General features: G+C 48.5%; 1 protein-coding gene across 1 annotated transcript; it reads right to left on the reverse strand.

Moving 5' to 3' along the window:
• Nucleotides 1-15,549: 15,549 nt before the first annotated feature.
• Nucleotides 15,550-47,871, reverse strand: ANKRD10 (ankyrin repeat domain 10). The gene is made up of 6 exons (XM_028087309.2): nt 47,545-47,871; nt 43,936-44,088; nt 39,726-39,817; nt 28,325-28,560; nt 20,429-20,524; nt 15,550-17,157 (listed from the first exon to the last, which is right to left on the reverse strand). The coding sequence occupies exons 1-6, from the start codon at nt 47,752-47,754 to the stop codon at nt 16,682-16,684; spliced, it is 1,263 nt and encodes a 420-aa protein (XP_027943110.1). The 5' UTR covers nt 47,755-47,871; the 3' UTR covers nt 15,550-16,681.
• Between the last annotated feature and the right edge of the window lie 23,958 nt (nt 47,872-71,829).

Here is a 71,829-nt window from a genome sequence, read left to right on the forward strand (position 1 = left end):
GATATGATCTTACGTGATCAAACACTGAAGACATCGAGGGCAGAAACAACTTAGAAATGCCCGTTCTGGAATATTGCCTCAGACATTTCAATCAAAGCAAGAAAGCCAGAAAACAGAGTATATAAGCATCGCCAAAGAAAAGCCAAACTAGCATTAGTTTTAATTTTTTAAGTGGCTAAAATTTAACTTGATTTTTTCCAGCTTTACTGAGGTATAACTGATATATAAAAATGCACATAATTAAGGTATACGATTTGGCGACTTGGACATAGGCATACACCTGTGTTACCATCACCACAATCAAGGTAACAAACATATCCACCTTCTTAAAAAGTTTCCTTGTGTATCTTTTTTTGTTTTGGTAATAATAAGAAACACGAAAGCTAGTTTTGTAACAAATTTTTCAGCGCACAGTCCCTTATTGTTAGCTGCCGGGACGTTAAACCATAGGTCTCTGGGACTTGCTTGTCTTGAGTAACTAACTCTGTTCCCCTGAAACCACTACTGCCCGCCTCGCCCCTCCCCTGCCCCCTGAGGACCAGCTTCTGGTGTCTATTTCTGTGTCTGGCTTATTTTACTCAGTTTAACATCCTCCAGGTCCATTCATATGGTTGCCAATGGGAGGAGATCCTTCTTTTGCCAGGCTGAATAATGTTCCATCGTATGTGTATACCACATTTTCTTTTTTTTTCTTTTTTTCTTTTTAACATTCTTAGTTTATTGATCCTCTCATGAAAAATCTGCACAACCACCACAGATAAAGCCACTGCAGCATCTTTACTCCTTCTGTTGTCCAATCTCCAGCTCACTTTTTGCCAGCACCAACGTTGGCTTTTGCAGTCCCCCTGACTTTCTTCATTCTGTTCTTACGTTCCTTTCGCTGTTTTCTTGATGTCTTTTTCTTCTCATACAGGCCATGTCTTGCAAGTCTGTGTCTGGGTTCATTTTTCTTTGCATAATCCAAAGAATCATAAATCATGCCAAAGCCGGTTGCCTTGCCACCACCAAAATGGGTTCTGAATCCAAACACAAATATGACATCTGGTGTGGTCTTGTACATTTTGGCTAGTTTTCCCCGAATTTCTGTCTTAGGTACCGTTGCCTTTCCAGGGTGAAGAACATCAATGACCATCTGTTTCCGCTGAAGTAGTCGGTTCGTCATGAACTTCCTGGTCCGGATAGTTACTGTGTCGTTCATGATGGCGGCGAGGCTTCAAGCAGCCGGGGAGAAAAAGAGCCATACCACATTTTCTTGATCCATTCATTTGTCGATGGACATTTGGGCTCTTTCCATATCCTGGCTATTGTGAATAACACCGAAATGAACATGGGAGTGCAGACACCACTTTGAGATCCCGATCTCATTTCCTTTGGATACGTGCACAGAAGCAGGATTGCTGGATAAGGTAGCTCTACTTAAAAGTTTTTGAGGAATCTTTCCACAGCTTTCCACAGCGCCTATACCATTTCTATCCCTGTCAACAGTGTACAAAGTGTTCCAATTTCTCCACACCCGGCCAACACTCTTTTTTTTAAATTATTTTTTTATTTTTTTTTAGAGATAGTGTGCCTGCAAGCAGGGGGAGGTGCAGAGGAAGAGGGAGAGAGAGAATCTCAAGCAGACTCCCCACCGACCACAGATCCTGACGCAGGACTCCATCTCACAACCCTAAGTTCACAACCTGAGCTGAAACCAAGAGTTGGACGCTTAACTGCACCACCCAGGTGCCGTCCCCCCTTTCTTTTTAAATAATAGTCATCCTAAAGGTGTGAGGTAGTATCTCACTGGGGTTTTGATTTGCATTTCCTGATGATTAGTGACAAATGTGGAGCATCTTTTCATATACCTATTGGCCATCTGTATGTCTTCTTTGGAGAAAGGTCCATTCAGGTCTTTTGCCCATTTTTAAATGGGGTTATTTGTTTTTTTGTTATTGAGTTGTAGGAGTTCCTTACATATTGTGGCAACTATCCTCTCCTCAGATACATGGTTTGCAAGCATTTCTCTCCCAATCTGGATGTTGCCTTTGCACTTGGTGTTTGCTCTGCTGTGAGCTTTTTGGTTAGATGCTCTTCCACTTGTCCATTCTTGTTTTTGGCATCAGATCTAAGAAATCATTGCTGAGATGCATGTTGAGGAGATCTTCCTCTTTGTTTTCTTCTAGGAGTTTTATAGTTTTGAATCCTACATTTAAGTCTAATCCATTCTGAGTGTAAATACTGTGCCTGCTGTAAGATACGGTATGAGTACAAAATTTAAAAGCCTAACCAAAAAAGTGTTGCGAGACTTCAGCAAGATGACAGGAGATGAGACAAATTTACACAATAAAAAATGCTTTTATATTGACATTGTTGGAAAATGAAATGGAGGGAAAAATCACATTCATAATGGTAGCAAAGACTGAGAAATATCCAAGAATAAGTATAGCACACATCTATGTGATGTGCGTATATAAAACACAGCATTACCAAAGACCCAAACAAAAGGGAAGACAATAACATGAAAATGCCAGTTCTTTTTTAAATTAATACAGAGATGCATTAATTCTATGACAGATGAGCCTATCATGTTTGGAAGGAATGAGAAACTCTCAGCCTCTTTCTAAACCTTAAACATCTGTGATATGCCCATTACCCATGTCACCTAATTTCAACGACGGACACCACGCAGGTGTGTAGTGGGATGCTCTGTATGCTACTGGTATCTGAGAAAGGAAGAATCAGTTACCACTCTCGCAGGGAATCTGCAAGCAAAAAACTGCCTTTGCTTAAAACCATCTTCTGCAGTTTCCACTAAAGTTACCTCCCGACCCCTCTTCCCCCAGTCCCTTCCTCACACAAACCCGTAAGCTAATGAGCATGCCAGAACGTACATGCTGTCTCTGTTCCAGAGATGAAGCTGGTTGTGTGCATCAGGAGCCCTGCAGATATTCATAAACTACGATCCAATTACTTTACTTCCGGGATTCTATCTTAAGGAGGTGATACTAAATCTGGAAGAAGCCACACAGTCTAAGATGCAACTGCTTCATTATTCATGCAGCAAGATGGGGTCATCCACCCTCCTTCTCTGTCTGACGCAGCGCACGCGCCCGCCCTTCTAGGGATCCGGGTCACACAGCAGGAGAGTCAGACGGTCCCCAACTCGTGACAGTTCTGCTGCGCAATGGTGCGAGAGCGATCCATGTCCACGAGAGGCCGTCCGAGTCTGAATGCGGCTCTTGTCCTGGGCTGGAGGGTTGTGGTTCGATCCTCTCTGGGGATGCTGGGCAGCGGCCGTGCTCCCAGGCAGCCACGCGGTCACAAGGACCAACAGCTCTTCTCTCCCCATACGACAATTTCCAGCACAGAATTTGGGGTGCCGCACGAGATGTCCCACACTTGTCAAATAGGGCTTGTGCGGGATGCTGTGCCCGACTGCCGGCTGATGTCGGCGTTCTGAGCGCACATGGTGTGGGGCCGGTTACATGTGTGAAATGCATTTGTGACTTTCCCATTTTCCCCATCGGGTTGTGATGTCCACAAACCGTTAAATTACCTCCCCTGTATTGCTGTGCTCGGGAGCTTGTTGCTTTTCTCTCTTATTTGAAAGATCCCGTTTTACCCCACAGATCTTCCTTGGCTTACGATGGAGTTATGTCCAATGTTTTGTAACAACAAAAAATACTGCCACGACCAGTGTCGTTTGTGTATCTTGTACGCACTAGTGAATATTTCCACAGAAACTGCCTCCTGGACAGGGATTGTGGTTCAAGGTTCCGAACGTTTTAGTTGGTAACAGACGACACTCTGTTGTCAAAGCAGTAAAGTTGGCAGCCCCTCCCCCGCCGGAGCATCCGTTTCCCACACCTGTGAATGCCGCGCTGCCTGATGTCTAAACACCGATCCGACAATTAATATTTAACAAAGTCACACGTGCAACTGGTGACCAGGTGAAGGGCACAGAACCCTCCACCTTACTCCTACTTTCGACATCTTATCATCATTCCTGCTTCTTACTGTGATTAAAAAAATAGCTTTTTTTGGTCCTTCATGGTCTTTATCTCTATTTCTTTTTTTTTTAAAGATTTTATTTATTTATTTGACAGAGATAGAGAGAGAGCGAGCACAAGGAGGCAGAGAGGCAGGCAGAGGCAGCGGGAGAAGCAGGCTCTCCACCGAGCAGGGAGCCCGATGCGGGATTCGATCCCAGGACCCTGGGTTCGTGGCCTGAGCTGAAGGCAGTCGCTTAACCGACTGAGCCCCCCAGCCGCCCTTTATCTCTATTTCCTGATTTGTCAACGTCAGACGTCATCTCTTGACGCTCAGCGATGAAGATGGGGATTTCCCCCATTCCGACCACTCTGTGGGTCCTCCTCTTCTGGAAGTCACTGTGGCGGAGCCGGCTAGTGCTTTCTCAACACCCTCCCACCTCCTGCCCCACTCAGCGGAGGGACTTCGGACACCACCCGCCGGGAGGATGGCAGGCACGTGCGCAGGACGTGAGGCACCTGGACCCCATGACACCAAGGAGCAACCGTGCCCCCTCGGGCCACCTTCTCCTAGACTTGTTTTACAGGAGAGAGAAACAAACATCTATGTTAAGATTTATTTATTTATTTAGGGGGGAGGGACAGAGGGAGAGAATCTCAAGCAGACTCCCCGCTGAGCGCTGAGTGCAGAGCCCGACATGGGGCTCAACCTCATGACCTTGAGATCACGGCCTGAGCTGAAACCAAGAGTCGGACACTCAACCGACTGCGCCACCCACGTGCTCCCAGACATGTATTTTTAAATCACTCTGATTTGATGGGTTTTATTATATACACCAAATCGAGTCCTACCTGACATACTGCCATTGTCACTTCAAGCAGGAGACTTAGGTTTCTACTGTTCTCCGCTCCATCCCTCCTTCCCAAGAGGACACGGTCCCTCTGCTTCCCGTCAAGCACCTACAGCCTCTCCGCATCTTGCCAACGGGCCATTCTCTGTACAACCACAGCTCAGTCGTCTATGCTGAGTCCAAAAACATAGGAACACCACACACAGCACTACGAACTTCCTTTTTTAGCAACGTCTGGAGAGCTAGCATCCAGCGCCCCCGCCCCCACCAGGTAAGAAAGTGTATAACACCCAACACTTGTTACAACCAGAGATTTTTGGACACACAGCCACAGACCAAAATACCATACTTATGACAAACAACAATTATATGGACCACATTAAATGTTCCTTGTTTCTTCATTCATACCGTGGCTGTCATGGATTTTTTTTGGGGGGGTAAGGTGTCTGGCTGAAATGAGAGTGACCAATTCACCCCAATTTGACTGGGATTCTCTTGTTTCAGCATTAAAAGTCTTGTTAGCTTGGTCAGTAACAGGATTCTAGGTGAAACATGACTTCCCTTTCAAACCTTTGGAATAATTCATTAGTGGAAGTGCCCACTACCCTCCTGGTAGGTGTTCCTGGCTGCCCTCCACGTAACAAGGTCCATAGGGTGGATTCCTACACCTCACTCTCCTTAACCTGAGGGTCAGTTCCATGCCCACCTGGGCCACATCCTGCAAATGCGGGCAATTTTTACAGAACCCACTTACTTTTTTAGAGCAGTTTTGCTTTTACAGGAAACTTACAACAATAGTACAGAATTCCCATATAACACTTCCTTTTTTTAAAGATTTTATTATTTGACACAAACAGAGAGTGTGCACATGAGTAGGGGGAACAACAGAGGGAGAGGGAGAAGCAGGCTTCCCCGCGGAGCAGGGAGCCCGATGCGGGGCTCGATCCCAGGACCCCGAGATCATGACCTGAGCCGAAGGCAGACGCTCAACGACGGAGCCGCCCAGGCGGCCCTTGACATAACACTTCTATTATTAACATCTCTCGTTAGTGTGGTATGTCTGTTATGATTAAGCAACCAATACCGATACATAGTATAATGAAGGTCCATACTTTATTCAGATTTCCTTAATATTCAGCAAATGTCCTTTTTCTGTTCCAGGGTCCCATGTTACGTTACTCATGTCTCCTTATGAGAAACTCCTGGGAGTTCCTCAGACTTTGTTTTGCCCACGTTGACAACCTGTGTCCACTGCTGCACCTGCTGGGACGCCCTCCTGTTAGCCCAGTGAGGTCACGACACTCTTGTGTCACCCAAACCACAAAACCAGGTCTCTTAGCAAGCATGACTCACCCGGGTAAATTTAGGTAAAACAATGCTTTCTCTGGACCAGGACAAAATAAAACTCCCCCGGGCCTGTCGGTCCCTACCACACACACGTTCCTCTCTCTGTCGCGCTGAGTACCGGCCGGCCAGCGGCAGCGGTGCTGGGCCCTCCCACTGCCAAACCACCATCCACGGCGGCTCACGCGGTTCTGTCTTCTTCGTCTTCCTGGGGCTGTGCCCTTGTCTGCAGCTTCAGTGTGATGGCGTGACCTCCCTGTCCCCGGGGAAGGGCCCAAGCAGCAGCCACGACTTCGGGGTCCGGGTCCCTGACTGCGGTCACGGAGGCCTCTGGGCCCTCGCTGCGGGGATGGTGCTCGGCAGGTGTCACCTCAGCAAACCTGCATCTCGGTTCAAAGCTCCATCCCGTGTGGAACTGAACGCGGCTTGTCGTAGCCTGACAGGCGGGGAGGCTCGGGGGGCATTTCTGGAAGGCTGGCCTCCAGCGCGAGAGAGTGACCTGGCCCGCTTCATCAGGCAGGGCCTGCCAGGAGGCAGAGGTGGCACCTGTGACCTTAACGGAAGAAACTACCGGAAAGAACACTCTGGAGCTGTCTAAATGAGCAGGCAGCGCCCGCGGGAAGCTCCAGCCGGGTCTCCCTCTGGTAGTCACCAACCTGGTGTGCCTTGCTCCATGTTCCCGCTGAGCCTCACGGTGCGCGGCCGAGCAGCGTCCACTCTGCTAGCCTGACCCTCGGCCTGTCTTCCCGTCGCACGCAGGCGCTACCTCAGTCCGCTGGGCTAGAGGATCTGGCCATCGCTCCACCCCGGGCCGCCTGCGGGAGGTAGAGAAGGCCGTGGGCATGGTCGGCGGCTCATACCCGACCCTTGGGAGCACGTCACAACACTGTCGTCTGCCTGGTGCTGCCCACCTCCCAGCAGCGGCACCGGGCAGCCTGGGGCCGGAGCGGTCTCCTTCTGTGGGATGCTGTTCCCACTTCCTTCCCCCTCTCCTGGAGACAACTTCAAAACTACTCAAAGAAAGCAAGTGTCTCCGTTCAGTATGGAAACATCATGTGCTATTTGATGCACTGGTCCACATGGTTTAGCTCACAAAATTGGTAGATTATTTGAATTGTATGAACTGAAGGAAAAGCTGTAGTAGCAAAATATCTTTTAGCTGAAAGGGAATGGGACGGACTCACAGATGCATCTGAGCCTGCAATTTTTGTAGCTGTTTCTAAAAACATGTTAATTAAATGCACTGGTGAAAGCATTGCGGCAGTCAGCGTGCAAAGTTCAGGGGGCCGCGGGGGAGCGGAGCGAGAGAAAGCCGGCGGGCCTCAGCCACGCCGAGCACAGCTCCCATCCCATCTCCCTTAGCTTGTCCTTGACAATGTTTTTCCTCGAATGCGTTCGTTTCAGATCTACCCCCGAACAAACATACAGCCCCGGCCCACAGCCGTCCCCCCCCCCCGTGAGTGGGCCTGGAGGCACGGGGGACTGATGGCACCCCGCGGGCCGCAGGGCCCTGGTGCCGGCCGTGGAAGCTCTGAGCCTGGGGGCGCCGTGTCACGCAGCACAGGTAACTACTGGGACTTCACAGGGGAAACGGGAGCTCCCCAGAGCACGGCCGGTCCCGCTCCTGCGTCTGGGTGTGCACATGGCTTCCAGGTCACTGTCAGGAAACTGCCCGGAACCGTCTTGCGTTGCAAACACGGCCAGTGGCTAAGCCTCGGGGATAACTCTCGTGCCAGGAACCTTGTTTACACGGGTGCACAGATGACTGTAACTAAACACACTCCCTGCCTTCTCAGTGCCCCTTGGTGCTGCGTTCGTGCGTGTCTGCGGGCCCCCAGTGCGTCACTCTGCTGAGACGGGGACTCTTGCGGCTCACAGCTGGTCCGCTCCAGCTGAACCAGCAAAGGCTGAGCCGCCGTTCTGCGGGGACGCAGACCCAGGTTCCCCCAGCAACAATTCATAAGCTTGTTTTACGTCTGTCCCCGTTGACTAAACACCGTCGGCTCCTTATCACTGACCTCACGACAACGGCAGTTTCCCTCGAGCGGGGACGAAGCGTTTTCTCTGCAAGGCACGCCACGGCCCCCCTGCACCCGGGGCGCGGGACCCTAATTCAGCCTGACGCCTGTGGGCCACTTAGACGGTGGAACCACCACAGACACGGGAAGAACGCGGTGCTACGAGGACCCCTGTGGGGGATCCGGGAGCCGGGACGAGGGGGCAGGGCCGTGTGTGCCAGCGCGGGACTGATGCACCACAGCCACACGTGCTGATGTGGGAGCTACAGATAAATGTCAGCAAGGAGGTGCGTTCACAGATATGGAACCTGCAAGTAAGAGCGTTGACTGTATACATACGTCCCTGATTCTGAGTTCCAACAGAGGACGGTGCCTTAACCGAACCCGCGTCCTGACTGCTCTAATGGCGCGTCTCTTGCTGGCTCGTCGTCCAGAGAGGGTGCCACGCCAGCTTTCACCCGGTGGCTTCTCAAACCCAGGCCACCCTTCCGCACTGTGGGGGAGAACCAGCTGGACCGCAGCGTCCCCCCCTCACTGTGGGCACGGCCTAAGCCTTGTCAGGGCAGGCGCTGGGGGACGCTGCAGGAGGAGGAGTCTCCCCTGGTTGGGCTGTGCTGTTCCCCGCGGTCCAGCCCGTCACACACCCCAGCAGTGTGCGTGGGGAGGTGGGGGGCACATGTGGGGGTGCTCTGACCCACGTGAGCCCCTCAGTGACACTGCAGCTACGGCCAGGACCTGGTGACCATCTCACTGTGACCCTCCCGGGGTCTGCAACCCCCTGGGGGCCCCGCCAGCCTCGGCCTGCCTTCATCACAGGGACGTGTCCCTGCTCGCCGGGTCCAGGCCCCTGGGCACTTCTTCATGGGGCGGGGGGGAATGACCACCGCTCCCATGTGAGGCCCGAACTACAAAGGTCTCCCTCAGCCCTGGAGCCTGTCAGATCGTCCTCGCACCCATGTCATTACCCTCCTAACCCGGTTTAGGGGTTTTTAGAGCAAGCGTCCCTCTAAGTTTCTGTGGCTTCTGCCTCTGACGAGCCCCAGAGGGCCGCGGGCACCCCACGGATGCCGCGTTCCTTGCAATCACCTGCGCGGCCTCTTTACCCCCCAGCCTTGGCAGCTTGTCCGTTTCTAATCTCATGCTCACCTGTGAAACCACCCCCCAAATCTCGAATCCCTAACTTCAGAATTATCCAACAAAGAGGTTATTCACAGTCTGTTTCAGGATGGTTTCTAAGACCTTCTTCAATCTTGGTTCCCTACAAAACCTCTGAAGGAGCCTGAGAGGCTTGCACAGAAATGCACGTTCCTGCATCATCTGGACCTGAGAACAGCAGGGCACCATAAACATCCCACTGACCTGAATCCGTTTGTTCGAGTTCTTTCTCACCAGTGGGGGATCTCAGGGCATCGTGACGAGGTGGTCTGGTAATCACACATCTTCAGGCCTTAACATTTCCCCGAAGTGTCTCCCGATGACCCCCTTCCCCTCACACCCGGCTTCGGTTCCACTGCCGTCTGCATGTCCCTTTTGCCCTCACCAACTCTGGACCCCAGGGATCCCTCGGCCACGTGCCCCGTGCACATGGGCCGTCCTCCTGGTGCCACCGCCTTCCCTCCCACAGGCTGCCTCTGCCACGCAGCACAGCTGCCCTGGCCTCCCTGGGCCTGCAGGAGGCAGCGGGGCCCCGGCCTCCACACCAGCGAGGCTGCCAGCCTCCCGCCCCCCACACATTGCGCCCCGGCCTGGGGGGTTCAGCGCCTGCCTCACTCTGGCGCCTCGAGACTCGGGCCGTAGCTCCAGCCACGTCCCTGTTCAGAGAGCTCAGGTCCTCGGGCCGCTTCCCTCTACTGCCTTGTCCTCCCCTCGGCCTTCCATGGTGCGCCCACTGCCGCGGCCAGCCACGCGCCCCTTCCACAGCACGTCCACTGCCGCGGCCAGCCACGCGCCCCTTCCACAGCACGTCCACTGCCGCGGTCAGCCACGCGCCCCTTCCACGGTGCGCCCGCTGCCGTGCTGCTCTCCTGCCTGCTACACTGGTGCTCCATCACCTCCACTGTCACCCCGTCTGTCACTTGTCACGTCTGCCGTCACCTCCGTCACTCCACCATCACCCCGCCATCACCCCCACAGCTGCTCTATCACCTCCATCAAGCTGCCGTCTTCAGGGCCCCTAGCTGCTCTCCTTGGCGGTGCACTAGCCCAGTCATCCTGGCAACCATCTTTGCTGTCCCTTCTTCACGGAGCCATGATGCAGACGAACCTTTCCACCCTCTGCCCAGTAGTACCTGGACTTGCAATTACTGAGGTCGGGATGCCAGGCCCTCCCCCTGGATCATGTGTCCAGTTGCTCCCTCACCTTCCTCTCCTCCAGCACCAACTGGTGGCTTCCAGCCCCCAACACCCGCCCCTCGGGGTGGGAGGGACCCCACCCGCCTCACGTCCTCACGGAGGCCCACTGCCCCCACGTTGGCAGGGTCCCCTCCTAACTGCCCATCCTCAGACTCGCTACAAGACATGTCCCTTCTCCCTATTGCCTATTCCTTGGCTCCCCCTTTCAGGAAAATTCTTCAAAAAGTTTCTACTTTCCGTCTCCAAGTAGTCTACTTCCATTCTCTGTTTCCTCATTAAAACAAATTTCAATCTATAGAAAAGCTAAAGAGGAAAGCAAGGAACACCCTTCTAGATTCCCCATGTTTACCATTTAGTCACTGAGATCTCAGTGCCCCAAACACTAAAGGCATCATTATTCCAGCAGGTTTTTTCAAAGTAATCTCTCCACCCAATGTGGGGCTTGAACTCACAACCCCAATATTGAGTCGGATGTTCCTCCAACTGAGCCTGCCAGGCGCCCCTATTCCAGCAGTTCTTAAACTGTGATCTGCAAGCCCTTGGGGATGCTGGGACCATTTCGGGGACCCAAAAGGTCACAGTCATATAAGCTAGGACATCGGACTCCTTCCTGTGTTGACAAGCACACTGATGCAATGGTGAAAGTCTCAGCAACAATTTTCCTGGTTACTATTGTATGTTTCAGAGCTGCAGTTTTTAAAAAGCCAATTCTGCCTAAGAATGTCCCTGATGCAGTTCACCGAGTAGCCAGCCTGTTGCTTCAAGGGGAACAACAGACAGTATTTGTGTCTAATGATAACATTTGAACTTTTTTTTTTAACGTTTTATTTTATTTATTTGTCAGAGAGAGGGAGAGAGCACAAGCAGGGGCAGGGAGCCCAATGCGGGACTCGATCCCAGGACCCTGAGATCATGACCTGAGCTGAAGGCAGATGCTTAACTGACTGAGTCACCCAGGCGCCCCAACATGTGAACTTTCAAGCAAAAATTACAATTTCCAAACCTGTTTCCACCACCATGCACTTGAGTTTCCAGTTCTGAACTTTTATGAGATTGTTAATGACATTAAGGTGATTTTTTTAAGGTGATTTTTTTTTTTTATAATGAAATGTTTCAACACCTGGAAGATGTACAGAACTCAGTTAAACAATATTTTCCAAATAGTTAATGCAGGATGTTATACAATCATGCATGGATTAGAGGCCCATTTGGTGGGCAAGACAAACAGATTTAATAACTGGGTATAAGAACTCCATTGATAATAGCCTGATTCAACACTGCAACTGAGAAGAGACTACCAATGTAGAGTTTTGGTGTTGTATCAAATGCCCGCAATTAACTGCAAAGGCTATTAAAATATCCACCCCTTTCTCAATTACTTATCTGTATGAGACCAGATTTTCTTTACATACTTTAACCAAAACATTTATTTAAACCTTCTTTTCTCTTTGAAATGTTTTATAGTTTTCAGTGTAGAGGTCTTGAACATAATTTTTCAATTCGAATATAGTTAACCTACAGTATTATGTTAATTTTGGGTGTACAATACAGTGACTCAACAGTTCTATACATTTCTCAGTGCTCATCATGATAAGCGTGCTTAATCCCCTTCATCTACCTCAGCTGTCCACCACTCACCTCTCCTCTGGCAACCACCAGTTTGTTCTCTGTATTTAAGCCTGTTTTGGGTTTGTCTTTTTTTTTTTTTTCTCTTCCTTTGTCTTGTTTCTTAAATTCTACATATGAGTGAGATCATGTTATTTGTCTCTCTCTGACTTATTTCACTTAGCTTTATACCCTCTAGGTCCACCCATGTTGTTGCAAGTGGCAAGATTTCATATTTTATGGCTGAGTTATATTTCATCGTATATACATCACCTCTTCTTTATCCATTCTTCAGTCAATGGACACTCGGGTTGCTTCCATAGTTTGGCTATCGTAAATAATGCTGCAATAAACATAGCGGTGCATGTATCCTTTTGAATTAGTATTTTCATTTTCTTTGGGTAATTACTAGATCATATGGTAGTTCTTTTTTTAATTGAGGAAACTCCATAATATTTCCATAGTGGCTGCACCAATTTGCATTCGTACCAACATGCAAGAGGGTTCCCCTCTCTCCACATCCTCACCAACACCTGTTGTTTCTTGTGTTTTTTTATTTTAGCTATTCTGACAGGTGTGAGGTGATACCTCATTGTGGTTTTGATTTGCATTTCCTTGAGTGAGGATGATCTTTTCATTTGTCTGTTGGCCACTTGCCCAGCTGTATGTTTTCTTTGAAAAATGTCTATTCAGGTCCTCTGCCATTTTTGGATTTTTTGTTTTGTTTTGTTTTTGTTTTGGGTGTTGAGTTGTATAAGTTCTTTATATATTTTGGATACTAATCCCTTATCAGTTGCAAATAACTTCTCCCATTCAGCAGGCTGCCTTTTTGTTTTGTGGTGGCTTCCTTTGCTGTGCTAAAGCTTGTTATTTTGGTATAGTCCTAATCGCTTAATGTTGCTTTTGTTTCCCTTGCTTGAGGAGATATACCGAGAAAAATGTCTCTATGGCCTTTGTCAAAGAAATTACTGCCTTTGTTTTCGTCTATGAGTTTTATGTTTTCAGGCCTCACATTTAGGTCTTTAATCCATTTGAGTTTATTTTTGTGTATGCTCTAAGAAAGTGGCCCAGTTTCATTCTTTTGCATGTAGGTATCCAGTTTTCCCAACACCATTTTTAAAAAAAGATTTTATTTGAGAGCGAGCGAGCATGAGCAGGGGGAGGGACAGAGGGAGAAGCAGACGCCCCGCTGAGCACAGAGCTCGATGTGGGACTCAATCCCCTGGTTAAGGCAGACGTTTAACCAACTGCACCATCCAGGTGTCCCGTCCCCCCAACACCGTTGTTTGAAGAGACTTTTTCCCATTGTATATTCTTGCCTCCTCTGTTATAGATAACATAAGCATGGGCTCCACTTCTGGGTTCCCTATACTGTTCCATTGATTTGTGTCTATTTTTGTGCCGGTACCGTACTGTTTTGATGACGACAGCTTTGTAGTATACCTTGAAATTTGGGATTGTGATACTTTCAGCTTTGTTCTTCTTTTTCAAGATTGCTTTGGCGACTTGAAGTCTTTTCTGGTTCCATACAAATTTTAGTATTATTTGTTCTAGTTCTGTGAAAAATGCTGTTAGTATTTTGATAGGGACTACATTAAATCTATAGGTTGTTTTCGGTAGTATGGACATTTTAACAGTATTTGTTCTTCTGATCCACATGCATGGGGTATCCTTCCATTTGCTTGTGTCATCTTCAATTTCTTTCACCACCGTTTTATAGTTTTCAGAGTAAAGAGCTTTCCTCTCCTTGGTTAGGTTTATTCCTAGGTACTTTATTATTTTTGGTGCAACTGTAAATGGGATTATTTTCATAATTCTCTTTTTGCTACTTCAATAGTGTAAAAGAAATGCAACAGATTTCTGCACATTAATTTTGTATCCTGCAACTTTACTGAATTCATTCATCACTTCTAATAGTTTCTGGTGGAGTCTTTAGGGTTTTCTCTATGTAGTATCATGTCATCTGCAAATAGATTTTCTCAACCAAAACGTCTAAACCTTCTTTCTCTCTGAAATGTTTTAGTTTTTCAGTGTAGAGGTTTTGAACATCTTTTAAGGTATACTCCTAGGTATTTTATGGTTTTGGTGTTACTGTCAACGGACTTTTTAAAGTTTAATTTTCCAATTGTTTGCCATTACTATTTCAGTATACAAGCACCTAAAAGGGTCTTCAGGCCAAAAAAGTTAAGAACCAGTAAACTATTATAATAGTTTAGGATGCACTTAATTTTGGTAAGATATGCAGAGCAAAATTTCAGCTTATTCTTGGGTCAGTGTTAAAATGATGTCCACGTGTTTTTAAAGCACTAGAACTTTTTCTTTTTCAAGCCCTAAGTACAAAAAACTTCCCCAAATATATACAAAGTAGAACAATGAACCTTCACGTACCCAGTGTCAACATCAGCTCACACTTAATCTTACATGAGCTTTGTTCTGTCCACTCTAACACTCCTGTGTCATTTTGAAGCAAATTCCAGGCATGATAGAACTCTGTTAACAATTTCCTTACAATCTCGAAATGGGAACTTCATGTGCTCACCTCAATGCCTTTGAACAAGACAAGCAAACTGCATCCATCACCATTGCATGGGGCTGTTGCTCTCCTCTAGATTCTATATGGTAGGTTTACCCCGAGAAGCAGTCATAGTCTGTCCAACAATTCCCAAGACTAAACGAATGGCCGATCCTTAGTTCATCTTAAGAGATTCACTTAATGTTTTCCAGCAAATATTAACTCACTATGCAGTCTCTGAAATGCTAGTCCAAGCAGGGGATGGCATGGTTTCACCTCTCCTGCAGACTCAGAGCAACCTGGGCAGCTTCTCAGAGCAGCTGTTCAAAAGGGCGGCTGGGGCCATCTGGGCTCAGAGCTCGATTACTGATGCCTGTTGTGGGCACGGGATTAGGCAGCAGTGCTTCTGTTCTCAGCCTCCAGTAATTTCTGTGACACTGCCAAAGCCTAATGCCCCCTCACTTTGGTCTGCTAAGTTTTGCAATATTATGTGTAAAGAAACCAGTGTTTTAAATAACATATATAGGCACGCCAGAGAGATTATTTTGTTGGCATTTACTAACTATAATTTATAGTTTTAAAAGGCTTACATTCATAAATGTCTGCTGGCCCAACGTTTAGTAAATTATGGTTGTTGTCTTTTATGAAAATAAGCATGCAGGGACAATACCGTTAGCCGAGAGCAATGGATAACCCCCAAGAGAGCTCCAGGGAGATGAAGCATCCGTAAGACTAAAGTATATATACCAACAAAAGTGGCCAGAAATTACATGGGCAGGATCAGAGGAGCAAAGAAAAATCTTACAAGCAAAATAAAAGGCAATACTCCACTTGTCCCCTGTGCAGACATCCGCCACTCCTCACATCCTGGAAAGAAAGCACACCCCAGGCAAGGATCGAGTGTGAGAGTTTTTTATTCAATTTGTAAAGTACAGTTTAAAAACAAGATGTTAGTAACACTCTTAGAACATTGGCTTGTTCATTTGACATTTTCTCTGTCTCCACCAATTTTTATTACAAAAATCAGAAAAGTAAAAATTCATTACAATATTTGCACAGTGTGACCACTAGCTGCTTAAACAAAAGCTAATTTCTATAAAACCATAAACTTAGTGCAGTTTTATTAAGAGAGATCCAAAATTCTCTCAGTGGACTGGATATACATAGTGGTACATATTTTAAAGCAGAAAACCCCCAAAAACAAAAACAAGGAAAAAAGAAAATACAAGTCAAAACAGTCAGTTAAATATTCTGACCTGACAGTTCCTACAAATAGTAATTTCCACTACATATAAAGAAAACCGTTATCTGTGGTAAAAACTGTAGAGACAAAGCAAGAAATGTGGAATAAAAATCACAAGAGCTCAGAAGTCAGTCCCAGGCTGCAGGTGTTTTCAGTGAAACCTGGGGCAGGGAGTTACACCGCTGAAGGGGCCACTTCCATCCCCAAGTCACCACGTGTGCCCGTAAGCCAGACCCCACCACATGGCAAGTTGCAAAGTTTCAGTGAAAAGACTTTGAAAAAGACAAATGTTCTTTTCTTCAAGAAATCTTTGTAAGGCTGTACTTTGCATAGGGAAAGAGCGGTCTTCGGTCATAAATTCTACAGGGAAGAGTAAAAGCAAGCTTTTCAAAATGACTATGTGCAAGGAGTTGAGTCACCAGGCACCTCATCTACTGCCTCTCATTTATGCTGATCTGATGTAATTTTACTTGACAAGAGGAAAGACGGCATTTTGTGGTGACGGTGTTCAAAGGAAAACACTGAGGCTGGCAGCAGAAAAATCAAATTCTGAAAGAGGCTCGCCACCCCACGGGAAGAAACACCTGGGCGCTAAATCAGCCTTACTCGTGCATACGATAGGACTCACGAGGAACTTTTCAAATAAAAGCTTTTTTTTTTCAGAAAGCTGAAGTATAAAAAAATAGTACAAGTCGTGGCATTCCCTCCAATGGATGCTATGTGAGTATTCTGAGTTGGCTACTAGGAGGGACGGGTGCGTCCAGATACAGTCAGGCCGCTGGTCTCTACGAGCCGTGGTAGAGGTGCATGGCCCCCAGGGCAGCACCGCCGTGTCTCTCTTCCCCCTTCGCGGAGTTGGGGTGCTCCGCCACGCTATTAAGCTCGGGGATGCTTTCAGCAGTGTCCCCAAACCCATGGTAATGCCCGTAGTGCAGATTCTCCTCAATGTCCTCCACCCAGGAAGGTCTATTAGCTACGCAGCTACTCGGACTCCCATTCAGGTGCAGAGAGCCACACATCTCCGCATTAACGCTCATGGTCTTTTCTGGGTCCTCAGTCCCATTAACACAAACAGAACCCTGGCTACTTGGAAAAGGCCGTCCTCGAACTAATCCATTGCTAATTCCATTAGATCCTGATAAGCACTGGTCATTCCTGCTCTCCATCCCATTGAGCTGTGTCGTGGAGGGGAAGTCCAAATGTCCATTGATGACACATCCATTTGTCAATGTATCCGACACGGGGCTACTGTTTTTCATATCTGCATTAAGAAATACACCTGTCACCAAAATTCAGAACCACAGGGGGAGGAGAAACTAAAAATGTTTCATTGCTGCTACAATTTTAAAGGATTTATTTAGCTGCTTTTTTTTTTCTTTTCCTTTTAAACAAACCAGTTCCTTTTCTGGAAGTAAAAAACTGTGCATAGGCAGATTTAAAAATAGAACCCACAGCAGCATTTGCCCGGTAAGACAGGAAACATCTATGACTTTCAGCAGCACTGAGTGGCTGAGTGTAAACACCTAAGCTGACAAACACGCGGCATGAAAAATACCAACGGTCCCGAAAAGCTGTCAAAAAAACCCAAAAATCAAAAAACTGCTCTCCTTTTAAGACTACTTTCAGGAAGAAGTTTTAAAAATCACCCGTGAAAAAGTCCAGCAGAACGAAGTGTGAGGTTTTCCACAGAGTTTAAATAAAACCCCACACCTTTCCAGCTCTTAAGAAAAGGGAAAAAGAAAGGCGGCCGCCGAAGCAGGGGCCTGGAGAGGCTCCTGGGACCAGGCGAGACAGCCCCACAAGAGCTCCGGGGAGGGGGTGGGGGGAGCGCGGTGGCCCGCCCTCAGGCCAGGTGCAGGGACGCAGGAGTTCAAACCTTAGCGACACTCGCATCCACGTGGCACTTCTGCGACTCGGCCCGCGGCAGTGGCCGGCGGGAGAACGGGCACTAAGCGCAACAGCACGAGCTCTGGGAGGGTCTTCCGAGTTCACCAGTAAAGTGACTACGATGTCCGAGGCTTCACCTAATTAGGCTACTTTAAAAAATCACTTAGGTTGGAAAAATGTTGCTTGCTTAATCTGCATATGTAGACATCCATCAAGAGGAGGATGTCTTACGGGGTAAAAAGAGTCAATCACAACACACTCGGGCCCACGGGGAAACTCGGGATTCAATATTCATGTTCACAGGAATTCACAGAACAGTACAAAGGATGATCGCAAATCATGTCGTGCTTGGTAATGTGAAATTTTATCTCAATGTTCTGCGCTGTTAAAGCAAAAGGTATGATATTAAATACACAAGAGCGGAGTCCCACGACCGTTGGAACGAGGGCACGCTTCCGGACCCCCAATCACCCTGACACACAGCGTGGCACTCCCCCGGAAGGGCTTGCTTTCCGCGTCACCATCTATGTGCCTCTGATTTGCACTTGGACATAGGTTTCTGTGTGTCCCGCAAATCTTCCTGCCAACAAAAAATCACGGCTTGTTCAATGAACAAAAACACCTTCTACACATTCCATTATTCATCCATTTTTCTGGCAATTTAAGTGATAATCATAGTTTAATAACTACTATAAATTCTTCAGAGGATAAGGGATTTTTTTTTTTCAAATTAAAGGACATCTCTTCTATTTAGTTAAAACTCAAGGCTAGAGAACAAGTTATTTCAAGAACCGAACATGAAGTAGAATAGAAATAAAATAAGCTATTCCCAGAGAAACACTTTTATCAATTTTCTTAAGAAAATAAAGTATGCACAGTGTTTTCTGGGTGGTAAAATTCATGACTATGATGGCGACCTTGACAGTTATTAAGATGAGTAACTGTGTACTAGTAACAGATATGGAAACGACTTTCCCGGAGGCCTGGACCTGAAAAGGTCCGGGAGCACCACCTCAGAAGCCGGCGTTGCCTGGACTCGCTGTTTTCATTTCGCGTTTCCCGTGTGCACGCGTGTGCGTGTGGTTTAGTGCCCAGGGGGTGTCAACGGGTGCTGTTATGCAATCTCAAAGTCAAGGCTGGTTGATAATCTCATGTCGTTATGGAAAATCTAATAAAACTGAGCATGAGAACGGCAGGTATCCTAGAGACTGGCTAGTTCGTGACCCCACCCGGCCGCCTCCAACACTGTCCTCACTCCTTGCTCCCGCACCCCTCAGGGCCCGCGCTCCCACCCACCACCTGCCCAACCGCTGCACGGGCCCCAGGAGTTTAGCCCATTTTGTGCACGCAGGAGGACGTGTGTTGTACGTGAAGTGACAGGAAGCATGGCACCTGTTACACAGGATGAGCTGAGCTCGAACTAAAGCAACGCCCCAGCTCGCTATTAAATTTGGCCTGAAAATGCAGGGAATTAATGCTCGAAGATTAAAGAGTGATTCCTTCTGCCTTTTTAATAGCAGGTAGCAATGTCGCTTGTTTTGAAAAGCTTTGAGTTTTGTTATTTGTCTTTAGCCAGGGTCCTTAAGTATATTATCCAATCAGAATTTTCCTTAGAAAATCAACCCATTTAATTATTTGGCAAGAAGGTGACTCCACCTGTAACAACCGTGCAGCTTCTAGAAAGATGTACACATTTGCCTTTCATTTTAGTAAATAGAAATGATTTTCTCATGTATGTTTGGGAAGCATATCGCATAATCTTTTACCCCAGTGAAGAATTTAGCATAGAGACATAATAAAACCTTAAAAAAAACCAGTATCTCTTTTCTACATATATTAACACAGTAAGAAAATGGCTAAGATGTCTTCACGGTCACCTGAAGAAAAGAATGGCAGAGAGAAGTGTTAACTCAAAGGAAAAGCCTTCAGAGATTCTAAATGCTGAAAGAACAACCTTTGACTTTTAAAAACTGAAAATGACTATCAACTGTTTGAAGATATTAACACTTTTAACATGTAAAACATGTTTTGTGAGAAGTGGTGCTCAGCGTTTGGCTAGACTTGGAGTCCATGTCCCAGAAACCACAGCGACCGGCAGCGGCGAGCGGGGGGCTCCACGCTGGCGAGACCGGTCACAAGTCAAAAGCACAGCATCCACCCGTCCTCCGTGTCCACAGCAAGTCATCCTTCTCGCTGTGCGCCCCAGGCCGAAACTACTAGCAATAGATGTTTGCTTGGTGTAGTCACCCAAAGGTCACATGTCAGAAAAGTAAGCATGCGAAACCTCGTTGAAATTAAACAAGGCACGTTAAGCGGAAGCTTCAAACCAAAATAGAAGATTGCACTTAAACTTTTTGTATCTATAGAATGCACCCAAAACACTTATCCTTGTATCTACAAACTTGCCCAAGATATGCAAACTCTAGTGTAACATTCTTTAAAACGCCGGACAACAAAGTGCAAACATCGGGAGAGAAACTCAGGTTAGAAATAATATGCATACTGGTTCTTGCAACGACAAGGGGTCTGCATTGCTGAAACAGTATATATTTCTATTTCTTTTGGTCCGACAGAACCACCCTCCTGCTGTTTGATGTCTTCGACCATGGGGCCGCCGCAGCTAACAGGGAACTGTCCACTCCCACCTGTTACAGCAGCAAGCTCTCTATCGACCAGCATCGTGTCAGCTTCGTCATCGGCGTCGCCATTCCCCAGCGGCCTGCAGGGACCCGAGCTCCGGGCTGCACAGAACACAGAGGCAATTTCAGATCCCTGCATCCACGAGCTTTTAAGACAACTACCTCCCACTCCTTTTTCCTCAAGAGCACTGAGGGCTCCAAAAGTGTCAAAACAACTTAATAATCTACAGATTACCAAGGAGCCTGGTGTACATTACCGGGAAACTTACTTTTCCACAGTAAAAAAATAGTTCCCGATGTGTGCCGTTTCAATGAAAAGTCACGGGATTTCGGACATTTACTCTCTATATGCTCAATGGCACAAATTCTCCTTTATGGCTGTTATGTGGACAAAATAAAGCAGTTATACAATCCAGAGATGTTTCTAAATACGTTAAGTTTAGTGTACTCTGTATTATGCCCTCAAATGTTCCTTCAGTTGTTTTTGATAAAGAAATATGAAGACAATTTTTGAATAAAAACCATTAAAACTATCCTCAAATTAAAAAAAAATTCACTAATTTCAGAAGCAAAAAATAAGGTAAAAGCCAAGATTCGATACTGTCCTGGGGGCACAGTCCCGTGCACCAAATAACACTGGAAACAAACATTAAAGTCTTAGTTCCAGATCTTTGGAGCTGAAGTTATATATGCACATTCTTCAAAAAAGGATCATTCTCTGGATCTTGGGAGAAAAACGAACATGCACATTTAATCACGTCTCCTGCAAGAATGGCATTCACCGTATGGAAACACTCCCCCAGTGCACCCTCCCGGGGAACCCCGCCTTCTCCCAGCAACCACTCCCACTCGACACATGGCTTTCTAGTCTCAGCAAGCATATGCTGTTACAGAAACGGACCCCCAAATCACTTTTATGCCTTGCTTTTCTTCATTTACCATGGCATGAACGCAGCTCATCAGCGAAGTTCAAAAGAACCTTTTTAAAGTCAAATAATAATCTGCTGTAGGGCTGCATTATAACTCACCCCCTGCCCCAACTCCCCGCCGCTGGCTGGCTGGCTTTCCTATCATGAATACCACAATCACCATGCTTATCAATGCACCTCTGTGTGTATTTCTGGTTCTTTACTCAGATAAACACTGAGAATTATTTCTGGGTCAAAGGATATATACTTAATAAACAACTTTCGGTGCTAAATCTTTCCAATAAACATTTAAAAACAGACACAAACCCTGCAGCTTTAATTACTTCTAATTTTGGAGGCATGAATCATTTTTGATACATGTAAAAGGAACGAGCGTACCAGTTCCAGAGCATCACTAACCCTAACCCAAACCGTTGAGACCAAAGATGATCACGTATGGTCTTCATGACAGAGAAGCACAAGTTCTGAAAGACGAGCACGTGGGAGAAACGGCAACAGAACAGTGTGATTTGTGTAGCTGGTCTGCACACGTACAAGGCCAAAAGCAGTCGACAAGACAGGTGCTTCTAAGCCAGAGGCATTAGGCCATGGATTTCCGTTTTTCCCACTCAAGGCTTTTTTAATTCCTCCACAGGGCCCACATCAGCGACAGGCAAGGTGCGATCTTCCCCGTCAAACAGGTACTTTCAACAATTCCGTGGCAAACAGGCCGCCTTAACGAGGGGGATGGGGGGTGCGGCACCCAGGTGCCCACAGAGCAAGTGCTCAGGACCTTCGGGGAGACCTCAGTCAGTCATTTCAGAGACAAGGAGCCTGCAGTCGGCGTGGGGTCAGGCTCTGCTCCTTCCCATGCCCGGCAAGCCAGGCGGGGAATCAGGTGGTTGGTGGAGAACAGGCGCACGCTAGCGTGGCATAGCCACGGACGCCTCCGCGAACAGGGAGACTCCGCTGGGGTATGACATGGCTTTCGGTGTCTGTACGCCTAAGACCTGCTTTCCAGGATTCAGGGGCCAGTGTTCCTCGGGAAGGTGACAACTAGGCTAAATGTGCAATTTCACATCTCTGAAAAGCAAAGCAGTTTATAAAAAAAACCTGACAGAGGACCGAACAAAAGGTGCTTCCTGAGAGCAGAGCTACGTGTCTTCTCGTCCCCTAAGCCCAGGGCCCAGAAGAGTGGCCATATGCGTGAATGAAGCCCACTCTCCAGTCTGAAAAGGCACAAACATAGAAAGCAAACAAAAACGATTAGTAACTGGAATGACCAGTAATAAAATTGGGATCGTGGCCTCCAGAGAAGGCTGGCTATGAAGTGCTGTGGGACCCGGGGCCGACCTGCCACTAGGAGGCAGAGGAGTCTGGGGACATCCCAGGTCACACTAAGAGGAGGAGCCAGGGCACAGGGCCACTTTACCAGTCAATGACTCCCTTAGTGAGAGACCCACGCAGTGCACTAGGGGGCTACACTGACTCTGCAACCTTTCCATGTCGCAGGTGCACCGTTAATGCTGATGGCTCCTCATTTACAGAACAGGATGAAAATTAAACAGACCAAAGGCTCTCGTATTTTAGTCATCAAGAAACTCTTTAATGTGGGAAGCATAAGCTAAAGCAGTCAGCCCAGAATTTTCTTTCTCTACAGGCAGGCAGTCTTTGTAATGCACTGCTGCCATAAAATATCTGCAAGGACTTTTAACTCCTCGGCCGATAATCCAGCTGTCCCAGAACCTTGGGTAATTCTAGCACCTGTGGATAGGACATGCTTAATTACCCAGATGGAGGTATTAAAGGTGCAATTTACTTTTTAAAACTGTATTTTATGAACCATGAGATTAACACTGGCCTTTCAGAATTGTGAGAACATTGGATCCAAGTGGACTCCTTTCTCCCACATACCCATCCGTCGTTGCCAAAGGAAGCACTGGAAACGTTCCACATTGCGCTGGAGAAAGGCAGTCTTACACACAGAAAACGAAATGTCTTCTTTCCAAGTTATCGATTCTGATCCATTTTACACTTTGGAGAAGGACCGTCCCTTCCCATCTTCCTGCTGACTTCCATAGTTAAAAGGAAAAATCACTAAACATTTTGTTAAAAAATGTCTTTATCTTTTACTTGGCCAAAGTAGGCATTTGTTGAGGAGACAAGATTCTAGCACTAGTTAAGAGGCTGAATATTTATGATAGAAAACTGCCTAGGATTGGCTCAAAATAAACCCTCCCAGCTTCCTTCTTGCAGAAGCAACTTTGCAACCAAGTGTGACTGACCACCGTCCAAACACAGAAATCCGCATTTGTGCTTCCATTGGAGATCCCTAAAACCAGTTCTTAGCAAGATTCTAAAGCTACATTTATTTTATGACCAAGCAGTTTGAAAACATGCGGAGGGCATTACTCAGCTCTTGGAAGCCAGGGAGCATCTGATGCGTTACAGGAGGGCGCCGTCAGGAAGCTTATTTCTGTGCTGGCTCCGTATGGCCGGGAAGGTGCACAAGCAGAACAAAAACAAGTTATTTTTTATTTTTTTAAAGTGAGCTCTATGCCCAACGTGGGGCTTGAACTCATGACCCTGAGATCAAGAATCAGAGGCTCCAACTGAGCCAGCCAGGCGCCCCTCCCCCAAAAAGGACCTGGGCCACAATGAAGGCGGTTCTACTACAGGGGACCTTTCAGACTCTAGCTCCTGCCACGGCCCCAGGTGCAGCACTGAGTTCTGGAAACTCTACGGAGGGCCTGGGGTTTGTAAAAAGGACGCAGAAGGGAAGGTGCCCGGGACGGCTGACTCCTGCCACAGCCACTACACCGCTGAGAACAGACGAGGCTCGAGGCAACGGTGCAAATCACAGAAAGTGCTTGGCTCTCAAGTGTCACTCACTCAGATCATATTTACAAGATGCCAGGTCTTCAGGGATTAAGACAAAATGATCATTTGTTATTCCAACACAGTGTTCTCTTGCTCTGGTCAAATATTTAAAAAGCTGTCATTGACTGTGCCGTGTGCGCGTCTCTAACGTATGGGATCAAACTAGAAGGAACTACAGTTTTAATTGGGGAGGTAAGGGATTTCCTGAGTCTCAGGCTCTAATTACTCAAGATGTATCACTTCACAGAAATCACATCCACTCTCCCTTCCCCCCAGTCTTTACATGTGGTCAAGACGAATAATGAAGACCAGAAAGTGGAGATTCTTTAATGTGAAGTTCATCCAGGGGAAAAGTGTGCTGAGAAACTTCTCACTGCTAATTTTAAATGGAGTCATAATGCCGTAGTTTTCCTAAAAGGTTTTTTTTATGAATTAAATACCTATACGTTATGTATGAAATCCTAAGATCAATAATATACCCATTTGAATTAAAAACAAAACCGCGAAGTCAATTTAACAAGAGATCTGGTATCAACACAGCCTCCTTCCTTTGGCAACTGTTTGCAATTACCAAACCCTAGGCTACTGGCTCAGTCTGTAACTCACACTGCTTCTTTCCCCACTCCAGACTCGGGATCTGCACCCCAAACAATTTTGATTAAGACAAGAGCAAAGTCTCTCTCACGGATGGGACGGGCATTCTTTCCTAACCCAGTAATCTGGACGGGGTTCCAAGGAAAACACACACACACGGGTAACTACTGTTATTCCTGAGGGTTAACAAACATCAACAGAAACAGAAACACACACACACACACACACACACACACACACACGTAACTACTGTTATTCCTGAGGGTTAACATTAACAGAACCGTTATGGAGCAGCTGTTACTGAAGGACATGTCATCCACCTGGAGCCAACGGCTGATAAAAACTGGGGGAAAACACCACAAAACCCACTTATATACTGGTGCTTCCTTGTGCTACCCCAAATGAAAAAACCCCGTTTTATGCCAAAATACTTTTAGTCAAAATCAACCACTGAAGTGACTTTGGACTTAACACTCTAGTTCATGGCCCCATGGACTACGTCTGTGCTCTGAGCAGAGCAGATGGGGTCCTGGCGTGAATGGTGGGGCGAGAGGGTGTTTTCAGGACTACATCCAAAGCACAGCGCATGGTCAAGCGGCACGGAAAGGATGTGTTATTAATCCTTCAAGTTCTTTTCCATCCGAGTTTCCAAGGGAAAATCACGCCAGTTACCTTAAAAAATCTGAAAATAGTTTACTGAGAGCGGAGACAGAGGCTACTTTCTGTGGAGTAGGGAATTTTCAGTCTCAGGATTCCAAAGTAAAAATAAAAGGAAAAAAGTTAAAAAATTTCACAAGGCACACTTTAAAAAGTTGGCTTAGCCAGAAAAACTTTTGGAAATAACTGCTTTTATGAACATAAATTCCACACTAAAAACACGAGTGTGTGTGATTCTTAAGTTGTAGAAAGACTGGACTGAGTTTCGTTAATAAGGTCCAAGCTACACATTCATACAGCCTGGATAGCATTCCTGGCACCTAAAAAAAAAAAACAGCCTAACTTGTACTGGGGGAAGAAAGAAGGGAGACAGACAATTTTAAACTCTTTTAAATACATTTACATGTGAAGTTATTCAAAAGTACTTTATATGCATATATTATATAAGGAAAAAAATGCTTATTTTTACTCTAGTGTGAGAACCAAAAACTTATCCACAAAATGAATAATTCAGAATGAGCAAAACTTTAAGCTCCCACATTTAAATAGCAAATCAAAACGAGATGCCAGAGATTAAGTGAAAATGAACTACAGCAACACATCTTGAATTGCATACTAGAACCCCATCCTAGAGGGGCAGTTAACTGTGCAGGCAAACACAACTTCTTTCAGAAAACCCAGATAGCTGGGGAAAAATCATTAGACGTACGCCCCAACCCCCACTCACAGCAAGCGTGTAACGATAAAATGAAAGCTATTACCTCCGCTTTCCCCCTGAGAAGAGGCATGAAAGCACCTGTCCGTGCTCACAGACATAAATGGATGGACACACACACACACACACACACGCTCAGTGACATGTGGGACACTGCCTGGGACCAGCGCTGCCTGGGGCATGGGAGTGAGGACGGTCTGGCTCAGTGCATCCCGTGTCGAGCCCAGATTTCTCCCGCGGTGGTGACAGAACGGGCCCAGGGCAGGTGTGTGGAGCAGAGCCCAGCCTTGGGGCTGTTCGACTCAAACACCAGGCTCCAGCTGCATCTTCTTCTGACCTGGTGCCTGGGGTTAAGCAGTGGGAATGGGCAGTTCGGGAAAGCTGCTCAGGGAATTTCGTGGGCAAAACGTGAATCTCTTACCCTGGTCAACCAAAGTGAATCCTTGTCTGGAGGAGGGAAATAAAATCCCCTCACCATCTATCTACCCGCACGATTCTTCAAACCCAGTCTGTGTAGTAACAAGGTTTAGGAAACTTCAATTCAAGTCTGAGGAATCCTCGGAAAGTCTTTTCAGGATGCTTCAACAATGAGATACTGGCCGATCCAACAGGCCTGAACACCTTAGGGGACTGGTTTGAAAACCTCTTCGGTAAATGTCTGAGTCTTGTTAGAATGTTCAGTGACATCCTTCTTACCCTACTAGATAGAATTTAAGATTTATGCTATAAACCAACACACGTGGACATGGACACATACAGGACTCTTGCCTGAGGGCATAATGAAGCTGACACTTCACATCATTCCAAAATATTAAACCAGGCATTAAGCGGACAAAAAAGACTATTTTTAAAAAGTGGATGCTCTTAAAGGGCTTTTAAAATATGTTAGAAAAAATATGTTGGAACATGGTACAAATAAATGACAACACTGAACAATACGTCACCATTAAAAACACGACTTGTGAGGTTTAGACACACCTTCATGTTGTTTGTGCTTATGATCATTCTCGCACCTTTAGAGAATTAGGTAATTTATAAAAGTTACGAGTTTGGCAAACCATTACATTAAGTTCATACATTCATTTCCACAAAAAAGTCACAAGTTTTTATAATCACTAAGTATTTAAAAGTAGGTAATACAATTTTATCAACTTTATAGTAAAAAAAAGAGCCCATTTTCATCTGGATGCCATCCAGCTAAACTGAAAATGTGTAGCAACTGGAGAGAGGATAATGTTGACCCACATGAAGTGTAGTTAGCTAAAACCTCCAGCCACTCAGGTTTTTCTCATACTTCACTTGTATAGCTTTTTTTTTTTTATTAATTGAAGGGTACAATTTTGTATTTATGCTCAGCTATCTCATCTGAGTTCATAATTTCAACGTGTTACTTTTCACTGCCATCTCTAAGTGTCCTTCCCTGTTTAAGTTCGTTAAATACTCTTGCCCAGCTATTAATCTGTCTTTAAGATATCTTATAGACAGGAATATACATATAGTTTTTTTTCCTAGATGAAGGGGAGGTGTTTTCATCTGACAGTGACTAGGTGACTCCACTTCCTTGAGAACTCTGAAGTCGTCTGAAGACAGAGAGGTGGGAGAATACTTAGAGCTAACTTACCTTACAGACGTAGCCTCACGTCGCCCTGACACCCCAGGTCTCACTGTGACACAGGCACCACACTGTGGGTGCGGAGACCAGCCGAGCCAAACCTCTCCCTGCCCAGACAGGAAACTGTGTTTGGCTACCAGACCAGCAATGTTATTCATAAGCTCGGGAACGTTCACAGGAAACAAAAAAATCAGGCACGGTGGCAGAGTTTTTTAATAGTTATATTTCAAACAGGTACAGGAAATGAGAAAAATCTTTCTAATTCGTGGCAGAAAACCCTGGGTGTGCAGAAAGTTATATACACGTTTCCATCTGAGCTGTCAACACCGCCCTCTTATCTGCTCCCCTTTTGTTAAAGGGCCAATCTTCCAAGGGGCCACACGGGGAAAGCACCGCCACCACTGCACCGGGCTCCTCCGGGCACAGGACCCTCAAGTGAAGGTCTCATCTTGAAGGTGCTTCCAGCCATAAAAAAGAGCACACGTTACAGAAAAGAGGAGAGTCTGCCCCCCTCCCGTCCACCAAGGGGGTCTCACCTTCGGTTCTAGCCTTCTTTACTCCAAAGGGCTCCGGATCTTCCAAGCATCTCTTGCGACTGGCTCCCGCACTAGTATGATTAGGGAATCGGCTCTGATGGCCCCCATTTACCGGGCCGTTATCATAGAAACGGCTCAGGTGACAATTCTGCAGGTTCAAGAGAAACTGGGTGCACTCTTGGAAACCCTGGGTTTGAGCAATGTCTGCTGCTGTCAGGCCACTGGCATTTCTCAGGCTGTGTGACACAAAAACACCGAATTACACCCCGCCGAGTGCTCACCTGCTCTCTGCTCCTGCTGACCTGACTGACTATCTCAAGGGGGCGGCAAGAGAATACAGATGTACGGTGAGTCTCCCTTACGGGGGAGCTCTCGTCCTGCTGCGTAACTAACTTGGCTCTTGCGCACATCTCATTACTAAGCGAGATTCGGGAGATAGGCATTTAAAAATCAACACACTAAACTTTAAAAAAGGCATCTTCCTATTTAACTTCTCAAAATCATTTTTTAGGTCAGTCTGAAGAACCTAAATTTATACTAACTTCAGACTTAACCTGAAACTGAATTCTATATTATCTTCATAATTGTAATAATCCATTCCTTTAGCTTGAGTAAAATCATAACAAACATGTACTGAAATTGTCCATGGCATTTGTAACGATCGGCTTCCTCAAAAGAGCGCCCCGACAAGCCAGATTTGATGCTAGCACGTGACACTGTAAGTGGAGGTCTAGAAGGATGTCCTGACATCAGAGGAACTTATCGTTGGGGGAGTTCTGAGAAGCCAAGTTTCTGTGTGTGTTTGACGTGGCTTTCTGGCCTGCTTAGGAAAGCCTGCAGTGGTAGGACACCGCATTCGAGAGCACTTGCATGGGGGTTTCCTGGAAGCCCACCCCCGGGGCGGGGGGGAGTTCTATCACCTTAAGAGTCCACACCACAGCAGCTCATGTGGCCGGCCAGGCCAACAGATGAAGGTCGGGGTCTCCTACAGCAGCCAAGACACAGACTAACGTAGGAAGTGCCAGCAGAATGTGACATGAACCATCTCAATCACACGGATATGAAAGAACCACCTGTAAACCTCAACTAGGAAATAATAAATACTAAAGGAACAAAAGCAACTCCCTGAAGTTCCCCTGAAAGACAAGAAAAATATCCTGCCCTGTGAGGTCAAGCTGCAAACCAGTGAAACAGACAGGCTGAGGAACTGAGAACGTGAGCACCAGACGGGGGCCGGCTCTCGTGCCTGCTTTGCCGAGCGAGGCCACTGGCCTTACAGCGTCACCGAATAATAACCAACACAGAACGCGTGATGCTTGCTTCCAGGGTTAACATTAACGCAAAAATCCACTCAGAGTAACAGTGAAACACCAGGGACAGACAGGGGTTCCTCTGTAAAGAGAACAATAAGCCTTTCCAGCCATCATACTCCTAAAGCTCCAACCTCAGAAATGAAAAACCTGTATATTTTTGGACAATCGCTAAACATGTCTCCACTCTTTAAAGCTCAAGATAAAGAAATGCATCTTATGTTTCGAAGAAAGCTGAAAGCCCAAACTCAGTTGGGTTAGATACAAAACAGACAAAACCTGAGAATCCCAGAAACCCACAAGTTTCTTAAGAACATAAGGCAGCTGTGTGCAGAACTAATGAGGACTCAACCTGCCATTTCAATTTCATGGCTATGAATTCTGATGAGTATTCTTCTACAGTTGGGTATGAATTAAATGGAAAGGAAATGCCAACGTTTGGGCAGCGTGAACTACCTTAATTACATGTATATAAAATGATCATATACTTAGTTTCTGAAATCTACTACTGATATGACAACAGTAAAGTAAGTGTTTAACTGGGTGTTTTTTAATTTTCAGGGACTGCCCCAAGTGCCGTCATCCAGAAAGGTCTACTCTATCAAGAATGTGAACAGAGGGGGCACCTGGGTGGCTCAGTCACTGGGTGTCTGCCTTCAGCTCGGGTCATGATCCCAGATTCCTGGGATCGAGCCCCACATCAGGCTCCCTGCTCGGCCAGGAGCCTGCTTCTCCCTCTCCCACTCCCCCTGCTTGTGTTCCCTCTCTCGCTGTCTCTGTCAAATAAATAAATAAAAAACTTTAAAAAAAAATAATGTGAACAGAGTAATAGGTAGCCACATGGAAAAAAAAAACACATCTAATTCTTCAAAATTTGGAAAAATGAAGACCTAGAACATATGCAAAGTTTATAAAATGATCACTTCTATACAGAAATATGGAGCTGCTCTCCAAAATCAGAGAACACAGAACTAAGCTGATGGTAAAGAGGACTCTTTAGATCAGAGAATGATGAAGAACAGCACACACATTTTTAGATGGCATTTACCATCATCAACTTCACTGAGAAAAACAGAGAAGCTTACGGAGCAGCCAACATTCTCAAGTCACGAAAGAGAAGAATTTCCGAAACATGCTCAGTGCCTTCACTTTCCATTCAGAAACAGAACATCAGACTAGATTTAGGTTAGAACAGCAAGTTTACTGTTTTCCCAAGGAAATACAGCGTTAGAGAAAAGCAACAAATCGGGGCCGACATCTGGAGATTCTGGAGACGCTTGAGTGGGGGTGCGTGCTGAGACCTGAGACCAGAAGGCAAGGTCTCCCCATAACAACGCAGTTCAACACTCGCACCTTATTATCTTCAAAACTAAACAGAAGAACTGTGGCCAACTCATGCTACATGCTCCCCACGTGCGGACCAAACAGGGAAGAAGGATCAGTCACAGCTCAGACTGAACGGATGCTGGTTCCACACATACCTTTGCAGGACGAGAAGTCAGAGGGATCTAAAAGAGAGATCCAAAAGGGATCCAAAAGGGAGATCACTCTAGAAGATGTAGGGGCAAAATCTGGGACATAAGATGACTGTGGAAGAATTAACTGAGAGCTAATAACTTTGGCACCGTCCCTACAAGATTATCAGTAATGGGGACACATGCTATCTTCTCTCTCTGCTTCCAGTAAGCTACAGATTTTGACACGAGCAGACCCTTGAACAAGGAGGGGCTGGGGATACCAACCCTTGTGCAGTCGTAAACCCACATGTAACTTCTGACTCCCCAAAACTTTACCACTGAGAGCCTACTGTTGTCCAGAAGAAGCTTTACTGATAACACAGAGCTGATTAACACGTATTTTGTACGTGTATTATATACTGTATTCTTACCATAAAGTAAGCCAGAGGGAGAAAAAAAGTGTTAAGGAAATCATAAGGAAAATACACTTACAGTATGTATGTATTTATAAAAAAAAACAACAAACCCACCTATGAATGGACATGCACAGTTCAGGCCCCCATTGTTCAAGGGTCAACTGTATATTCCTTCTCTTGTCACTAAGCACTGAATGTACACAACATAGTTTATACTCCTCTCAAGCCGAAGGATCTCTGAATACCTGATTCACTCACACGCCAACAGGAACCCCACTCACGTACCTTCACCCCTCCATCGTCTACCCTGACAAACGTCCGACTCCCTAACTCTGCTCTGCTTACACTGAAACACGGCCAAGTGGCTGGCTGCCCTACTGCAGAGCGCACGGACAGGAGAGCTGGGGCGCACTGATCCCGGGGCCGGCGCTCTCTCTACGGAGGGCTAGACGCTACGGACTGCAGGCTCTCCAGGCCACACTCCCGCTCACGACTCAGGTCTGTCCTCTCGGCCTGAAAGCGGCCATGGATGATATGTAAACCATACAGCATGGCAAGGTTCTAGTGAAATTTCACTCATGGACGTTAAAATGAGAATTTCATGTAATTTTAACTTGTCATAAAATAATCATTCTTCTTTTGATTTTTGTTCAACCATTTACAAATGTACAAATCATTCTTAGGTTATAGGCCATACAAAAACCAGCAGCAGACAAGATCTGCTGAGTAACATGTAACCAGCAGATGATACTGCTAACTAGTCCTCTAGTTTTGTAAAACGTATCTGTCCATGGGTTCCTCAAAGCTGTCTTTCCAGAAATTTTAGGTACTGCTCAATTCAAACAACCAACTTTTGAAAAGCTGCCAAGTCAGTTAAATCACAGAATGTTAAGTACCAAGAAAAAGATCTAGAGGGAACTCCAAGCCCCGAGAGCACGTGGAAAGGAACAAGACGGTCATCCCTGTTCCACTGGGGTGTTTTCTGTTAAAAGTTCTGGTGTCCTACAATCAGGCAATGTACTTACAATGAGGGAGGTGAAAATGGCCTTTACAAGTCTAAATCCCTCAAGCCACTTTTTCACTTTCACAGAGCCCCCTCTGTTCAATAAGCAGAGGGGACTTTCAAACGTGCTATAGAGGCTGAAAATCACGTGGGTTTCCACGTCAAGGGCTAGAATAAAGAATCATTAAATGGAATTGTTCTCAAAACCTGAACCTTTAACCAAAGAGGCTCAGGTCTTTTAATCAATCCTTTTTCTGACTCATTTGAGCATGTTTCAATTTTGATGTTGTAAGAACTGAAATAGTGATCCTGTTGAAAATGTACCATCAATTTATTAAATCTTTAAACTTTTGTGTTCCAAATTGAGATAGAAACTAAAACTAAGTTCCCTCCCCTAGCTTCCTGATAGTCAGGGGCTGTGACTGTAAACTGGAAGGGGGCAGGACGGCTCCCCATCCCTATGCCGCACTGGGTGTGGAACAGTACTTTTTACTTTATTTTAGAGAGAGAAAGACAGAGAGTGTGCGTGAGCAGGGGGAGGGGCAGGAGAGAGAGAATCCCAAGCAGACCCCCCCCCCCCCCCACTGAGTGTGGAGCCCTTGTGGGGCCCGGAGCTCGATCTCATGACCTGAGCCACAGTACTTTTTAAAGAGCCGAGCCTTCACCCTTCAGTCTGCAGACGCTCACTTAGGGCGTGCGGGGCGTGGTGGCACCGCACTCATCGCTGAGCTCAGGTACGGTGCTGGGACAAATGTCAATCTCAACTGCAGTCTACACACACTAGTCCAAAGGGAAAGTTCTAAAGTATCTAGAAGAAATTATTCAAAAATACTCTCAAAACCTGTATTTTACATGAAAACTGGGATAATGGCAGCATACACGTTATTTTTAGCCCAATCTATTAAAAAAATGTATACTCTTGAATTTAGCATCTTCAGTGTGATACACCTGGGTGAACGCAGACTATGTGTGAAATTCACCTCTGTCCATTTCGGAAGACGAGAACCTCGTGGACGCGCTGTGAGGTCGTTTCTAAAAGCTCTCCATTCACCCGCTCTGATATCCAGCTGAAAAATCTTTGAAACTGGGCAGAGATTTTAAAAATTAGACATCCATCAACTTGATGTTCAAATTGGGTCTAGTTTGTTGAACTTTCAAAGTCAACCGTCTTAAAAAAAAAAGTTGACACGATCAGATTTGGGGGGGGGGGCGGTTACTCTGCTGCCAGCGCCGGCACCTGCGGGTTCTAGCGCCTGTGACCCCGAGGCGGTGAAAGTGATCTCGGAGCAGGCCGCCCATGTTGTCTCGGGGGCCTAGGATTCTCTCCAAAGTGCAATATGGAAAAACGGAAGACAGCGAATAACCGTCACTGTGAATTATTTCTTCCGCTGAATAACTGGCAAAGAAACTGTTATTTTTTTAAGCTTTACTAAAGCTAACGTGTAAACGCTGGGATACTGTGTTTTCTGCAGTGAAGTTCTGAACAGAATACTGAAGTGTCTTGTACCGAGGGACCCCTCCCCAAAGCACTTGTGTGGCCAGCTAGTCCTCCATCTATTTTCCACTTACAGTGTCACGCCCCTGGAATAGACGAGAAGCCGTTCTAGTAGGAACAGTTTTTTCTTTCATTTGAAAAACCACGGATCAGGAAATCACTGAAATATAATGTTTAGCATCTGAGTTGTCACATCTCCTTCAGGATGCTCTCTTTTTGTTAATGCCATGTGACAATAAAAAGATAACCACAATTTTTATATAAATAATATTTCTGTTAAAATTCTGATCTCAACTTAACTATTGTTAGTTACAAATAAAAGGTAGATATCATAAATTAGGGTAAGCAAAGCATGCAAATCTAAAGAATCTATATCTGAATTCCTAGATTAGCATTAAAACCAATCACCGCAACAAATACCTCAACAGTATGCCTCGTGTGGAGAAAGGAAGCCATACTGAGCATTCAATGCCACAACCGTAAGGTTCGGAGAGGCACCTGTGGCAGTTCTCAGCAGTTTCTATATGGAATGCTCCCCCTTTCTAGGATTACTTGAAAAAATCAAGTCAATTCGAATTACGTAGCTGTAAGACATTGACACGTGTAGGTTTTACAGATTCAGAATCTTCTCTGTGATTTAAAACGGGCAATGGTTCATGACACAGGACACTGAAATAATAAGGGATCACATATTCGCAGGCAACATCTGGATTAAAAATACATAGACACACATGGGTGCAGAGGCACGGTTAGTGAGCGCGAGCCACCATCACGTGACCGCCTGGACCGGGGGCCGGCTCCGCGACGCTGCCTTCCAACCACCTGCAGCCACTTTCAGCATGAAGCCAATTTAAATATGTCAATACTTCAACAAAAGTTTAACAGTATGGACTAAAAACCATTCACTCACGATTCTGGTTACTTTAAAATTTGGTATGCTGTATCTCAAATACATTAGTAACTATTCCTAGATGGAAATAAGCAAATACATGGAATCGTTAAAAAAAAAAAAGATTAAAAAAAACATCACTAAATGTCCATTTGTACAGACAACATTAGCAAACATCTAAGATTTCTTCAGTAAAAGAAAAACACGTGTATTTTTTAACCCTTTGGTATCCAAACTTAAATTATGAAGACTTTCTTAAATACAGTCTTCAGATAACAAGAGGAAGAAACTATTTTTTAAAGTATTTACCTGAATAAATTTGGTGCCAAGTTTTCATTTTAAGGTCAACTTCACTGTGGGTAGTTTTACATTGCAACCGAACCCCAATCATGTTTGCATACACTAAACAGAAGAGTGTCATTCAGAGAGGCTGATAAAAGGCTTCATGTGCTCCCACTATAATTTAGCAGAGGAAAAAGATATTTGGATTTGGAAATCATTGGCTATGTGAAAGCACTATTTAGAAAAGCGGTGATTAAACAATTATCCAACTCTATGCTATTCAAGGTGTTACGAAACTAATCAAAACTCTAAACTAAGTGTGTCCACAGCTTTAGGGGACTGGCTGTCCGCCTCTGCTCCTGTCGGCATGCAGCACTATCTCCGGAAGTATCTCGCCCACCAGGCCGGCAGCTCTTCGATACAACGGGAAAAGAGCCAGCCACCAGCAAGATCGGACAAGTGCGCCGGAGCGACACTGAGGTACGGGAGGCAAGACTAGGTGGGAACGCAGAGGGTCCAAGATCAGAAACGAGTTCAGAGTTACAATTCTACAAATTTCACAGACTATTATTCTTAGGGGCAAATATGTGAACCAATGGAAAGAAACCACAAATTTCAAACATGAATGAATGAACGGTTACCAGAGTAAGTGTGGGCTAGATTTTGCCTTGGGCAGGAGTTGCGAACAGACTCCCAACAGCAATATGACATATCCTCATGGCACGTATGTGCCCTCAAGGGAATTCTGCTTCCAGAGAGGGCTCTCTGGGTAAGTGCACAAGGCTGGGTCATAAATGTGACCACCAGTGACGAACCAAACTAAATCAACTCAATTTCAATTAAGAATGTCTCAAAGTTCAGTAGTGTAGATGCTTTTGCAAAATTAAAACAAAATCTATTAAGATCACATTTTAGACTTTTGTGACTATAGCCAACTGTGCCTGTTTTCTAAATTAGGCAGAAGGATTTTTTTAGAGTGAGTCACTGAACTTGCTTACATAAGGCTATTTATTGATGCTTCTCCAGTTACCTGATGACCACAGTTAAGTTCCTCCTGGGATCAGAAGAGTTCAGTTGGAATATACACAGCCCCTTTGAAGATCTGGCTGCCACGGAATCAGTGGCTTCCGTAGAAACGCTCTCCTATCGGAAGCTATGAGACTCCGCCATGACCTCATTAACACTAGCACCCGTGTGGCAGGGCATGAAATGGGCCAGCAAATCTGCCTGAAGTCCCAGCAACTGTAGTTTCACTCTAAATCCCACTGAGTCCCTGTATTTCTACTCAGAGGCATAAAAAAGGCTATTTCAATATCTGGTTGATACGGAAACGTTTACCTTACCTCTCAAGAAAACAAAGTAACCCAAATTAATTGGTGCCCAAATACTGAAAGTAAAGATAATCCAAAGCTTGAAATCTGCAGTTTACAATGTCAGTAGTTAAAAGGTCTTAACTATCAGCAGATAGTCAGCAAGTTTTCTTGCTTTCTCCAAAATCACAGGAAGACTTCATCTTACATTGCTACTTATTTGATCAAAAAGAAAAAAAGGCAACGGCAGTTTGCAGGCTCATCTGTGCCCCACCTCCGATGCAAACCCCTCAGAGAGGGCAGCAATCAGTACGGCTGCAGTGACAGACGGAACCGTCACACAAGCAGATGAAGGATGGGGACAACCTCACTTTTGAGAAGTCCATACCTGACGCACTGGAGAAAAATGGGAACGAGAAGAGTCTGCAGAGGTTCAGTTCAGGAGATTTAAAGTATGCAAACATTGAACCTGGTCACAGAGTTACCACTTAATCCTACGTATTTTTACTTTTGGATGTAAACAATGGCAAATGATAATGACCATCATATAAGCCAGAAACAAAACCTCATGAGAAAAAGAAAACTTGGCACCAAAACTCAAGATGTAAAATAAGAAGAAGAAAAAAAAAAAACTCCATCAACATACTCACGTGTGGTGCTAGAAAATGTTATACACGGTGCCCAGCGGCTGACATGCGTTATCGTACAGACGCGGCCTATATTGGCAAGTGAGTTACACAACAAACCACTCTAGCCACAGACGCGGGGTACGCTTGCCCTCATCATTATCTACCCAGTGACCAAAAAAGCAGCAACTTAAGATTTTGGCCACTTTATGCAGCTGATACATAAAAAAAAAAAAAAAAAAAAAAAAAAGTAGGAATTAATAACAAAATTAATAATCACCACCAAGTGTGACAAAATACTGATATGAGACAGCTTTCAATCTCTTCACAGGAAAAGGAAAAGGTTCATATTATAGCATGTAATATGAAGAATTAATAATCTGGCCCACTGTGAACTAGAAAAAACACAAATCACCTTAGGTAAGTAAATTAATACTGTGCCCCTCGATCCTCTTAAAAAACAAAACAGAACAAAAAGGCATTTTACTTGCTAGGACTACTCTTTACCATGTGAGCAGTACAAGTAAAACAGATCTAAGTACCATAATTTGGGGGACTCAAACTATCATCTGTTGGTAGGCTAAAAGTGTTAAACTATAAAAATGTGCAGAACAGACATCAAAAAGCAATTTACAAATCAGCTTCCCAGCAAAACTGGCAATTTCTCCAGATGTTAAAACTAAATAACCACATAATACAATTGATTCTTTGTGCTCTGTCTCCAGGCCAAAGACTTAGAATTTTAAGAATCGCTTTTGGCTAGGTGGCTCGGGCTAAATACTTCTTCTAAAAAACATCTCAAGGTTCAGGCAAGGGAAATCACCATAATGCAGGGTCTCGAGGGAGTGGCTCTTATACTGAGAAGGAAAAACAGCCTGGCACTCGAGGCCAGGCTCAGTCACACTTGGTGGGAAAGAGACACTCGAGGGTCCTGTAACCAAGGACAGAATTGTAAACAAAAGATTCTCATTTAAGAAAGACACCTATTAAAAAAAGGATATAGAGATAAATATTTATTGGCTCAAAGAATTAAGCTATTCATTGAAACGAAGAGAACTAACATCTTAGTAATAAAATGTTCAGGGTCAATTAGACTATTGTTTAGAAAAATAAGTCATTAAAAAGGTCAACTTCTAATTATTATTTCAATAAATGACAAGCAATGTAATCATTGATTTTATATGACTCTGTATTTCATAATCAAAGCTTCTGTTATTAAAATAAAGATTTGAGTTTTTCATCTAAACAGCTAAAAAAATGCACATATAACTTCACTGTGAAGCAATCCATTGAGAATCATCTCAAATTGTATAATATATATTCATATTATCCATTATTTTTACATTACCTGAAGTCATATCTATATGAAGTCACAAGGTACCCTGCAATGTAATAGTTAATACAGGGCATATTTACAATAATAAATTTCTATGGAAAAGATCCAAGCCCAAACTAATGACTTATTTTAACGACATAATAATTAAATGAAACAGAAGCTAAGATCCTAGGAGCCAAATGACAGCCCCTGGTATTAGGCCTTGCGTTAATTAATCTATATGGTTTTGCTATCCAGGATCTATTTTCAATAAATTTATTATAACACAGAGTCAAAACAATGAAGTGGAAACCAAAGGGTTAAACTAGGTTAGTTTTGTGGGTTTATATCTCCCAAAGTCTAGATTTTCACATTTCCAATTAGAACAAAGTGGTTTCTAATTAATTTTTATGAAATATTCAAGACACTCAGAACAAAAAAGCTAACATTATAGTTATTTTGGTTATTACAGCTCTATAGCTTACACTCAACATTTAGGGGTGAAAACCGCATCCATTTTGTTAATGCTGTGAACTGCAGAAGAAAAATTTTTACAATATAAATCTTTCAGAAAAAGTTAATACAAATGAATTTAATACCTAAAATAAATGTTTAATGCCATGGCTAGCTAATGACTTTTGCATATAAGACCACATCTTTAAATTAATACACTTAAATATTAATACTGTTCTATCAAGCCACGAATAAACTAGCTCATGTAAACTGGACTAAAACAAGATTACAATAATGTCACCGGTATCAAGAGCTCAGAGGGAGTCTAAGTCTTTAATGTATATGGTTCCATTTTACAAGTTATAAATCATTAAAAGTCAGAATATGCTTTAAAACATAATGTTCTCGCATCTGCTAAAAGATGAGAAAATTACAACTTAGAAAAGCTAGCTGTCAGGATGTGGGGGCCAGAGAGGCCTGAAAAGATGTTCTAATCCAATCCAAGGGCCTCATTTCAAAATTAACACTGGCAAAGTAAGTTTGACGACTTGCCCGTGGTGACACAACTAGTTAGTGGCCAAGTCAAAAATGCCAGGTTCCAAACGTAATTAGCTCACTGCTCTTTCCATCCTCACATGCCGTCACGGCAACGAGCCCACAGCAGCTCTCTCCGCTGGCCGTCAACCCCCACCAGAGCCCTGCCCACTATCGCCAACTGATGGACTGAGCAGAGCTCTGCTAACGGAGACACCACTTGAGGACTGCTGCTCGTTCTTAGTGCATGCTGTCTGTAAGCACAGTGCCCTGACTGCATCTCGGCAGGACGGATAAGTGAAGGCACTTACTCGATGTGGGCCCCGTTGGCCACCAGGGCACTGACGCAGTCCAGGCTCCCAGAGCGAGCCGCCTTGTGAATGGGGGTCTCGCCCTCACAGTCCTGAAACAACAGAAGACACACACAACATATCAGATCCAACAGGACTCGGACATTTTCAAGTAACATAATGGACACAGACCGTGCACCTCGTTCGTCCTGGAGACCAAACAACACGGTGAGTCAGGGTTGACAGAGAACACACAGAACCGTGGCCAGAGACGCGGGAGGGAAAATAGAAGTCGGCCATGGAAGGGGCACGTTCTCCTGAATTCCTGGGTCAAGAGCAAAGAGTCATGGGGCCTCTCCGGCAGGGACAGCACACACACTTCACATGGACGTCGGGAAATCATTTTATGCTGGATCGCAGCACAAATGCACTGTATATAAAACCCAGAACAATTACCCTGTAACGGGTTAAAAAGAAAAAAGGAACCAAGTCCAAGGTACAGCACACACCGTCCAGCGTCTGGTCTACCCAAGAGTGCCCACATCCAGCACAGGGCGGGCCTGAGCTGAGACATGGCCCGTGCCCCCTGTACCTCGAATCCCAATTACGAGTCACTGCAGACACAGGGGGTAGAGATAAAAAGGCCCGGAAGGGTGAGGAAGAGGACCCGGGGCCACACACAGCCAGCCGCACCCACAGACCCCGAGGAAAGGTGCATCGCAGTGGGATTCACGCTTCAGAATAACGCTGCAGTAGGGGCCACACACAGCCAGCCGCACCCACGGACCCTGAGAAAAGGCTGCATCGCAGCTGGATTCACGCTTCAGAGTAACGCTGCAGTAGGCCGAGAACGTGAGCCAACGCTGGGCAGGACAGTGAAGAAGATGTATTAGTTTGCGGAGTATGAATGGGACAAAATCTGAAATACGCTTCCATTCACAGGCTCTCCGGTTCATAAGAGGGAAAAAAAGATGCAGCCGTCAAGAGGAGCAAGCCGTTTCTGTTTGAAACCCCGAGGCAGGACCTCCCGCCTTGCCCAGCAGCACGGTTCCGAGCCATCGCGCCTCCCCGTCCCTGGAAGCCGAGCCTGGCAGCAGAGAGCTCCCTGTAACAAAGGGAGGGGCGGCAGCACACTGTGCGTGGCACCCCGAGGACAGTTCATTCATAAACCGGGACACAGCCGAGCTCCTACCCCCGCGCACCTGAGCTCACAGACAGATCTCAGGGCGCAGGCCAAAGGGAAGAGTGCTTGCTGCCTCTACAGCAGCACGTAACCTCAAAGACTCCAGCGTGTAGCGCAGAGAAGGGTGTGAGCACTGACTGAGAGTGAGCTCAGAGGTCATGTAAAATTCTACACAGAATAAGCCCATTTCTGAAGAAACACAGAATTCCACGTGGCTACCCAGGGAGCCATCCAGTGAACTCAGATCCTTTTTTTTTTTTTTTTTAAGATTTTATTTATTTGTTTGAGAGAGAGAATGAAAGAGAGAGAGCATGAGAGGGGAGAGGTCAGAGTGAGAAGCAGACTCCCCGCTGAGCAGGGAGCCCGATGCGGGGCTCGATCCCAGGACCCCAGGATCATGACCTGAGCTGAAGGCAGATGTTTAACCAACTGAGCCACCCAGGCGCCCCTCAGATTCTTAACAAAGCAAAAACCTACCCCGATCCTCCCAAAAAGGGGGGAGACAGGAAGAATGTAATCAGACGAGTAACACTTGCACAGCATGGAGATTTGGGGGGGTGGTGCCGACCCCAACCACCCCCCACGGGAAAACAAAGAAAGGTTTTTAAAGCTATCTTTGGAACAAGGAGAAAAAGCCAAAGTCTGCTCTATCACTTCAAGAAGATGATGGGACAGTAACAGAGGACAGAGGAGGAAGCAACACCAGCTCCCATGTGCGTCCTCCAAGGAGAACAGCTTCGGGCCGGAGGGGAGAACCAACGCTGAAGAACACACAGCCCAGACATACGATGAGGAGCCGTTTCAATTACTCACGTCTCCAGCTCAGACAAGTTACATTCCAAAAATATCAACTATCTTGTAGTATGATTCCAGAATTACTGTGGGCAAACTGAGTAATAAGGGAAAGTGGGAGGGGCGCCACAAGTCTGAAGACTGACAAGTCACCGTGAATGGCAAATACAGAAAAGTCTAGTTCTAATCTGGCTACAAGACACCAGAGGTGGTACCAAATGTCACCGAAATTCTAGAATTCTAGGCCAGTAGTAAAGAGATGACTTGTAAATCCTGGCAGAACGCGACGCCTGTGGGTCGTGGCCACAGACCGGCTGAGAATAAATCACCTGGAGACGGATTTCCTACTCTGTGGGTAAACGGAGGCTCCAGATGGCCCCTCACTCCAGGTCTGTAGACCGAAAACACAGTCTCTGTTAGACTCGAGGACAATGAACTGACTACAGTTAGGAACTAATATGCCAAAAAATCGAGACTAGAAGGTGGGTGGAAACTGGAGCAGGAGCAGAAAGGCCGCGGCAGGTCCAGAAAAACGGCAGGCACACAGACGGGCTTAGGAAATCCTGGATCTGGTTCTCTAACAGTTTACGTGGGGGACGAGAAACTGTCCACTGGGGGGTAGCTAACACAAGAGCTGCCATGCCCTCCGAGGTCAGGGGGTGCCTTTCCCAGCAGGCCGGCCGCCACTCCCCACACAAGGGGGCAGCCAAGACCCTGTCAGCAACCATGCCAGGAGGCCCAGGGATGCCGGGTCACAGCCTTGGACATGAGAGGGCTTGGGGGGCGGCGAGGGGGGCCCAGCAGCCCCTGGTCCAGGGCAGAGGCTGGGCTGCTGTCCAATGGTATGTGGAAAAGAACTTCTAGACTTGAACGGTCTGAAAGGCAGCACAGGACCATCTCTTTCGACCTCTGTAAATCAGATGCTCCGTGAGAACTGAATGGAAAACCACCAGAGGGGCGCCTGGGGTGCTCAGGGAGGAGTCTGCTTCTCCCTCTGCCCCCCCCCACCCCCGCTCATACGCTCTCTCAAATAAATAAATAAATAAAATCTTAAAAAAAAAAAAAGAAGAAAAGCAACAGAGCATCTATACCGAAGTTCCATATTAGTCATTAATCACTCCCATTTGTGGATTATTCATATCTCATTAATGAGGGCACTGAGCACAAGGACTTGCCCCAGGCCAGGGAGCGGCACAGGGGAGGTGGAGCGTGGCACCCCTGGGTCCTGGGGCGTTCTGCTAGGAGATCTGGACACAGAGAAGGCAGCACCAGAACAGGCAGGCCCGGCACAGTCATGGCGGGGGGCTGTGTGGCCCCTGAACACACGGATCACAGCAACACGCACCGTCACTGCCCTGACCCCTGTTCTAAAGCACTACCACAAACATGTGTCCTTGATTCCTGCCTTGTGGGTGGCCGGCTGACTGGCCCGTGAGGGAGGGGGCTGGTTGTCAGCAAGGGATGAACCTTGGGAAAGACAGCAGAGAGGAAATAAAAACTGTTTTACACATAGTAGGCCCTTGAGGATTCTTAATAGAAAAAGCAAATAAAAACAGAAAAAAGGGAAAAGAGGAAAGAGGGAAGGCATAAAGGCATCCCTACAGAGCCCCAGGAACAAGCCCCTAGAGGCATCCACCCTCAGGGCAGGGTCTCCGCCCCGGGACCCCTCTGGCCAGACTATCCCGAGTCCTCTACACCCACACACAAGTCCGCAGGAATCGAAACTCTCTCCCTGAGGTTTTCTTCGAGGAAGTGAAAGGAACAGTGAAAACACCCCGAGAGGCTGCCCCCCCCCCCCCCCCCCCGGCTCCTCATGGGCGATCAGTCGGAGGCCAGCCTGCTAGTGCTGTAGAGCTGCCTCAGCGGTGCGGACGATGCCACAGCTGTCTTTCTGCTAACACGGATGTGTCTCAGGGCTTTGTGTGGCAAGGAAGCCGAGGCCGCTGTGGGCAGGGGAGCCGGGAAATCTGGGCTCCAGGCCAGACTCCTTCAGTTACCAGCTGTGACGTGGGCAAACCACCTCGGATCGCCGTGGAGCTCGGTAAGTCACGTAACAGGTGAAAGCGCTCTCTAAACAGAACGCACCACTCCATGAAGGGCCTATTATCCACAAATAACTCCATACAGGTAAATCCCAGTCAGCCCCGAGGTTAACCTATCAAACTCTAATTAAGGCCTCCATTTAAAACCCAACACCATGTAATTATAGCTGGAAAAAGAAAATAAAAACCAAGTTAATCATCGGCACTCCCTTACCGGTTTGTTAATGCTGGCTCCTGCTTGAATCAACCAGATGAGGCACTGGGGGTGGCCCCCGAAAGCAGCGATGTGGGCTGGGGTCTGTGCGTAGCGTGTAGTGGAGACGTCCAGCGTGGCTCCAGCTCTCACCAACTGGATGAGGCACTCCAACTTTGAAAACGGCCAAAGGGGGATGACACACGTGTAAGTCTCGTATGCTTTTACGTGTTACACAAACAATTTCAATTCTATGACGTAGATAAGTGGCATTTTTTGTTGCCCAGATTTTTTTCTGTTTAAGGGAACAACAGAAGTCATTCCTTCACAATACAAATTTTAAAAAAGCTTAAAAAGAGGGGCGCCTGGGTGGCTCAGTCATTAAACATCCGCCTTCGGCTCAGGTCATGATCCCAGGGTCCTGGGATCGAGCCCCGCATCGGGCTCCCTGCTCGGCGGGAAGCCTGCTTCTCCCTCTCCCTCTCTCCCCCTGCTTGTGTTCCCTCTCTCTCGCTGTGTCTCTCTCTGTCAAATAAAATAAAATCTTTAAAAAAAAAAAATTAAAAAGCTTAAAGAGTATTTTTCCTTATCCTGGTTTTAAAAAAATCTGTTACACGGGAATACAAAGTCAAAAACATTGACGCCACACAAATTTAAACATTCTGTTTTTCCTACAACTGAAAAAGCCAAAATCAGTAAAGACTGCGATATTCAAAGACTTCTATCGCGGCTGGGTCTTGCCACTTTCACACGCCATGGTACAGAACAAAATCAGTGACTGGTTGTTGAAAAGAGGTGCAGCCACAGTAAACGCTTCATAGAGCGTTTTCTGCTCTGCACGAGGGCACCCTGTGCACCCTCACACAGGCCGCATTCGAGGAAAGCTCATCCGAGGCCTGCCTCCAGTCCTGATGTGCAGAGTGAGTGTTCACACTGTGCACGCCCCTCCAACGCGCCCCCTCCCCCCCAGGAAGGAAAAGACCTAGGGCACATGCAAGCTCTGGCCTCCCAGGGGGCTGAGGACCACGCACGTGGCAAGACCACACTTTGCAGCGGGGCACCAATATCATCCCAGCCTCTGGCTGCAGGAGGCTCGACACACTCCACACACAGCCCACAAGTGCCCACCGCTAGCCAGGCGCTGTCCCACAAGGCCCGTTGTCCGCAGACTTACACTGCTCCACCCACACGTCCTCAGATCCTGCTCGGCCCATTTCCCCTCGAGGCACAGGGCCGAGTTAGTGGAAAAGCTCTGAGCGCCAACGATCCTCTTCCAGAGGACAGAGCTCGGAGGAAGAACAGGCGGCCACACCCCGATGTGACCCCGCATCTCTTATCCTCTGTCAGCAATTTAAGCCTTTACTTGCGAAGGACAGGTCACTGCAATCCACATTTGTGGGAGATGGACTCTCACGCTGGGACACACAGATTTAACAGCATCCCGGGCTTCCAGGAACTAGAATCTGGGAGTGACGGCTGATAAAGAGACACACCTTTGGTGCACTTTTGCGTTAACGCCGTTGTTAACGTACTGGGGGACAATGAAAGTGCCAGTGGTAGTGGTAAGGCCAACAGGTTTCAAATCCGCCCCCCCCCCAAAAAGAAACAAGGATCAAAATCAGCGGGCATGCCAAAAGCTGTTACTTATTAAGATCAAGCAAGAGCTCCCTGGACTTAAATCTGTTACCTGTGGGTTCACTTTAGGAAACTAGGAGAGATACTGTTCCATATGACAGCTTGTAAAAGCCAAGTGTAACTAGAGATTTTAAGTAATGTTTAGTTCTCAAGGAAAAATACGCCTCATGAAAGGTCAGGTAACGTGCGGAGCTGGCACATTTCTCGGAACACCAGCCTGAAAGACGGGAATAGTTCATAATGTGTTAAATGCCAACTTGGCTCTTGCCCAGGCCCCAGCACAGGGCAGGCTCACATGCAGATAAAAACAGGGGAGCTGGGCGCCTGGGGGGCTCAGTCGGTTGGGCGACGGCCTTCGGCTCAGGTCATGGTCCTGGAGTCCCGGGATCGAGTCCCGCATCGGGCTCCCTGCTCAGCGGGGAGTCTGCTTCTCCCTCTGACCCTCTTCCCTCTTGTGCTCTCTGTCTCTCAAATAAATAAATAAAATCTTTAAAAAAAAAAAAAAAAAAACGGGAGCTGCTGGCCGGGGGCGGGGAGGCGTTGAACGGAGAGCTCGGAGCCCCACTCCTGGCCTAACTTCCGCCCCAACACTGAAGGAACGAACAGCCCCTGGTTACATCTGGTGCCCAAGGCTGACCTACTCCGTATGTTTCACAGACTCCCAGAAAGTGAATTCAGGGGGGTTTTGCTTCTTACTGTTCGTAGAACGTACACAACCTGAGAGGTACTACGGTAAGCGTGTTAAAGCCCGTCCCAGCTCCTTCCGATCCCGAGGGGTACCTGGAGGCACCCTGGGTTGGTAAGTACCCTGAATGGACACCGTAATGAGGTTTTAAGCGCTGGACAGAATGTACCAGGCTGTCCTACGATACCGGGTCACGCTCAACTGGAGGATCAATCGACAGGGAAGCCTTTTCAAAAACAGCTGTCCCCAAAGCACGGGGGGACCGAAGATGGTGAGGACCCGTGCTCTGAGTCACCCTCGAGTTAAGGGACAAAAGCCCCGGAGCCAGGCGCACCGGACAGGGACGCGGAGCTCCGCGCACGGCTGCCCCGGGCGAGGCCCAGCGGAGGCGGGAGAGCGGGGTCCAGCCGCGGGGGCCCCGCCTCCCTCCCCCGGCCTCCACGGCCGCGAATGGGGCTCTCCCTCTCTTTGGAGCGTGCACGCTTCCCGAGATACACCGGAGCTGAATCGTGCTCCGACTGTGCTGAATGCAGCGGCAGCAAGAGCAACCTGTGCCTGGAAAGACACGGCACCCGGCTCTGCGAGACCCCGTCTTTCCTCAGCCGCGGCCGTACGGCTTCCCAGGGAGAGCACTGCTCAACGTCCACAAATCGGAGCCAGAGTGTCGGCTGTGACGTGCGGCGGGGACCTCGTACTAAGACCGACGAGGAGCGCGTTCCCGAATCCTCGGGAGATGGACGCGGGCGTCCTGTCCGTCCCAGATGTCCGGCACTCCTGAGACGTGGTGCACACGGGACGCAGCCTGCACCGGAGCGCGACCCCGACTCCAGCCGCGGGCGAGTCGCCGCGCCGCGGCCGCGAGCCCCGGCCACTCTCCCGCCCGCAGCTCCCCCGCCCTCAGCGCCCGGCCTCGCAGGCCCGCGGCCGCCCCAAGGCGCAGCGCCTCCGCCCCGGAGCCCGGGCCGCCGCAGACGCCCACTGCCTCCGCTAGGGGCGGCGCGCCCGCGAAGCCGGCGCCGTTTCAAACTTGCGCCGCCGCACATGCGCCCCGGGCCCCTCGGGGCGCCGTCGCCGCAGGGCCCGTTTCCGCCCCGCGCTCCCGGCACACCCCGCGCCCCCCGCGGGGCCCCGGGCCGCCCGCACCGCCGCACATGCGCCTCGGACCCCTCGCTCGGGGCGCCAGGGCCGTCGACCCCGCTTCCGCCCCGCGCTCCCGGCACTCCCCGCGCCCCCCGCGCCTCAGCCCCCACCCTCCCCGGCCCACCCCTGGAGAGCCGCGGAAGATGGCGCCTTAAAGCGCCCGCGCCCACCTTGCCGAAGTGCGCGGCCCAGTGCACGGGCGTCCAGCCGTAGAAGGAGTCCTCGGCGGCCAGGTGGGCGCGCGGCGTCTGCTGCAACAGCGAGCAGAGCGCGGCCAGGTCTCCGTCGCGGCAGGCGCGGTGCAGCGGGAAGCGGAGCGACAGCAGCTCCTCGCTGGAGAAGCCCGCCTCCACGCCTGCGCCCGCTCCTGCCGTCGACATGGTCCGTCACCGGAGAGCTCGGGCTAGCCGACCGAGAGGACGCGCGGTGAGGACCCGAGAGGCCGCCGCCTGAGCACAAAGGAGCGCGAGCGTCGCCGCCTCGTCCCGCCGGCTGCAGAGCGGAGCGGAGCAGAGCGCGCACAGGGGGCGGGGCGGGGGCGGGGCCTGCCGCGGGCCGGTCGGAGGCCGGCGCCCGCGGACGCCGGGGGCTGGAGGCGGGGCATGGAGCGCCGGGGGGCGGGCCCTGGTGAGGCCTTGGTTGGGGCCGGCGCCTGGAGCAGCAGGAGGGCAGGGAGCGGGGGGCGGGGTCTGGGCCGGGGAGCCGGCGCTGACGCGGGAAGCAGGGGGCGGGGCTTGGGCCAGAGGCGGGGCCTAGCGGGGTGGGGCCTGGGGGCCGGCGCCTGGAGCAGGAGGCGGGGCCTGGGCCTGGGACCGAGCCTAGCTGGGCGGGGATGCGACGAACGCCCGGAGCAGGAGGCGGGGCCCGGGGCAGGAGGCGGGGCCCGGGGCAGGAGGCGGGCCGGAGCCCGGGGAGTTCCGGGAGTCGGGAGCGGCAGAGGCGGGCCGGGGCCGGCGGGTGGGGTCGGCTCTCGGCCGCGTGCCCGGTCCAGACCCCTGCCGCGCAGTGTCCCGACCGGCCCGCGGGGACACTGCCGGCTAGGCCCGAGGCCCCGCCGGGCTCCGTCCTCACGAGGCGCCCGCCTGTCGGGCAAGCTGCAGGAGCAGCCCGCAAGACCCTGGAAAATCCTCGGTCAGCGACCGAGAATCACAGTTTTCTTAACAGATTTTCTAATGATAAGAGTAATACGTGAAAACCAGTAATTTACTATCGAGGAATAGCCACTATCAACGCTTATGGCTTATTTCCTTACAGTACTTTTCTTACCATATAGTTTCATTTGTATATATTCTTTTTCGTCGTATATATTGCTTTCCTTGTTTCTTTCACAGAATTCGGAATCCCAGTAATTCAACTTTAAGTAGGGAACCAGACGTCTGGGAAAATAATGGTGCATTGATACCACCTGGTAGCATTAGCTAGCAAAACAAGAAGTTGAGCCCCTAATGCCTAACGAAGGGAAATTGTTAATTTAGGGTGTACATGTACAACACAGTCCTCTATTCATACAAGTGTGTTGATGACATGTGAATGCCGCGCTTGGGGAGATGCTCCAGATACAGGAAGTGAGGGAAAGCAGCAAGTTCGATTCCGGGAGCAATTACTAATGCATGGGAAATGTGAACGAGAGACAGATTCTGTCTTCTCTCAAGGGGTTTCTAGTCTATTAGATGAGGCAAGAAAGACTATTTCAATAGTTGAAGCAATACCTTTCTTGTTTGGACCAGAAAGGTGGAACTATGCTGTCAGCTCATGGCAAGCTTGGTCCACTCCAGAAGTCAACCATTTTTCTTTGCATAGACCATGCTGATTTTAATCTAATTATCTCTGCAAGGTGTATACCCCGATAATGACTTCCATCCTTCCTAGGAAAGAGGCACCCCATTTTGCAAAGGACGTGAACATGCCTTGTCATCTGTAATATCGAGGGGGAGGGACTACTCCTCTTTACTGTGCCTGCTGCGGTTGACAAAACTGAGACACAGAGAAGCTGAGCACTTGCACAAGGACAAACCCGGTGCCTGGGGCAGAGCTGAGCATAATAGCCAGACCTAGTTTCCAAACCAGTTAGATTTTTTTACCCCTTGGAATTTATTTTGCGTTAAGAGCCTTAAGGCCTAGGAAAATAAAGTAGGTTAGAGTGGCACCAAACATAGATGCCATGACTTCCTGGTTTTCAGAGTTACTAGGACTGTGTACATGTTTAAGTAGCTGAAATAGATCAACACAGATATGATGATGCGTCCCTGCGTGATAATTGTGGATATGAGAATTATAAGGGCTTCCAAATGCCAGCGTTCTAGTTGGTTGGTCCCAAGTTCTGCCCAACTCATTATTATTACCAATTATGTATTTTCTTCGGGATTCTGGGGGAAGGGGGGGGGACTAGATTCATCACACGTTCTTCGATTTATTTTACAAAACAACCATAAATATGTGACAAAACATTCTCTCCTTGACCGAACTCTACTCGGGCTCCTCCGAATTTCAGCCAGGTTTAAACTTTGGACTTGGGTGTTTGTCTCTGCATTGTCCAATTTTAGCAAGACTCCTGCTAACTTGGTTTAGCTACAATTCCCATCCCCCCTACCTGATCATCTCTGATATCTGATCAAGTTCCTCACCCCCCAGGCTCCCCTGGGTGATGTCAGCTCACCCCTGCCTGCCTTCAGCAAGAATCCTGCTGGGTCAGTTTAGCCAGAGCTAGCTGGTTCACTGCCCCTGGTGTTTTGTCCTAGTAGCATTTCACCCTCGGTCGCCCACCCGGGGTAAAGAAGTTGCCCATGCTGTGCTCAGAGCTGAGTCCGATCTTTCTTCCTACTACAAGGAAAAGTGGGGTTCCTGCTCCCACGGCCGCAGTCCCTGAGTATGGTCTGCTTTACTATGCTTTAACAAGTCTCACTGAACAGTTTGTTTGTTTTTAAAGATTTTATTTATTTGACAGAGAGAGAGAGTGCACAAGCAGGGGGAGTGGCAGGCAGAGGGAGAGGCAGGCTCCTCCTTGTGCAGGATCATGGGATCATGACCTGAGCCAAAGGCAGACACTTAACCTACTGAGCCACCCAGGCACCCCTGAACAATGTTTTTGAATAATAATCTTTTTCTTTAACATAGGCAAACTTTGGTATTTGAAGATATGATTCAGATACATGGAAGCAGGAAGCCTCAAAACTCAATGTATCAAAGCGAAATACAACAAAACCCCTCTGCCCTGAGGATTGCATTGTGCGAGGAATTGCTCAAATGGGGCAGGGCTCAGGTGCAGGCATGTCCCAGTCAGAGACTCACAGAAGTGCCCACACGTTGCGTAGACATCAGTAGGGCTGTTTTCACACTTGGAACAGGACACAGTCAAGGCTGTGCCACCGGAGATGAGATCGGAGAAGGTAGGACCCAGGCTATGCGCCATGCTAAGCAACCGCGTGGGACTGGTGAGAAGCTTTGCTGTGGTGCCAGGTGAGGGGTGAGGGCTCTGAGGAAGACCATGTCCCACGTGCAGCTGGCTCTGCGTGGGCAGCCCACTCCGATGGGGCCCGTAGTCTGGAGGACACGCGGGACAGTAGCCTGACTGTTCTCTCACCTGTGCCCCCCCCCACCATCTCCCTTCCTCCACGTGGCTAGATCCATCTTTTAAGAAGGCAAAGTGACTAAAAACTGGACAGGAGAGCAGTGTCTTGGTCTGTTCCGGCCTCCGAAACATAGTGCCACAGACTGGTGGGTTTAAACAACAAAAATTAATTTTTTGCAGTTCTGGAGACTGGAAGTCTGAGATCAGGGAGCCAGCAAGGTTGGTTCCAGGGGGTACGGCGGCGGGGGGCTCTTCCTGACTCACAGGTGACATCTTGCTACGTGCTAACTTGGTGCAGAGGGAGCCACGTCTCTGGTGTTTCTTCCCCTGGGGTCACTAATCCCATCATGGGGTCTCCACCCCCATGTCCTCATCCAGCCCTGATCACCTCCCAAAGGCCTCACCTCCAGAGAGCATCACATCGGTTTGAATTTTGGGGAGACACATTCAGTCCATAGCAAACAACTTCCCAGACTAACGACATTCAGATACCACCCCCACGTGGATTTTCACCACATCTATGTGGATTTTTGTATCCATGTAGGATCTGTGCTATTAATAATGTTCTTAAAATAAGTTCACTTTTTAAAATTACTGACTTTATTTATGTTCTCTTGATGAAGAAAACATCAATGAGTTTATGGTACCAATTACATTTTCTCACTACTCATTGAAACAAATCCACAACAAAATAGCATGTGTTCACGTGCTTTCCAAATCACTTGCCATGGTTGGTGGTGCTACACTGTGCCTTGGAAATTGTTCCCTGGGAGCCAAGTCCCGGATCTGTCCGTTGGCCCCTTGATACACTGCCGCCAGGGCCTGCCAACGGGCTGTCCACTCAGCCCTTGAAACCGAGGATGTTTCTGCTGGAGGCTTCTCCCGCCCTGTCCCCAGCACTCACTTTCCCTCTTGTAGCTGAGTTATGCACCCCTCCATTCATGTGTTACAGCCCTAATCCCTCAGTGCTGTGGAATGTGACCTTCTTTGGAAAGGGGGTCATTGTAGATGTAACTAGTTAAGATGAGGTCTTAGTGATGGGCAGGACAGGCCCTAACCCAATGTGACTGCTGTCCTTCCAAAGAAGGGACGTTTGCACGCAGGGGCATGCGTGGGGAGAACACGGGAAGGTGAAGGCAGAGACGGGGTTGGTGCAGCTTAGAAGCCAAAGAACACCAAGGACGGCCAGGAACAGCAGAGTCTGGGGAGGCCTGGAACAGGTCCTCCCTCCACCCAGCCTCCGGAGCCAGAGCATAGATTCCACCCGCCTCAGCCCCGTTTGCTGGGCTTGGTTGTGGCATCCCCAGGACACTGGCTCGGCCGGGCTGTGGAGGCTCCCCCATGGCCCCCAGCCCACACTGCCAGGAATGCGCTCAACTCCACATGCTTCTCCTTCCCAAAGCCTCCGCCCGATGACAGCCAAAGCTTCCTTCCCCTCCACTCCAGGAGTTCCCAGGTTTCTAGCATTTTCGTTTCCTTTCACCCTTGAATGAAACAAAAAGCCCGGCAAGTAAATGTTGCTCGTTTTTAATCATAAAACCTTGATTGTGAAGAGGTGTGCCCTGAGGTGGCCTCTTCACATCCAGCAGACCTCTTGACAAGTAGAAACATGCCCCAAATGTGTTTCTGGTGGCTCCAGGTGGGGAGGTGGGCCTTTGTCTTCAGAGGTGGCCTCTCTCTGATCTGAAAGGGAGCCCCCAGGCAGGGCCGAGAGCTTGCTCTGCAAACAGGGGCTGTCTTGAATAAAGCACTAGACGGTGCCTTTCTCTCTCCCTCCCTCTACTTCTGTCTCTATCTCTGTCTGTCTGTCTGTCTCTCCGTATCTCCATCTCTGTCCTTGTCTCTCACTCTCCATTGTCACCGTATCTCTCACAGGAGGACAGAGTCCCACCCATACTGGGCCTACGGTACAAATTTGTTGAGCCACACCAGACTGGAGGCTTAGACAGATCAGCTGGTAGCCCCTCTTCAGAAAGGGGAGACCCGCTAGGGACCGAGGATCTCAATTATAAAGAGCATAACGGGCGCCTGGGGGGCTCAGTCGTTAAGCGTCTGCCTTTGGCTCAGATCATGATCTTGGGGGCCTGGGATCGAGCCCCACGCGGGGCTCCCTGCTCAGCGGGGAGCCTGCTTCTCCCTCTGCCCTTCCCCTGCTTGTGCTCTCTCTCTAGCTCACGCTCTCTCTCAAATAAATAAAAATCTTTTAAAAAAAATAGCATCAAGATTCCTGAATCTTAGCGATTGCCTTATATCTTGTGTCTTGTGAAAAAAGTGAAAAACTCAGATTTTTCATAGAAAAAACCCCAGTTCTTCCCCACTGTGTTTCCTCCCTGTATACCTCCTTTGCCTCCAGAGAACACTTTACTTCTGACACTTGTGGTCACTGATGTGTGGAGGTGTTTCCCATATGCAGTTCTCCGTGACACCAGCTGGGGTCCTACAAATCAACCCAAGTCCGATAACCGTCTACCGCAGATGGGACCAGACCCCACAGGGTAAGGACTCAGCCCCACAAGCCCGCCCCCACGGCCCCTTCCGACACCAGGCACCAGCCCCGTTGTCTCCTGTGCTTCTGACTGACCCGCCGGAGGCTCCCACGAGCCCCTCCTTGGGTTAATTTGCTAGAGCAGCTCACAAAACTCAAGGGAACACTTCCCAGTTTATTAAAGGACCTTGCCTTCAGAGGTGACCTCTCTCTGATCTGAAAGTCTGACAGAGTAACCTGATTCTAACCATCTGATGAGGTAACAGGAATAGGTTGTCAAATTAAAACTACTGTTGCCAAGGGGCGCCTGGGTGGCTCAGTCAGCGAAGCGTCTGCCTTCGGCTCAGGTCATGATCCCAGGGTTCTGGGATTGTGCCCCACATCGGGCTCCTTGCTCCACGGGGAACCTGCTTCTTCCTCTCACTCTCCTCTGTGCTCTCTCTCTCAAATAAATAAAATCTTACAAAAAAATAAAACTACTGTCGCCCATCATTGTCTAACAGACAAGACCCTTAAGTGAGGGAATCCCGGAGTGCTGAGCCTTCTGGAAAGGCCGGGTTGGGGGCAAGGAACGCAGAGGCCTACCAGGAGGTGAGCTGGGAGAAAAAGATCCCATCACTTGGGTCCCAATATGGTCTCTGCCTGGAAGACAGAGGTGTGAGTGCCTTCTCTGATTGCTCTTGCTGGAACCCTGCACCCTGATCCCAGCCTTTGTAACGTGGGAACAATGTCTCCAGTGGCCGCGGGGCATTCAGGGAGAGGCAGTTCCTGCGTTGGGGGCCCGGGCACTGCTGCATCATGCCCCCTTTCTCCCTTGCTCCATCTCTGGGGACTGGACGAAGCATTAGGGTCTCTCTTGCTGGAGGGGCCATTTCTCCATCTCGGGCTTCAGCTCGTCATTCATTAAAGGAAGACGATGTTCCCCCAGCTCGGCAAAAGGGTCGTCGTCAGGGTCAGAGGAGATTGCGGATGCAGATTATGAAGATGTAGGTACTAATTGTTCTCCAAAGTACCTTTATTATTTCCCGCACACACACTCCCCCACCGCAACCAGCAATTTGTAAAAATTTCAGTTACCAGTTCTTCCGGGGATGAGGTATTGCTGTTAGATGTTTTATTTCTCTTGGAGGCTAAATTATAGCCGTTAAAGCCTCCAGGGGCGTGGTCAGGAACTGGCCCACCCAGAGTGCACACCAGCTGCTGAGCATCCCCAGGAACTGGCCCTGCTGCTGGGGCCCATGGCCCCTCAGGCGCTGCAGGCCACACGGCAGCTGGTATAATGGAATGCTGACCTGTGGCCGGGAGACACTGCCCTCCCTTGGCCTCTTCATCCCAAATGTAGGGTGGCCCCTTCCTGTTAATTCCTCAGAGCACGGCAGAGAGCCGACTGTCACCTTACCAAAGGTTTGGGTAGACTGGCAAGGACTTGCCACCCTACAGAGAATAACGGGGAACCAGCCCAGGGAGCAGAGACCAAGGGCTGTTCTCATCACTCACCTGATTGGCCTCACTCCACTCCCTGCCTGCCTCCCTGGAGCAGGGGCAAGAAAAGAGAAATCAGCGCTCTAGCTCATACCATACTCACAAATCTGTTCTGTGTGGATTCGACATACATATGAAAACAAGAGTGAAAAAAATTTAGAAGGAAACATTGGCCAAAATGTGGGCCATCTTTATGACTTTAGAGCAGTGAAGGATTTCTGAACAAGACACATGAAACCCAAGTATAAAAGAACAAATCGACAGATTTGGTATTACAATTAGTAACTTCATTTGGACAAAAAGCAACAGAAATAAAGTGAAAGATAAGCTACAGACCAAAGGAAATAATCTGTAAGTCATTTAACAAAGAAAAGATTCATATTCAGCTTATACAAAGAACTTCTCCAAATCAACAAGAGAGATGAAAGACAACAAAAAATGGGCAAAGATATGAACAGGCAATTCACTGGAAGGAAATATAAATATCCAATAAGAAGGACACTTAGTAGCCAGTGATTTCTCCCGTCCTACTGGATGGATTAATCCTGCAATTGGGCAAAAATTTGCAGGGATGCTCTGCCTTAGGACAACAATTCTCTTTCCAGCTACTGCACATCTCTCTGTTTCCTTCATTGGGCTAACATCAAAGAATTTGTATATGGTTGACCCTTGAACAATGCTGGGGTCTGGGACGCTGGTCATCACAGTCGAAAATTCACATATAACATTGACTCCCCCCAAAAGTTAACTCCTAACAACCTACTGTTGATCAGAAGCTTAACCAGTAACATGAACAGTCGATTACCAGGGATTTTGTATGTCATATGGATTATATACTTTATTCTTACAATAAAGTAAGCCAGTGAAAAGAAAATGTGACTAAGACAATCCTAAGGAAGAGGAAATACATGTACAGTGTGAGCTGTAAAAGGCCCCGTGTGTCCGGCACGGGTGCGGTTCCAGGTTCAAGCATCAGCTGTGGTTGTTGCCTGGCATTCTGCTGGGCTGACGCTTGAGTCCGCAGCACTCCCTCGGAATAGCTCCTGGCAAGCTCATTGCAGCCTCCATGCTTGCCAGCCCACAGTCTCTGCTAGTCTTGTGTTTGGGGGTGTGCAGCGGCTGGGCTGCTGGCTCCTCCTGGGGACACATTGTTCTGTGGCTCTGCAGCTGTCCCATGCGACCTCTGGATGCTCAAGGGCCCCAGCCTGGGTCCTAGACCCTCTGCTCTCTGTACTTTCTTCCCAGGCAATCACAGCAAATCCCATGCCCTCGAATACCGTTTATGTGCTGATGACTCCTAAATTCATGCCTCTGGCCCTGACCTCTTCTCTCGCAGCCCAGACTCGCAAACCCAGAGGCTTAGTCCTCATCTCCATTAGGATCTCTACTAGGCATCTCCATTTACCCCAAATAAAATTCCCGAGTCACCCTCACACCTGTTACTCCCACTTACTGCCCCCGCCTGCTCTCCGCTGCTGCGAAGGACTCAGAAGTGTCTTGACCCAGGGGCTCAAGTCCAGCACCCAGGGGCCAACACTGTGCTTGCTCCCACAGGCAGATCCCAGCGGCTCCCCGGTGCACGCACACCATTCCACCCTGCCACCCCAGCCACGCTCTCCTGCCTAAACCACGGTGCCTTCTTCTCAGCTTTTCCTGTCCAGCCACCAGAGGATCCTCCTCAGATGTAAATCCAGCAATAGCACTGGCTTAGAACCTGCCAATACCTTTTCACTGATGGTTAAAGAAAAGCCAACAGCACGGATGTGGATGTGGTTGGTGAGACTGTGGAACTGAATTTTATACTTTATTTAATTTTAACTTATTTATATTTGGATTTAAAAACGTATACTGACTCAATTATTGGCAAAATTTTAAGTGTGTCTAAACAACTTAAAAACAACATGGGTAGCTGCTCTTTCAGCTGTTAACTGCTGTGAAATGTAAATGCCGATCAAATATTCCCCAGGGAAAATTTAGTGCTCCAATCTGGATGTGCCATACCCGGATTGCCAAGCCTTAGTAAGAATAAAAAATGTAAAGTAGCTCATGAATGATTTTTAATATGGTGTGCATATTCGATTTGTAATATTTTGGATACGTTAGGTTAAATAAAATATATTATTCAAATTAATTTCACTGTTTTTAATGTGGCTAGTGGAAAAATCTTAATTATATATGCAATTCTTGCATTTTATTTCTCTTGGTCAGCTTGGCATGTTGGAAGCTGATGTATTATCTGTCCATACATCAACGTTAAGTAGTTCCCTCCCCACCCCGGGGAAATGTCAGCAATTTCTTTGGTTGAGTGCTGGGCTTGACCTAAGGCCCATTTTAAAGAAAGGAATGAGTATCTTTGAAGAGTGACTTCACTGGTAGGGAGTAAAATGCTCTGAGAGCCTCAGGAGAATGAGAGCATCTGAGCAAATGGGTGAGTGAGGAGTTCTGTCCCAGTGCGGGCCCTCGCTCCGTCCGCCGGGCAGTGAGGGCAGCCTCCTGGGCTGCTCGCTCTGGTTTTCTTGCTGCTTTTCCTCCCTCCCTCTTTGCTAAGTATGTGCGGTTGAAATGATAGGAACTAAATGCAAGTCAATTAAATTTGCATAGGATATGACTCCAAGAGTACACCTGTCGGTTTAACGTGACTATCACGTAGTCTTATACCTGCTTATGCTTCTATCTCCCTGTAAAGAAATGTGGGGAATGGCTTTTCCCCTGTGAGTTTCTGGGGGGTGAGATGTTGCGGACATGTATTTTTTTTTTCAATATTTCTATAGCACTTGACTTTTTTTCTGATATGCTTTTTATTTTGTATTTATTTTTAATTATGTTCAGTTGGCCAATATAGAGTACATCATTAGTTTTTGATGTCGTGTTCAACAATTCATTAGTTGCATATTAACACCCAGTGCCCATCACATCATGTGCCTTCCTTAATGCCCATCACCCAATTATCCCAGTATTTGACTTTTTAAATGAGCATTTTTTTTTTTTTTTTGCAGGGGTGGGGGATAGAAGTAATGGTTCTTATGACAAAGTCCAGACCTTAGAGAAATCCATAACGTAGGATGCGAGATGAAAGCCCCTAGGATGGTCCCATGATTTGTATGTTTATACACACACAGAGAGATCTAAGTATTGTTACACATTATCTCCCCACAATTTTCAGGTCAAGTGGAAACATACTACCCACAGAGACACTGGACACTACGGAGCCCTCGAAAATTTTAGGCAGCTTCCATGCTGGCTGTGGGCATGTCCACTGTCCTTTCTCACAGCTGTGTGGTTTGCCAGTGTGCGCCTGACGCATGACTGATTTTCCCATCCTTTATAGACGACTGCGTCTTTTCGTCGTAATTAGAAGCAATGTTGCGGTGAACATATTTATATACAGTTCTTGGCATACGTGCCTCGTTTTCTGAGATGAAATTTCTGGGTCAATTTTCGGCACGGTTTAATGGCTTTACATATGTTTCCAAGTTACCAAACAGAAAATTTGGGCTAATTTACACTCCCATCAGTGATGTTTGGAGACTACCTCTTTCCTCACATTTTAGGCCAATACCAGGTATTAATCATATTTTTAAACTTAGGAAATCTGATATGCAGAAATGACTCATTCAGCAAGTATGTACCAAGCACCTGCTGCGTGCCCTTGTTAGGTTGCAATTCTGAAATTATTCACGAGACTGCTCCTGAGAGTCTATGTGTTTTAGGGTTCCATGTGTTATCCATTCCTGCAGAGTTGCCAGTTGGTATGCTTGCATTATTTGTAAATGTGTTGCTTATTTATAAGAACCTTTTATATTTAACAATACTGACTCTGTTATGTCACAGTTCGTCACAGTGGTGTTAATACCTTCCTTTGCTTCGCCAGAGTCTCGTCTGTCTTACGGACTCAAGTCTGACATCCTATTTTCCTTCATAGTGTCTGTCCTCGGAGTCATGCTAAGAGAAGTCCGCTGAGATTATAAACTACTTCTGCACTAGTGATCAGTTTGTTGTGTCTGGGCTTCTGCTTTGGCATGCACTCTGCCATAACGCCCGGGACGTTCTGACGTTTCTCAGGTATAGTAGACGGGCACCGAGTTTCAGCAGTAGGGGATGCTGGAGGGCGTGGCAGGAGGACGCTTCCCCTCCCGGTCTGGGAGAGCTGTGTTTGCTCCTTCTTCCTCCCTCCGCAGGGTCTGTGGTGGCGGGATGGTGGGGACAGGCAGGGGGACCTGGAAGCCTGGCAGCCCCTCACAGCCCCACCCGGGACCATCTTTCCAGGGACTGTTTGCTGCTGCCCTGCATCTGGGGGCCAGCTTTGGCTGTCTTCCCCACTGAGCCTGGACCCTGGTCTCAGGGACAGGCCCCTCTGAGTTTGTCTTTCTGCACCTCCCTCAGCCCTGGGGCCCCTTCCCTGTTCCCTCTCCCTCCTCACCCTTACTCCCGACCACACGACCACACGACCACATGTCCTCGCTCTTTCTGTTCAAGTTGCTCTGTTTACATTATTGACTGGACCCAGGTTGGCCCCAATTCCCTTGTATTTTCTTTCAGGCATCATGACGCTGGTACCCTTGATATTTAAATCTTTAACTCATCTCTGTTGGTTCTCCTGTGTGGTGTAGGCTAAGGCGCTGACTTCATGCTTTCCCGGAGGTTCATGCTCTGTCCCCCACTCCTCCACGTAACTCTCCAGTGACCACGTAGTGTGTACCCAGCACCACGACTCTCTGAATTTCTGGCCACCTCACTCCATTCCGCCGAGGCTCTGTGTGTTCCTGAGCCACACTGTCTTACTCACTTTATAATAGCTTTATAATACACTTGTCACACTCTTTTTCGTGTTTGTGTTCCAAGAGGAAATCTCATTGATCACCACTAACTCCCTGTCCCCCGAATACTAGATGACCTCTGTCCACAATAACAGTTTAAAGTAGCAGTAGGAAAGACTGCCGTCTTGGGAAACTGCAAATTCTCACTTTTCCCAGAAGCAGAAAGGAATAAGGGAAGTCATGCGGTAGTTCGGGATTATCACCAGGAGCCTGCTGTATAGAACTTGTGAGGGGTTGTGCATCTTCCCAAACCACAGCTCTCATACCCAGAGCGCACGTGACGATTATGTATTTCAATTTGCAGAACTGAGGCACGCATGCAGCTTCAAACCATAGTGTCCACCAGGACTGAATGGGAGCCCCAGGAGCGGCTCTGCACTCTGCGGAGGATGGGGAGGGATGAAGCGGCAGGGGCTGGGTCCCTGGCGTTCCACATCGGACGGCGCTGTCCTTCTCAAGACTCCTGCGTCTTCCTTCTCTCTGCCTTCACCGATTCCTCGGAAGATGGCATGCCTTCCCCTCCCGGCCAGGACGAACCAGCCCTCGCTGGGCTCCTGACCTCGGGTGCCACATGTTTGGAGGCCTGCCCTCGGACAGGGGGATGCAACCCAGCGGGGGCTGGTGGCGCTGAGCATGGGGCAGGGCCAGCCAGCACGGGGGACGGGGTCCTTTCTCAAGTCCACGGCCCCCTCCACCTCTGGATGACAGCCCACGGGGTGTGGGCGGGGGAGAAGGATGGAGACGGGTGTGGGGGTTAAGCATCCTATCGCCTCTGCATCGTCCAGACTGAGATCCTGAGTCAGAAAGCGGTGCGGTGAGCGCTGAGTAACCATCGAAGAACATTAAGAGAATGCACGGCGCCGAGATAGGACTTTTTTCAGATATGTCATTGGCCAAGTTTTTCTCCTGGTCCACAGCTTTTCTTCCCCTCGTTGTCACGGGGGGCGTCACAGCCCAAAGTCCTGGATTTGGTAGAGAAAGTTTTGGTGCAGCTCCCCTCACCCCTTCCCTGGCTTCAGTGCCGTGGGTAAGAGCCCTTCACCCACCTTGAGGCCTCAGGACTTTTCTTCTGTGTTCTCTTCTGAAGGATTTATAATTTTCCATTTTACAACTAAATCCGTCCCTCACTGTGAAGTAACGTGTCACTCCGTGGGTGACGTGGGTCACGGTTAGGGTGCCGCTCCCGGCCGTGAGACCGCTCTGTGCTGCATGCCGAAAGCCCATCTTTCTTTCACCGACCTGCTTGCATTGCGGTCCAAAGGCGTTTCTGTGAGTCTGTAGCTGGCTTCCTTCTCTGTGCCGCTTCTCCACGTGTCTACCCCTCTGCGAACACCACACTCTCCAGGTGGTTGGAGCCTTTCAACTCTAGGGGGACAGTATTCTGTCTTTCAACATCGACTATGATGTCAGCTGTCGTGTTTTCTTGTAGAAAACCACATTGTTGAGATCATTCGCACCATCCAACTCCCCGGCTTCAGGTGTACAACGTGGTCTATTCAGAGTGCTGCAGCCATCGCCACAAGCGATTTTAGGGCATTTCAATGACCCCCCCCAAGAGAAATGCCACATGGCTTAGCTCCCGCCCCTCAACACCCCGGCACCCCCTGCCCCAGGCAACCACTAACTGACCGTCTCCATGGATTTGCCTGTTCTACACATTGCATATTGATGGAATCGTAGACTCTGCAGCCTTTTGTGTCTGGCGACTGTTACAAGGTTCGTCCACACTTTGGCGTGCCAGTGACCTCTTCCCTTCTTGGCTGGGTGACGTTGCATCCTACGCGTTGCATCTTACGCATGCCTATTTGCCCACCCAGCAGCTGATGGACATTGGGGTTGTTTCTACTTTTATTTTTTTAAAGATTTTATTTATTTGACAGAGAGAGACACAGCGAGAGAGGGAACACAAGCGGGGGAGGGGGAGAGGGAGAAGCAGGCCTCTGGTGGAGCAGGGAGCCCGATGCGGGGCTCGATCCCAGGACCCTGGGATCATGACCTGAGCCAAAGGCAGACACTTAACGATTGAGCCACCCAGGCGCCCTGGGGTTGTTTCTACTTTTTTGGTTATTGAGAATAATGCCACTATTAACAGAAGTGTAGAAATGGTTGTGTGGATATAAGCCTGGCCGTGAGATTGCGGGTTCCTGCAGGAAGGCGCTGTTTAGCAGTTGGAGGACCCATCCGGCTGCGTTCCCAGCAGAAGCTTGGTCTTTCATTGCACCTGCAGAACCTGAGGGCTCCAGGCTCTCCACGTGCTCACCAACACTTGTCATTACCTAGTATCTCCCTCTCCTAGCGGGTGGGAAGTGGTATCTCATGATTTTGATGGGCATTTCTCCAATGGCTCATCATGTTCAGCATCTTTTCACATGCTTATTGGCAGTTCATAGATCTTACTCTGAGAACCATATATTCAGATCCTCTGCCTATTTTTATTGGGTTGTCTATTTTTAAATTGTAATAGATCTTTTTATATTCTGGATGCAAGTCCCTTATCAGGTATATGATTGCAAAGAATTTCTCTTATTTTGTGGGTTCTCTTTTCACATTTTTCATGATGTAGGTGTAGATATATGTTTAAAGGTATTCTGTTATCTTCATTGTGGTTAGAAAAACTGTAACATTGAATTTACCATCTTAGCCACTTGTAATGTATTGTTCAGCCGTGTTGAGCATATTTCCACTGCTGTACAACACACCTCTGGGAAGGGAAGTTCCGCTATCTGCCAGGGACCCGGGATGTCAACTCCACTGTTCCGGATGCTTGAACTTAGATTGAAAACATTTTTGTGTGGTCACAATATTAAATCATTACGCTTTCAGGTTTTGAAAATTGCTATAATGAGAGATGTTATGGAGTTTAGAGGTGGAACAGGGGAGGTGAATTTCAAGCATATCTGTTCAACCTATAGCCAAGTAATGAAAGGAATTTTTCAACATGTTGTCCTATCTCAGGCAGCGCTGCTGTGTAAGTTGAGCCCAGCAGTATATCCTGGTTGCATCGGTGATAGTTGTCTGGGTTAGAAGTCCTGCCAGAGGACTGGCTCCACCAGGGGCCGTGTGACAGTAAGTGATGAGAAAGCCCCCCAACTCCTCTGAGTGGAGACACGTGGAGGGGAACACCTCCCTCCCAAGCTGAGGGCACACTGGCATTTCGTGCGTGGGAACGACATACAAATCACAAAGAACTCTAAGAATACTTGAGAGGCATGCTGGGCTGAATTGTGTCTCCTCAAAATCCAAATGTTGAGGCACTGACCCTCAGTTCCTCAGAATGTGACTGTATTTGCAGAGAGAGTCTTAAAGATGTGATTATGTTAAAATGAGGCCACTGAGTTGAACCTCATCCTTTCTGATTGGTGTCCTCTAAGAAGAGGAGATGGGGATGCAGACGCAGAGGAAAGATCATGTAAGGACAGGGGGAGAAGGCGGCTGTCGGCACGCCAAGGGGACAGGCCTCCGGAGACCCCAGCCCTGCCCTTGAGCCTGGACTTCCAGACTCCAGAACGGTGAGACACTGAATTTCTGCTGTTCAAGCCGCCCCGTCTGGCAGGATGCTACGGCAGACTGAGTAAATTAGTCAGGCAGGAGTCAAACCCAGAAAACAAGAACACTGAGATACCCGTTTACTGCTGGAGGGGGCAGAAAGGTGGTGCAGGAGAGGGAAAGGCTCAGAAATCAGGGGTACCTGCGTCCTGCCTGCCGACTGGGCGACTCGGGAGTCGGGTGTCCTCTCTCTGCCTCAGGTTCCCAGGCTCGCGGGGTTGGACAGAAGCTCTCGGAGAGCCTGCTCGGCACAAACACGCTCTGATTCCAATCCCCCTCGCCTCCACACTACGGCTGACTCACCTCAGGACAGAGAGGATCCGAGTTCTGTCTCTCTTGACAAGAGCGGACAGCCAGCGGTTACAAAAAAATGGAGTTTAGTTCGATCCCTACGGCCTTTAAAAATGGTGTTTTAGGAAGAATCCCAACCCACTGTTAAGACTGGACAAAGGAAGCAGAGTTGTTTCTAAGACAAGATTCATGAACGTCCCCAAACCTGCCTTTCTGGAGCAATGGGGCAATCTGACATTTTAACCCAAATAGCACTTTCCAGCCTGGTCTCCACAGTACACTGAACGGGGTAGGGCTGGCCCGCAGCCAGAACTAGTTTGGATATAGGACCTTGGAAGAGACTCTGACAGCTGCTGACAGGTCGGGTGCCCTCCCGGAACAGGCTGGTGGGTCAAGTCCTTCAGCTAAAATACCTGTACCCAGGCTGGGCCGGCTCCTGAAGTACTCCCATTCCCCCTGAGCCGTACCTACTCCGTTTTGAGAAAGCGCAATTTCAACACATTGAAATTACTTGAGATTAGTTCATTTCCTGAGGATCGGAAAACTTTTTTCTCTGTAGAGATCTTGGTTTCCGTCAGGGGTGGTATTCAAAATATTTAACCGCCCTCAAGGTTGGATGCTGGCTGTGAACAGCCTGGCTGTGCTGAGGTGGGATGTCAGCCCTGGCTTTCTGAGAGTCAGCAGGAAACACAAAGTGTGTACCTTTTTGTACAACAGATCTCTAGGGAAGGGAGGTTCGGCCATCGTCCAGGGACCCAGCACGCTGACTCCACTGTCACTTAGATTGAAAACATATTTGTGTGGTCAAACATTAGAGGTGCCTAGAGACTCTGTCAAACATTATTCTGGGTGTTTCTTATTTTTGGACAAGATTAACGCTTAAATGAGTACACTGAGTAAAGCAGATTGCCCTCCCTGTTGTGGGTGGGCCACATCTGATCCACTGAAGGCCCAACTAGACCAAAAACCTGACCCTCCCCTGACTGAGAGGGATTCCTCCTGCCAGATGGCCTTCCGACTGGGACCACGGTCTTCTCCTGCCTTCATGGGCAAATGGGAAACACGGGCTTTTCCTGGGTCTCCAGCTCGCCGGTTGCAGATCTTGAGGCTTCTCAGCCTCCATAATTGTGTAAGCCAATTCTTTACAATGAATCTCTTTCTATGTTTTATATGTATCCTGTTGGTGCTGTTTCTCTGGGGAAATCCTGATGGTACATAGATTCTGAGGTTATGTTTCTTCAAAGTTCATCCTGTTAGGCAATACAAAGCTTTGGACACTCATATTTTTCAGGCTCAATTAGATTTTCATTTCTTTGTTATTGTTGTTTAAAAACCACATTGCCTCTAACCTAGTATTTAAATATGTTCGTTTTATTTGACACTCCTTGAATAAAGTGATTCTTCTTTATACAAAGTAGTGATTCTATTTTATTTTTCTCCCACAGGTCCAGGCGGGTGGGTATGTGTGCAGGCACCTCATCCAGCCCCCAGCACCGGCAGGTGCTCTGAGTACGCACTTTGAGGTTGAAGAAGCTGAGGCTTAGGATGTGCTGTTACCTGCTCAGGGTCACCCTGAGTTGACACAGCTCGTCGGGAGTCAGGTGGGGTTCTGAACGAGGGTCAGGCCACCACCCAGCTCCCTGGCAGAGAGCCTAGGCCTCTGGTACTGCACCTGGATGAGCAGCTTACCAAGTGGCGGTGTCCTCAGTTCCCAAAGGAGCCGTGAGAAGAGAAGGTCCTGGGCAGGGGTGGGGGGAGGGGGCGGGATGAGCTTGCACGACGGACATCACCCTGCAGACGCGCAGAGGATGGTAGCGGACAAGACGGAAGCCGGAGAGGTGAGGGCTGACGGGGCAGTGTTCCTTGCCGGAGGGAGAAGGGGCAGGTGTGGGCTCGGGTGAGGTTGGCAGTGAGCCAGGTGGGGGAGAGAACTGGCAGCACCTTGGGGAGAGCACGGGGCCGTGACCCACACAGAGGCAGTCACAGAGAGAGGAGGACGGGGTGGGGGAGCAGCCTGCACCCTTTAATGCCTCCCTGCCGCTGCCTTCTGCCCGCAGACCCAGTGGGGGCTCCTCCGAGCTCTGCCGGCTGGGCTGGGGGGGGCCTCCTGCCCTCGGGGGCACCCGCTGTGGACCCACTCCTGTGACGTCGGGCTCCTGGAGGTCAAGGACCTTGGTCCTTCCTGTCCATGCACTGCTGGGGCCCCAGCCCTGGCCCTCGAGGAGTGTCCGCTGCCCGTCCCCCAGACATCCAGGCCCAGGGCCAGCCTGCAGGGGCTTCATCAGGTGGAAAGGCCCTGCCTTAGACATTGGCGCCATTGGAGACTTTATTGTTCTCACGACAGGACTCTCCAGTCCCAGGGAACCGGGAGTTTGGAGAAGTCTCTCACGAAGTCTGCCTAAAGCAGCAGAAATTGGCTGGATGTCAGTACGTCGGTGAATTTGCAGTGAACGGAGCAAACACTAACCTCCCTTTCTACCTCCAATTATTGGGGGGAGTCCTGCTGGGGGGAGGTGCTGACCGGGGAGGGGGGCGCTGGGATTTCAAGGCCCCAGGGCTGGCTCTGGCCCCGCAGCGTCCAAGTGGCTCCTGGCTGTGCTTGGTGACAACTCTCACAACCGGGAGGTCTCTAGTGACGTGTCTGGGACTCCATCCTGGCTGGCATTTACACAAAGGGCAAGACGGCAGGCTGGCTGCATTGAGCATGATCGGGGGCTTGGAGGAACAGGCGGCAAAGGAGGGGAGACCCAGAAGGGTCCCAACAGGCTGGAGCAGAGAGGTGACCTAACGGTGCCCTGGCATGTGGGCTCTGCGAGGGCAGGGCCGTCTGTGTCTGCGGTGTGAAATCCCGAGAGCTCTGAATGGTGCCCGGCCCATGGTAGGTGCTCAGTGGGCACTAGGTGAAGGTGGGCGAAGCTGGCCGGGTTTAAATGTTTGGTCCTGGATCTACCTGGATCTACAAGGAGCCAATGCGTGTGGCTCAGCGGTCACATTTACAAATCCTTGCAAGTCTTCATGAACACTAGCTTGAAGTTAGGGTGTGATGCGTCCCCAAAACCAGCCGGTCTTAGGGTGCACCACGGGGGTGTGGTAGGTAGAAGGCTGGAGGTGTTGATTTGAACCATCTATGTGACTACAGGGTCTACCTGGGAGTGGCTGGGAAGACAGGAGATGACTGGCCTGGAGAAGAGGCTCAGAGGTGTTCTGGAAAGTTCCAGGGAGAAGCATGGGGCCTGGACAGAAGCCACTAGGGGGAAATTTGTGGACCAACTTCAGTAACTAGGAAGTTGTCTTGAAAGGGCAGGGGGTCAGGGGATGGAGGTCAGGGGTGCCTGACCGCCATCAGGCAGGTCAGCCCCAGGTGTGGGGGTGTGGGGCTCAGCCCCAGGTGGAAGGCTGCCTGCAGTGAGGTTTGGGGACTTTCCTGGGCCTGGCCGCAAGGTGTATGACGGCAGCCCCACGCACCCAGGACGTGGTCCGTGACTCCTCGGATTTGGACTCGGGGGGGCCAGGAGTCCCGCACTGACAACACAGGAAAGCCCTTCGGGGGCTCCCCGCCGGTCTGCTCAGGGACTGAGTCACCTGCCCCTTCCAGAGAGCAGTTCCCTGGAGCAGACCGTTTACTTCTCTTCACAGCGGGGGACGTCCCAGCAGGAGCAGATGTCCTCCACACTTATCTGTCACCAAGACGGTCCCAAGTTCCGTTTACCTAAAGCTCTTCCAAGGCTGTCAATGATCTTTTTTCCAGAGCTACTAGGCTTTTAATCTGATACATTATTTCTTTCTCCTCTTCTGTAGGAAAGATGAAGCACAATGATCAAGATTTGACACACAGTTGCTGTCTAATTCCGATGTGTTTTTCCTTTTAACCAGGCTGTCTGCTGCTCTGCCAAGGCTCCTGGCCTCTCTCCTGCACTGTCTCCCCGGACCCGTGGCCCCGTGGCCCACCACGAACCCTTCATTCCCTCCTGTAAGCTCAGAAAGTTGGCAGGAGCATCAGTGGGACTTCCTCTGTCAACACACACTCTGTCTGCTCATCAACAAGCATACACCAGGGCTGCTGGGTGCCTCTTTCCCTTTATCTTCTGCCCCCATGCCAGGCAACATCCCCGAGAATGTGACAGCTATCATTAAGAAGCCAAATACAAGACGATGCTAAAAAAAATCAGCCATCGGGAGAAGGAGATGTGTCACTGTCAATGGCATCCTGCCACTTAGTAGCCTAAGAGAACTATTCCAGCCCAGGAAGAAGAGCCAGTGAGTTCCCGAGAGGTGCCCTGCTGTGAGGCCAGAATTTCACATTAGAGATTCATTCCTTGGAGCCTACTTTAAACGCTTTTTGACTCACAATCCCGAGGCGTGGCTCAGGAGGCCGGTGCCGTGTTCACTATAGGTTTATGTCTTTGGGGGAAGGCAGTGGTGGAGCTCAGCATACCCCTGAACAACGGGTCCAAAACACTTGGGGTGGCTCGGCGTGTGGAACAAAGGTGCACAGGCTCTGTGAGCCTGTCTGTGTGTCCATTTGGGGCGGAGGCTGGAGCTCAGGGGAGCCTGTCCGGGGGGGGGGGATGCCCCGCCTGCGGCAACAGGAGCAGCATGCGCGTCTGCTCCCGGCGGAGCCTGGGTGTTGAGGGCCGAGCACAGAGAGGAGGGAAGCCCGAGGGGCGCCCCAGCTGCGCTGAGCCGCGGGGGCCCCTGAAAGGGCTGCAGGGACCGGTGTCGGACCATCTGTGACCGCACCGTCATTTCTAATGGCTCAGCCTAATCCGTTAGTCCTCAGGGAGGTGTTCTGATAGGACGCTGTAACAGGTGCTCCTGGCTGGGCCACCCCAGCGTGGCAGGGCCTGGGCCTAAGGCTAACGGAGGCTACCTACCACGTGTCCCACTGTGGGAGTTACAAGGCTCGCCCCCACCTTCCTGGGTGGGACCCTCAGCCTGCTCCTCACCGGGCAGAACCGGGCCTGCCCCAGGCTTCCCTTCCCCACTCCACGGTAGGTGCCCCTCTCCAACTCGGTGCATCCGAGTGACACGCCTGAGCAGAGGGGCGGGGGGATCTATCCAGGTGCCGCTGCTGCGATTGGGGGGCAGCTTTCAGAGAAGCCCCTCTCACTGGCTTCCAAGGAGGGGGTGGTGGGGCGGGCTTCCCTCTCACCCCCCATCACTCCACCTTCAGCCTTCCCTGCGTGGGGTCCTGGTGCCACAGTGCATCCCTGTTTTCGTTCCCTCTGTCCCACTGGCTGCCAAAGTCTTAAGAAACTTTCCTACGAGATGGGAGAGAAAATGGACTGACTTTTGACGTGTGCACTGCGTGGGTCCTCTACAATGGGGACCCGGGGCAGGAGCCCTGCCCGGCCTGAGGCCACAGTTGCTCCCCAGCTGGCAGATGGCCTTTGCTCGGCTCCTAGGCCACACGATGGACTCTGGGTGTGCAGATTAGGCTCAAGGCACAGTGGAAGGGCCCCAGAGGTTGGTTCGTTTCCTGGGAGGTGGGGTGGCTGTGAATGGCGAGCCACCCACTGAGTGTGGCTGGAGGACCTGAGACAGTCAGCCCCCACCCAAACCCAAGCCTGTCCCTGCCATCTGCCCAAATGGCTGGAGTTCCACCATTAGAGATGCATTTTTGGGAAAGATTCCTTTGTCAAGTTTTCTCTGCTCAAACGCTAATAACCACCAGCAGAACAGCCTCTGAAATTTAGGGGCTCGATGGCAGCCACCCCAGGCCCCGGAGGTAGGACACACCACAGACTCAAAACCACGCTGTGTGTTCCTTCTTCCTCAGGAGGAGGTGACTGGAAGCATCTAACCCTACAAATGTGGGTGTTGGTAGGAAAAAGGATTAGGGTGGACCCCAAGGAAAGAGGGCACACACACATGGAAATGGACATTAAGGCCACTGTTGACAGTAGCCCGGAGCCAGTGATGGATTTCGCGAGGTGGGTATACCCCTGACAGTCCAGCCAGAGCCTGAACAGGCTGCCCCCAGGAGACCAGCTGCCTTCACCTGTCCTGCCTCTGCTCTCCCAGACCAGGACAGGGGCCATCTCACACCCCCAGTCGGCTTTCCCGAAGCAAGCAGATGGCTGGGGCAGAGCACGGAGGGGGAGGGGAGCTCAAGCAGCAGCTGCTGGGTGGAAGGTCACCAGGAGGAGGAGAGGTCACTTTATCCTAGTTCAGGCTGCATTTTTGTTAGCATTTTCTCATGGGTTGAAGGTTGGCATTTCATGGAACTTTTAAAAAAATCCTAAGTGGGAATTCGGGTGTCCTCTTGCTAGTTGAGTCCACTTTCCCACCCATCCTGACTGAAACCTCTGCCCAGAATTCATGAAGGAACCACTAAGGCTCCTGGAAAGACGGCAAACACAGGCAAGTGTGGAGGTGTTGCCCACGAGGGGACGGATTTCACGTGTCTGTGTGTGTCTCCTTCCTGGCTTTGCTCTGAGGGTCAGCCCCATTGCGCTGTGACGCTGTGGCAAGGGCCCCAAAACTCTGATAGAAACTTCATCTTTCTGGCCGCAGGAAAAGGAACCCCTGAAAGCCCGAGTGTGCCCCAGGGAACCCAGGAGGGGAGAACCCCGGAGAAATGGACTTCCCAGTTCTGTGTGTGGAACCCCACCAGTCTCCTGGAGCTGCTGTATACGCAGGACATTCAAACTAGCAGAGCAGACTCTCCGAGAAGTGACAGATTCAAACCACCACCCACAACTGGCAGGAGGAAGTATACCGTGTAAACCCAACCGGATGGAATGGCTTGCTAAAATCAGAACATCAGTGTCCTCCAGAGGTTCGGTCAAAACAACATAACACTTCCAATGTCCAGGATTCAATACACAATTCTTCAATGTATAGAGAACCAGGGAAATATCACCAAATTTCGGGGGGAAAGTAATTGACCAAACCAGCCTCAAGATGACACAGATGTGAAATTATCCAGCAAAGACTTTAAAGCAGCTATTACAAATATGCTCCACGAGGTAAAGAAGAATATGAAAAGAGATTCTCTGAGGACAGCAGGGGAATAACTGTGCTATGGAACTGAAAGGAAATCACAGAGCTAAGAAATAAAATGTCAGAGATGAAAATTTTACTGATGGCTCCACAGCAGACAGACACCACGAACCGAGGACCGAGCAGCAGAAAGTATGCAAATGGACCTGGAGGGGAAAATATGGAAAGAGTGAGCAGGGTCTCAGAGACCCATGGGACAATATCCAAAGGTACAACGTATGTGTAATCAGCGTCCTGGAAGAGTAAGAGAAAAAGACCGGGGCGGAGAAAGTATTTAAAGAAAAACATCCAAGTAGTTATATAGATATTGAAAAATTTTAATTTTTCAGAAAGTTTCCCAATAAATGAGGCTTCAGGTCCAGACAGTTTTACTGGCGAATTCTATGGAGGAAGAAATAATACAGCCCTTACTCAAACTTTTAGAGGAAACAAAGAGGCGTCACAGGCTGACTCATTACGTGGGGTTAGCCTAACTCACCAAGACATGACATGATATTATGTGAAAGAATGACAGACCAGTATTTCTTATGAATACAGATGCAAGATCCTTAGCAATATTTGAATACAGGTGAAAAGTGCTGAGCAAATCTTTGCAAGTAGAACAAAATAAAAACGATAAACAAAACTAAAGCAGGTAATACATCACGACCCAATAGGCCTCATCCCAGGAATGCAAGGTTGATTTAGCACCTCAAAACCACTGTATTTCACCATTTTAACATAAGAAGGAAAAGGAACTGTCCAATCATTTCACTATATAAGAAAAAGGAACTGTCTAATTGTTTCAATATATATGGAAAAAGCCTTTGACAAATCCATGATAAAAACTCTCAGCAGAATAATAGTGAGGAACTTTCCAGACTGATGAAGCACGTCTATGAGAAACGTATGGCTAACATCAGACGTCATGGCAAAGGACCCACCTGCTTCCTACCGAGGCATGGAAGAAGCTGTGGACGCGCTCTTCTATTTAAGACCTTACTTCTATAGTATAAAGTGCAGTCCTGGGCCCAAGACAGTTCTAGTTCATTTCTGCGAGGTAGAGGGTTTTAATTGCTCAACCCCTCCCACAGCAGTGGGTCTTTGAGTCCCGAGGGTGTGAGTCTGAGACAGAGGGTAGATGCGGTGAGTATTTGCCTGCACCCTGGGGTTCAGGGCCTCGCTGCCCTCCCGCAGCAGCTAGGGTAGAAGAATCCGAGTGGTGGGCAGACTTCTGGCAAGGCCCAGCAGCAGCGGGTCATCTTGTGCGCGGGTCTCCTGC

The sequence above is a fragment of the Eumetopias jubatus genome, unplaced genomic scaffold (assembly GCF_037043125.1).
Source record: "Eumetopias jubatus isolate StellerSeaLion01/CBP00866 unplaced genomic scaffold, mEumJub1_p1.0 scaffold_3, whole genome shotgun sequence".
NCBI lineage: Eukaryota > Metazoa > Chordata > Mammalia > Carnivora > Otariidae > Eumetopias > Eumetopias jubatus.

Bases quoted from the DNA above. Each gene is read 5' to 3' on its own strand.
- ANKRD10 (XM_028087309.2), bottom strand. From the start codon at position 47,754: ATGTCGACGGCAGGAGCGGGCGCAGGCGTGGAGGCGGGCTTCTCCAGC. The intron at 44,089-47,544 runs GTGGGCGCGGGC...CCGTTTTCAAAG, and splicing joins GGGCCGCGCACTTCGGCAAG to TTGGAGTGCCTCATCCAGTT. The intron at 20,525-28,324 runs GTGAGACCCCCT...TGTTCTGTGCAG, and splicing joins AAAGAAGGCTAGAACCGAAG to CCCGGAGCTCGGGTCCCTGC.